This window comes from Lepisma saccharinum, chromosome 1 (assembly GCF_977018435.1).
Source record: "Lepisma saccharinum chromosome 1, izLepSacc3.1, whole genome shotgun sequence".
NCBI lineage: Eukaryota > Metazoa > Arthropoda > Insecta > Zygentoma > Lepismatidae > Lepisma > Lepisma saccharinum.
The window spans coordinates 56,606,666-56,678,754 of NC_139229.1; the positions used below are offsets into that span (position 1 = coordinate 56,606,666).

Genomic DNA, 72,089 nt, shown 5'->3' on the forward strand with positions numbered 1-72,089 from the left:
AGGTAAAGAGGTCCTTCAACTTCATGTGTGAATTTTGACACTCAGATCCATGCATGGAAAGATTTGAGTATCTTAGGATTGGTGATGATTCAAATGTATTCAGCTGATGACCACAAAACGTTATAAATACTAGATCAAGTATCATGCTACTTCAATGTTTGTTTTTATCTTGTCATACTTTATTCCTTAAGGAAGATGCCTGATGGGTATTGTCAGTGTAAGCCACAGTGTGAACTCTGTTCTACCATGAAAAATGAAAGGAACGATATACTGAAAAGAAAATGAGCAAATTCTACACTCATTTGAGTACACAGTTTGTTAAGATTGTACAGGGTGGGCCAAAAGTCAGGTGACAGCATTGTCATAGGAAAGGCTGGTGTGTTGGAGGTCCACTTTGGCTACATATGATGTTTGGGGAGAGGGGCAAATCCAAGGACACATGTGACAACCCAGGGCGCCATCTTGGAATCCGCCATCTTGAACGCAACTTAGGTTTCTTAAATGGAAACATAGGCATGTGGCATATCATTTCCAATTGTTTTTTCGTCAGGAGTTCAATGCCGCAAACCGTTTTGTCCTATCGTGACCCTTTTCCTAATTATGGCCCATTTTATCTATGCAGGTATCACCAACTGAATAATGGTGCTGACGACCGAAGAACGTGTGGGGATCATCCTCATGTGTGGAAATCGGAGCTCACGTGTGGTGGCTGTAGAGTTTAATGCATTACACCACGATAGGGAGCCCATTTCCCACAATGATGTGGCCAAACTCATCACCATATTCCGAAAGACTGGATCTGTGGCCGATAAAGCACACAGTGGTCGCCCGAAAACTTCAACAGATGAGGCAACAACTGTCGCTGCCCTCGCATCGTTCTCCAAAAGCCCCCAACGTAGCACCAGACGTAGCCTCCCCGATGGCGCAGTGGTAGCGTTGTTGCCTTGTAATCAAGGGGTCCCGGGTTCGATACCCGGTGGAGGCACAAGTGGTTCGGATCCCACTTTAAACTGTAGGTCCAGTCCCGATTAGCCTTACTGTGCATAAAGTGGACTTAAAACACCAAATCAATCAATCAATCAATCAATGTAGCACCAGACGTATCGCTCTTGAATCTGGAGTTAGCCGAACGACGATACGGAGGATACTTGCCGTAAACAAGTGGCACCCACACAAAATTCAGATGCACCAGCATCTGACAGAGGGCGATCCTGACCGTCGGGTACAGTTTGCCGAATGGGCGACGGAGGAACTGGAGACCAACCCGGATCTCCCCTTGCAGGTGTTCTTCTCAGATGAGGCACTTTTTTACGTAAACGGAGAAGTGAACAAACAAAACCACCGTCACTGGAGTGACAAGCACCCACACTGGATTGATGCATCGCGGATTGTTGGTTCCGAGAAGGTTATGGTATGGTGTGGTATTTTTGGCACGATGATCATTAGCCCATTTTTCATCTTCGGCACGCTGAACGCCGACCACTACCAACAGCTGTTGGATGAGGAGATTTTTCCGTCTGTTTTGTCGGAGGACGGTTCATATCCAACGTTCTTCCAGCAGGATGGAGCTCCTCCCCACTACGGACATTGTGTACGGGACTACCTGGACCAGCAGTTCCCTGGGAAGTGGATCAGGCAACGGGGACCGGTAGAATGGCCCCCACGGTCACTGGACCTCACGCCTCTCGACTTCTACCTGTGGGGCCACCACAAGGCCATGGTTTACGCCGTGAAAATCCAGAATTTACAGCATCTGGTGTAGCGGATTGTGAATGCCTGTGCTGCTGTGCGTCCGGAGACATTGCTGGCTGTGCATGAGGACTGGAAGAGGCATGTGGCACAAACCATTGTGCACGAGGCTGGTCATTTCGAGCATGTGTTGTGAGGAGACACAAAGAAGGAAAGACAGGCCATAATTAGGAAAAGGTTCACGATAGGACAAAGCGGTTTGCGGCATTGAACTCCTGACGAAAAAACAATTGGAAATCATATGTCACATGCCTATGTTTCCATTTAAGAAACCTAAGTTGCGTTCAAGATGGCGGATTCCAAGATGGCCCCCCGGGTGGTCACATGTGTCCTTGGGTTGGCCCCACCCCTCAAACATCACACGTGGCCAAAGTGGACCTCCAACACACCAGCCTTTCCTATGACAATGCTGTCACCTGACTTTTGGCCCACCCTGTATTTGCACCTAACAACAATAAATTATTTCATGCCATTCACAATACTGTTGATTTTTATTTGTGTGTGTAAAATATAGTCTGTGACCTAAATCTATTCTGCATGTGAGTGGAATGAGGAGTCATCTTTGTGCTTCTGTAGGTCTCATTGCTGCTAAGTAAATTACTATTATTATTAATGACATTATGCAGATACCTTTACATTTGACTTTCAACATGAAAAGGTGTATGTTATATTATATTGTAACATTTGGAGAATTCTTTAGTGTTGATTATCATGATAATAATCAGTGACATAAAATATTGTAAATAGTCATTTGATTTTCAGTAAATATTAAATTATGTGGTGTGACTTGCTCATAAAACATGCTAAACAAATCAGTAAATCAGGAATCTATATATAAAAAAAGTATTTACCTGTTTAAAAAATATTGAACTGGTTATATCTATGGACACTTGAAAACTGAAATTTTGACACATAGAAATCTAAGTGTAAGAAAGTTCCCATGAAAAAATATGGTAGTTTTAGACCAAATCATTTTGGCAGTTGTATTTTCAAAATTTCAATCTGTTTCTGTAACAAAGAAGGCTTGCAAAGCATATTCTGTAGAAGTTTCAACACTACCACTGATATTTCAATAATTCAGAAAGCAATTTAGAATGTGCTAATATACAGTGGTTGGAAGTAGCGCACTACTTGTAGCGTCGCTACTGTAGCTAGCTACAAAGTGTGTAGCTGTAGCGATGCTACATTCGTGTAGTTGTAGCAAAAATTTTGCTATAGCTACATTTTTCCTCAGCATTTTCAGGTAAATTTTGAATGTCGTAATAGCATTTAAAAAAATCGACAATAACGCTTACATTTCCAGGAGGTTCATAAAAACAGTCTATTGCATGGAAATACAGATAATCTAGATTATAAATATCTTGATATTGCATATTAAAATATATATCTACATAATGTATTTCATGAGTATCTGAATAATTATAATGTCCAGATAGCTAACTGACACATATGAATATATTCCTGGTAACAGCTACGTTCTTTTTAGCTGCATCGCTATTTTGGGGAGAAACACCTCGTTTGTGCCAGCCCTGGAACAAATACTGTGGATATCCATGGTGTAAGAGACAAAATGTCAATAATTACTATGTAAAACACAACTTGCAGTGCAAAAACGAGTGATCTATTTTTGACTACACTGACAAAGCAATCAATGGCTCAGTACGTTAACAGCAATGATCATTGTCAGTATATAGGATCTCACCAGCAAGAAATTATTGTTATGAGAACGATAGACATACACTTTCTGGAATTACTATTATGGTCGTGATAACATTTGTTCACAATTTTTAATGTTACGTTTAGATCACTCGGGTCCTACACATCAGTTTCTTCAATATATTTTATCATACTGTAAAAAGTACGTCAGAGTTATTTACTTTCCTGCAGAATCGACAATTTTCTTTAGTGAATATACATTGCTTTCAAATTTATGTATTTTTCCTACTTTTGCATAGCTATTCTGTAAGTTTTACTAATCATGGCAATTGGGATGAATGGTTTATTTAGTTATTCTCTTATCTATAGTCACATTTTGCCACTTTCGGCTAATTGTGAGAATGAGGAAGAATGATGATGACCAGTGTGGGGAATGGAGGAGCAGGAGGATCCCATCCTCCCAACTAGGCATTTTTCCTGCTTTTGGTTTTGAGTCCACTTTATGCATAGATAAGCTGATCGAGACTGGATCCGAACCACTATGTGCCTTCGCCGGGTATTGAGCCTAGAGCCTTTGATTACAAGGCAACACAATTTCCACTGTGTCTTCAGGGAAGCAATCCCAACATGAAAACTTACGTAAAGCATCGCTCCACGTGTTTCTAATTTAATACCATTAGAAGCACCCCCACCTATTCCCAAGGTTCGAGTAAATATCCCCCCCTCCCCTCCCGAACTAACATTCTGTGCAAAGAAGATAAAATTGATGAATATCACATTTTTATCTTATTCCCATTTTGCACAACACATTAATTTCTGTACACATGATAAATTCCAATGAACGTTTGAAGAGTCATCAGTCACAGAAATATTTTGATATGACAATGAGAACAACATGCACACGTGTAAGACCTCTTTTTCGTTAATATTCTACGTGAGCAGCAGGAATATTTAATAAGATAAATGATCGTTATAAAGCATGGTTTACCCTCCAATATGTACTTTTCGTTCATATGCTGCCTTCATATCAGTCTATTAAAAAATGAAATATTTATTCTCAAGAAAAATATTTGATATGTGAACATAAATACATAATCCTACCAAATTTTATTTGTGCATAGTTGTAATCATTAATTTGGGTAACACCCTAATTGCAATATTCATGTATCAAGTTTGAATTGATATGCCACTTGCATAGGTATGTTATTCTCAAACACCATAGTAAAAATAAGTAACTGAAGTAACTCTGCTATAAAAAATATCGAATGGTGGGAATCATGATAATAAATAACATAATATATTTTCTAGTAAGTACAACTATCATACTAGGGACTTCTTTTGCATATCCATGTGCTTGTTTTTAAGTTTTATATGCAGAAGTAGCACAAAAAGTAGCGAGTAGCGAACAGGAGTCGCGTAGTGATCTACTTTTCGGTAAATGTAGCTGTAGCTGTAGCGAAGCTACATTTTGGAAGAGTAGCTGTAGCCAAGCTACTTTTAAAACGTAGCGTTCTAATAACTGCTGATATGTTTCAAAGAAGGGAAATGTAGTGTTTGTATTCAGTGATTATCCACTGTAACATCCCCACCCCGTGGCATAACAGCTGCCCCCACAAACTCTGTAATACAGAGGGAAAGTTAGTGTTGATTATGAACAAAAAATCGATTTAGGAAGTGGATGTTGTGGGTCAATAATGACTCGATTTGAACTGGAATTTTTTGAGACGAGCACTGGATAGGAAAAGCTGCTTTTTTTGTTTGCTGTCAAGATGTTATTTCTGGACTTGCATAGTCAGAAATAATATGCTGGAAATGTTACAATAGGTGCTGTGAATGCAAGTCATTTTCATATATTTCTTTGAAATAAATAAATAATATACAGGATAAGCAATACAAAAATATTCTGTACACTGAAGGAAAGCAACAGTCTTTTGCTGGAGACATATGCTTCGTGCTTTGTGTAACTGACACAAATCCACTCCCACAAAGACACTGGCCGCAGCGGAAGAGTTCCTGCTACCCCTATAATCTGCAAGTGAACGGGTCTTTTCCTTTAACCCTGCACCCCATCTCCCCTCATTTGGGGATCTTCTTGTGGGCTGACTGCTGTACTAGCTTTTTAAAAATGAAATCAGGATGATATGAATCTGATAAATAACTGGAACAGACATTTCTATAGCATAAAGGTAGTGGCGCATCCAGGAATCATTTTTTGGAGGAGGGGGAGGCTTCATGCCAGGGGTGCCCATCTCCCCCCAAGGCCAATGGTGCATCCCCCCCCCCCCAAATCATGTTATACGTCCTCCTGTCCAAAGCATATCATGCGTTCCCCCAAATCATGCCATTCGTTTACTCAAACCATATAATAACCAATGCAAAATAACCCTAGACAGTATTTTATTACGACAGTGTGTCTATTGAAAGTAACGTTTTTCCTTAGCTTTACTGAACACTGTACTTGATCTGCCCTCCTCCCTAGGCAGGGATGCTCATCACCCCAACACTGTGGATGAATTACCTCCCCAAAAATTTCTCATCATAATCCTCCCCAGTTTGGATGAATAAGTAAATTGATGTTTATTGGAATACAATACCATGTTAAACTGTCCATATTTCTTTACTTGTTCAATTTTCGATATAACAGAAGCTAGCACATTGATTGGTTAAATGTAATAAATTAAATTACATAAATATTTATTTAAACAGTGTTTGGGAATGGAGAATAAGATTTATGAGATTTATAATACCCACAATTTGAGTATTTAACAGAAGTTGTTACACCACTTAAGATAGAAAATTCAACCTGGGCAAATCAAATAACATGCTGCAGCTGTGTGACCGATTGAATCATTGTTTCACGAGACATTACAGAACCTTAGCTAGAAATTCCTAAGCTCAGGGCAAGAGTTTAATACGGTTCCTCCTTCAATGAACTCATCCCGTCTTCTTGGGTTAAATATAATTATTTTAGTAATCCATACCAATAATTTCGTGGATTCTATCTTTAGTGCAAATGTCACTAAGTCTTAAAGTAAAATTGCCATGCAACAAGATGTTAGAAATGCGAAGGAATTTGATATTATTTAATTTTATTTTTCTGTTTAATTGGGTAACGTGCAAGATGTTACTATATGAAGTACACTTAGTAGAACTATCACAACATACAGGAAATCAATAACATGAGAATGCGAGCGAAGCGAGTAAGAAAATTTTTACATCCATTTCTTTGCAGGCTTTCAAGAATATTAATTTAATAGGATGTCAATACTTTCTTAGGATCCTGCGATATTTACTCTTTTCCAGCTTCTCTTTTCACCACATCGCTAAATATAGTCCACTAAATATAATATTCGAACTCTCCCTCACTATAGAAATCCATTGACAATCTAAGATTTAACACTTTATCTAGAGCTTCATATCTACCCCTTTAAATTTAATACTCAATCCTCCCACCAAAACTTCCGTGTCAATTTTAGACTTGCTGTTTATGTTGAAGAGTGGATGTTGCTTCCTCCAAAACAAAAAAAATTCTCAGTCACCAGAATTTTCGCAACAGTCTAAGACAATCATAATATACAAGAATTGGATAACCCCTTCAATTTAACACTCAATCCCCCTAACTAAAATACCTGCCATAATCTAAAGCTTAACACTGATATTCAAGAGTTCAATATTGTCCACCCCACAATGTTAAATTCTCAATCCTCTCCAGAATCCATGTGTCAATTTAAGGTCTAATATGTAATAGTTGGAAAGTCCCCCCCATAATCCTTTACAATTCTCTTGAAAATCTACAAATTGCTATTTATATAGTAGCAATGGTTACTTGTGTCCAATGCTATATTGTTCACGTCAAATTTCCATCATGAAATTCCCCTCCCCCAAGTTGGGTGGAAGCAATGAGTACCACAAACCCACCTCGAAGTACTCCTGTTCCTAAGTACTTTCTTACTTTCTTTTATTCATCTATTGGATTAAATATGGTGCATTTAAGATGTAATTTTTTTAGATATATTTCAGAAAAATATATAAATGTTGAATGTTATATTAATCCCCCCCTTCCCTCTGTAGGCACCCCTGCTTCACGCAGCGAAATATTTAGTTCATTATCATTTAGGTTACAAACATACATGAACAAGTATTAAAAAATACTGTTTTGGAAAATTTTTAAAGATAGTAAATACTCCTCTTTTCGACAATGAGGTTGGTGCGGCTTCAGTTCCCAAAGCCATTCCCAAGCTGTGCCATACCAAGATTCACATTCTCCTAATACTGACTAATATATTCAGGCAAACTTACCATTTCTATTTTGGGGATTGAATTAGACATCTACATACGGCATCACAAGGTCCATTGAAATCAACAAAAAATAATAATAATAATAATAATAATAATAATAATAATAATAAAGTACGCTCTAGTCTTGAAAGATAGGTAAGAGAGTTTATTGGGACTCTATTGACTGAAAATGCATCACTCAATGAAAAGCCAAAGGAAAGGATTTGATTCCCAAAATGTGGTTACCAGTAGGACATGGAGTTTTATTTTAATGTTAGTGAACTTCGATATCATTAATCATAATTTTAAAGATACAATTTATTTTCAATTTATCACAGAACATTCTTAGACATTTCATGAAACAAAACCTGCTTTTTTAATAGATCACACTGGTCTACGTCCATTTTGCTGACTGGAGGCTGATGGTTGTTTTTTAGTAATTCGAGGGTGGTAAATCCCAAACCTAAATCCGTTTTTTTCTATCACGTCAGGTTTCGGAGGAAAATAGAAAATTATCTAATATTAGGAATGTATATTTAGAGCAATGAAACAACGTAGTCCGTAAAGATGTCACAAGATGGCAGCACATGGAATATTATAATGAATATTATTTCAATCAGTTATTCGAACATTCGAACCCCAAAACAAAGGACAAATATTACTGACTTTGTAAGGAAAGCATATAGTGCATATTTCGGAATTAAATTGGGTGACCAAGATAAATCCTGGGCACCTCATAAAGTATGCAGGACCTGTGTAGACTAAAGGAAAGAAATATGTTAGCGTCTGGAACAACCTTCATGTATCGGGACAGAGAGAGGCATCTAAGATATTTTCAAAGGGACGAAGAACTTGTCTATTTTACAGATGTTAAGGGACTAATTGAAGCTATGGGATGTACGTATAATGCAGAAGAATGGAGGCTTTTTATTGATAGCTCGAAGAGGAGTTTAAGTGTGTGTTGCTGCATAATGGCAATGAGTTAGCATCCATTCCTGTTGGCTACTCCGTACATTTGAAGGAAAGCTACGAAACAATGAAAGAACTGCTTCGAAAGATAAAGTATGCAAATGACAGTTGACTTGTGTGCGGAGATCTCAAGGTCATTTTAATGTTACTTGGTCAACAAGCAGGTTTCACGAAATATCCATGCTTTTTGTGTTTATGGGACAGTCGAGCAAGGAACGAACATTGGGTACGAAGACTGTGGCCTGCCAGGAAAAGTTTTGAAGTCGGAGCGAAAAACATCCAGAACAAGCCGCTTGTTGATCCTAAGAAAGTGTTACTTCCTCCACTGCACATTAAGTTGGGATTAGTGAAGCAGTATGTAAAAGCTCTGGATAAGAATGGGGCTTGCTTTAAATACATTTGCTCAAAATTTCCTGCATTGACGCATGAGAAAGTAAAAGCAGGTATTTTTGATGGTCCTCAGATAAGGATGCTAATGAAAGATGAAGAATTCTTACAAACAATGAACCGCACAGAGGAAGATGCATGGTGTGCCTTTTCTGATGTCATTACAAACTTTCTTGGAAATTTCAGGCCGCACAACTACGAGGTTCTAGTTGAAAATTTGTTGGTGACGTTTCAAAAGTTAGGAGTAAATATGAGTGTCAAGCTTCACTTCCTGCACAGCCACTTAGATGTATTTCCATCCAATCTTGGTGCCGTAAGTGAAGAACAGGGCGAACGCTTCCACCAAGACATAAAAACCATGGAGCACCGATATCAGGGGAGATGGAATGAAAACATGATGGCCGACTATTGCTGGTGCTTGCAGCGTGACGTTCCTGAGGCCACCTACTCCAGAAAATCAAAGAAACATTTTTTTTTTTTTTTGCCTAAGTAGGTATGCATGTTGTGCTATTCTGTGGTGTATGTTAAGTTTAGCATAAGTACAGGCATCAGGTGTTGAAACAAATTGATCAATTTGCCGGAATTTCCTAAACTTTTTGTCCATTAAGAACACCCTATTTAGAAAATAGAAGCGTATGTTTGTAAACAACGTGACGTGATACTCTGCATGGACATCTGACTACGTCGCAATCTCTTTGCAAGTGCTGTTGGAATGTAGCCGGATATAATTTTCTGAAAATTTTGAAATGTGACTTGTGAAACAATGCAACTTAATACCTGTTATCAGTTACGCCACCTATGTTTGTAGTCCTATAATTTCATTATATGCAGATATTTATATGGAAAATTATTGGAGTTTAGCCCAGTATTATAATATTGTGAAAATTTTCAAATGTGGTTTGTGAAAAATTGTGACGTGATACACTTTTTCTGACTACATATTTGGAATCAGCGACCTCAAATTATGTAAAATCAGTTAAAATATCTAAGTCCGCAGAAAAAGAAATTTCATTATGTACAGATATCTATATGGAAAATTGTTGGAGTTTAGCACAGTATTATAATATTGTGAAAATTTTCAAATGTGGTTTGTGAAAAATTGTGACGTGATACACTTTTTCTGACTACATATTTGGAATCAGCGACCTTAAATTATATAGAATCAGTTAAAATATCTAAGTCAGCAGAAAAAAAAAATCATATGTAGACCAGTGTCATCAGTGATCGAAAGGAATGCCATCCTCCAATTAAAAAACTTTCATTAAGCATTCCCCAGTTAGGATGATTTGCATAAGGACTGCATTGTCTCCATGTTGATCCATACATACATCCCTTCTCCAAACACGACCAAGTGTACTCCCAGCTAGGAATTTGCACTTCAAACACAGTAGATCATAGTAAAATCATAACACACTGGAAAAGAATTTGTTCCGCAAAAATGTCCACAGAATTTCAACGTGGGAGAAAAAATAATTTCACAAAATCATTCAAAATAATACATAGTACTGGCCCATAGAGAAGGGGTAAATTGCCCATTGGACCTCGTTTCCTATTGAGTTTTTTGGCCCCCCTTTGAAGTGTTTAATAGTTAAAAGAATAATCAACTACCTTATCAAAGTATAGCTAGAAATCAAGAATAACGTGTGTAACGCATAGCAAGTGTGGATAATGTGGAAAATTTTCTTTGCTCTTATTTGAATGTGAAAAAGCCTTGGGACCTCCTTGAAAATATTTGGTGGAAAGTTACATTTTAAATGCGACACGTAAAACTAATATTAGTGGCAAAGTTCATGAATTACAAAGTTATTGTTTTTTATGGGGCAACAAAAAACAGACTGGTTGAGCAACGGATTTTTCCTACTGGATTCATAACTATAGACAGTTTACATTTACACTCTTGTTAGTCTCCGGCAAACAATGTATAAGGATATGAGATGAGGTTTATTTTTTCTTATTGATGACCATCTTGGAGCAAGTAAGTTCATTCGGCATTTTGGATGGGACCCTACATGTGAAGTTGATTGGGCCCCTCTGCCTGACCCTTTATGCTCTGGTTTATTATCCGGATATATGACTGGAAACCAACTCAATCATCTCCTACATATTAAAATAATAATAGTAATAATGGACACAGAGTTGTGAAGTTATTTGTTGCGCCTATTGACTTGTACAATGTAGCTAAAACTGTTGATATGTATACTAAGTTCACTGAAAAAGAAAAGGGTCTTCCTAGTCAATGAATCTGTTGAATTTCTGGGTTTATACAAAATTTCAGGATCAAACACAGAGAGAACACTATGGGCTGCCCTAACCCCTCCCTCCCCCTACTTTGTAGTTGCGACTGCTACACCACTGTATTCATTACAGAAATGTATTCTGTATTTATTCTTTGATATTGTAACTAATTTCAAAAGGTGAAATTTATGCTTTATATGTGAGTTTTAGCTGAGCTCGCTTCAACTTCTCATCTTGGGCCTCCTGATGGCATTGTGGTAAAATCATGATCTTGTAATATCTTTAGTTCTACCTGTACCAGAGGCACATTACTCAGTGGCTCTGAATCTCACTTTAAGCTGTCCATGTAAAACTTTTGTTTCAACTTTTCAAAATGAATATAATTTAAAAGAATAGATTAGCAGAACAACATAAGGTGTTTCTTATATACAGGTTTTGTGCTATATTTTTGTACTAACTTTACTTGCAATTATGGAATTATTGTGCAGAGAAAATTCCAGTGTTGAAAAGTGTAATAAATATCAAAAGAGCATTGAATAAACATCGAGAGTTTATTAGCAAGATTACTTTAATTCAAATTTCAACAATTTTATACTATTAAATACATTCATTTACTTGCGTATATATTCGACAAGTCTATTCTTCAATTAGGTATGTTTTAGTAAGCTACATTTTTGCATTGAAACTCTTAGTTGTAGCCATATAGCTGCAGCATTAAGATAGGCTAAAAGTAAATGATGAGTATTCAAATTTTATATCACAATTCGGAGGAAAAACATTTTCTGATATTGATTCAGTTAACTTTGATCTCCGGAAGTTATTGAAAGCCTCCCGAAATATGCACCTTTCTGTCTCTAGAAACTTGAAATCATTAGCTACCTCAAATTCAAGAAAATCACTGAAAATGGCTGGATCTGATATATGCAATACTTCCAATGATAAAATACCTCCTAATTTTGCAACTTCTTCCATCATTATAGTAGAAGAATAGTCAATGTACTTGAAGTTGAGAAATCTTAAACTATTATACCTACAGAGGCTCTGTACAAGTCCATAGATTCCTGGGCCTCTGAAGTATATATGCTCCAGATGAAGAACTGTTAACTGATTTGCCATTGCATCAAGTAATGCAATCAATTCACCAATGCAGGTTGTAAAATTGTTATTGCTCAGGTCAAGTTCCATCAAAATATGTGCATGTGCAGAAGTAGCAAGATAAGAAATGTCTTTCCTGGAGATGTGGCAAGATCGAATATTGAGTAATTCTAAACCGTGATTAAAATTGTTGAGTAGAAGTTCCAGTTTGTCTGTGAGTCTAGTAGATGACAAGTCTAAATATTTTAAAGAATTACACACCTGAAACACAGAACCAAGTGAGGAAACTGACATGGGATGCATCATTAAATCAAATGAGTTATAAGCCAAAACTAAGGTCTCTAGTGCCTGGAAGCGACACAATTTCAGAGCTATGTCTGAAATGTAACCTCCATGGATATTATTATATCGAAGATCAAGTGCTTTCACATTCTTAGGATCCAATAAATCCAATACTTCCAACATCTTTGCCTTAGGAACAGATTTCAATAATATTCTGGAAAAGTGGACCTCCACAACTGATTTGTACTTTCTTCCCATATGGAGAGCTTTCAGAATAATCTCCATTGTTTCTCTGGATATAGTGCAATTTAAGATAATTACATATTTTTCAGAGTCAATGCATTCGTTGGGAACTGGAAGACCTAATGTGTCTCCCTTCTTTTGAACATAGTCTGTGTAAAACTGTAAGAAACTTAAGAACTCTTCAACATTTATAGGGAAACCTCCAAGATCCACATGTAAAGAATTCACAGACTCTTCTTCTATTAAGTGCTGGATCTTCATAAGTATAGCACTACAACACTTCATCATATGTTTGATAACATATTTGAATTCTTCCTGATCTTTAAGAGGGTCACTTACTAACATTTCCCAACATACTGTTGTTCCAAAATCAGGCAAAACATCTTCAAATACTAAGCTATGGAATGGCCATAGGGATAAGATTTCATTTACAATGCTATAATCACACTTCATCAATCCAATCCTTAATAACTGCAACTGAAGAAATCTTGGCAATTTATTTATGGAATTGATCATTAAACAGTTGTCTGACATGATAGTCCTACCTGCAAGGTAACTCAAAGAGGGAAATTCCTTCTCTATCTTCACATACTTCCATGAGTACAATACCATGTCCCGATTGTAATATAATCCTGTTTGAAGTCGAGTAGGAGAATATATATTCATTTTAAACTCAGAATTATTGAAGTTCTCTATCGCTGTTCACATTCCATTGTTTTAGGCATTCAAGACATATGAGAGAATTGCATACCAACCTCAAATAAAATGTTACTCATATCCACAGACATCAATTACACAGAGTAGGTTTGTCATTATTTTCTTCGGATGTATCCAAATCAAGTCGGCGATAATCAGTAGTTCGTGACACTTGCCGGAAGCGTTCCTTGGTTCGATTACAATTGTAACCTCAATTTCATTGGCGATCCAGCATCGTCAGAACCAGTGGCGTATGCTGGTTCTAACGAGTGGCTAATCTCCGACCCTTGATCTTCAAACTCCAAACGTTTCCGTGCAATTTATGTCAGAATCCATATTGGATTTAGGAATATTGTGTCGGAATGTTTGTCTTATTGCTACGACCACAATCAATTAATTCTCGTTATTGCAGTTTAATATACGTGTAAAATTTCAAATAATAAAACAAGACAGTATTATAAAGCTATAAAAACAACCTGTGAAATATAAAATGAAAGACGTGCACTAGTGAAATAAAAACCCGCAATATTAATTTAAGTGCAAAATTCAACTTACTCCAGGACCAGATTACTTGTGCCGTACCACATCCAAAGCACGCTGTTTGTCCAGTTGCACGTCAATACGTGTCTGTGCGAAAGATTGCAGCTTAACAAAGGAAGTTATGTGACTTTTGGATTTTTCATGTTTGGCACAAGCGTTGCAAAGATTGTTTAGGTTACAGAATCCGCCACGCGTCCATACATTCTTTTCAGCCCCGAAAAGTACGAGTAAGCACGGCCAACAAAAAAGCTTATTAACACTTATACTTACTGTCAACCATGGTGTTTTGTCATAATTTGCTTGCGAAAATGCCTCACATATTCCCGATTTTTGTCTTTGTGTGTAGAAATAAGTTCAAGCGATGGCACTGGCCTACCTGTATTAACAATTTGCAACTTCTCCTAAAAAGATCTTGTTCCAAAAGGTTTCACCAGCAAATCTTGTATCACATCCATTATCCTTTAACACAGAACTATCACGACAAACACTAACACCTAAATAAATAATAAACACGAAGCACAGCACAAAGCCAACGACTACACGGATTCAGTTTCACGCGCCAAACTTCTGTTGTTCTGTTCCTGGCTCAGAATGAAATTCCCTATGAATGATAAAAAATCCCTTTACGAGCTCGAAATGATAGGTTTTAAAAGTTCGAATTATTGCAGGCCAGAGCCAGAATTTTATTTCGGGATGGGGGTGGGGATCATCCCTTATTAGCAGCCGCCACATAAAGTTGAAACAGTGGGGCTAGAAGTCCTGAAGATGAATCTCAGATTATTACAACGTATTATGCAAGGTGTTTAATCCTGCTAATGAAGTAAAATTAATTACCACTATACATTTTTTAAATTAGATATTTGTAGGATTTCGGGGAGGGGGTTTTCAGCCCCCGAGTCCTCCACCTGGCTACGTGCCTGTTGCGTTTTTCCTCTTATGTTTAATTCGTTCATCTTCATCACTATTAATCTAAAGAGGCGGAATATAGCAACTTAAATTAACTAATATATATATATACGTATAATTTATTTCTGATATTTTTCCCTTTAAAAAATATTCAGTTCCGTGAAAGAAGTATTCTCGCTGCTTTTGAAGATTAGAGAGAAGAAACAATCACTATTTTTGTAAATACAAGGATGGGGGAGTCTGCATATAGGTGCTTTAATTACTTAAGCTTTGAATTTTAATTTAGTTTGCTTCATCTTCAATATTTAAGCTTTTTCCTTTTGATAAATTTATGTTCAAGTAACAGAAATCAGCAAGACAGAAGCAAATGTAAAGTGAAATTTAGCGTAGAATTGGTTTGCCCATGTTATTCATACGTATATTCCTGTTCTTCGCACTCTACCGAGTATGTTTTCCCTAGTTCAGCGGAGGGAACGGAAAGGTTCTGGGGTTGGAGAGTGCGACCGGTGGACTCACAAGAAGGAGGTTACCCTGGCCACGGAATCACCGTGCCTGAGAAGTAGTGTTTCCTCCCCCTCTTTCCTCTCTCCTCCCTCCTCGCCAGTGTTGTAAGGGAAGCGGGTGGAATGACGTCAGGGTGAGATTCCCTGAAGTCATTCCACCGGCTGGAGAAAGGTTCCCGGACATTCAGCGGCAAACGGTTGGAAGCATTCGCGCGCTGGAAGCAAATAAATGTATGCATCGAAATTGGTTTGGAAGAATATTGCGAAGAAATGTATATATATATATATATATATATATATATATATTTAAAAAAAAAAGAAATACAGCCTACAGCGATTACCTAGATGACCCAGAGTATACGCCGCTGGTCAGAACAATGGACATTTCCACTATGACATGAAAACCGTTTTAAATACATCAATTTTACGGATTATGACACAAAAATTAGCTTTGCAAAGTATCTTGGCGATATTTGTTTTGGTTCTTGAGAAATATGTCTTCAAACATTGTTGAAGTTCACGTCACCATAATTTTCATTTTCTTTTTTTCCTGTTTCCAGTATTTCCATGTCATAGACCATCACTAAACACACCTTTTGTTGCCTTCAAACATCAACAGTGTTGCCACTGTACCTCATAATTTTTTTAAAACACCCATTTGGACCGGTACGACTTTACGAGGCATTTCAGGATTGGCTATACGCGAAAACGATCGGTTTTCTTCTCTGAACTATAGATGGCGAAATAGTCCACCTACCCAAGGTGGAAATTGACGTCCAAATTTCCGTACGAATGTTTGACATGCAATTTTCCATGCTTTGTGGAAAAATAAATTTACACTTTCACTTACATTTGGCAACACTTCATGACCAACACTGCACCCCGTTTATTGTTTCTATGTTTAAAAATATCTACTTGGACAGGGCTAACATTTGGTGTATGACTTATGTATGTACAGGTTTCGGTTACAAAGTAACGCCACTCTTAATTCCCAGTTGCGCCGTTCGTGGGACACCCTGTACTTTCAATGCTTGAATAGTGTCATTAGGTACAGCTAATTATATAACAAATAAATGCTTTGTCAAATGTTTCACAAATATTTCAATTTAGACTTTTTACGAGTTGATCGGGAACCATCTCAACTCAGTTTTTTTTACTTTTTTTAATATAACGCCCTACAAATGTCTGAGTAAATACCAAATACATGGCTTCTAAAAGAAATTGGATGTGGAATACATCTGCCATAAATTGTTTAAAGATATTTTTAATCGTAACTATGGGAATTTAAAATTCGAATGAACTGAAGTGGAACTCTATAAGTATGATATATTCAATAATGTGGTTTCTATACCCAGTGGGTGGGAGATGATTATTCCTGGTTGGGGTGGCTCAAGATCCTCCTCACCCCCTTTATTCTCAACCTTCATAAAAATGAATAGATGTATCTTTGTTCGCAATTTTCACATTTCGAACTCCTGATTTTCCGTTCTGTTAAACTCAAATTATCCCAGAACAAAGTCCAGAGCTATATATGTTTCAGAATTGTTATCTGGTTTTAAAATCTGTTTAGAAAAACAAAGAAAAAAATCGTTATGCAAATATTGCATTAAATAACAGGACATTCGTGTGTGCTGTTCTAATATAGAATATTTCCCATGCCTTCACATTATACCTAAGTATCAAGGACGTATTTTGGAGGGGGTCCGGACACTTCCCCGAAAGACTTACCAAGAAGTAAAAGTAAATTATCAAAATATAATTGTTTAGCATTTGTTATATAATCGTGGTTATTTCCGCTGAACTTATTGGAAGGCAAGGAATTTGGCTCATACGGCTTTGAAAGGTTCCAAAGATTTATGTACACAACTAATGATAATATTAATCAGAAACTTTACTTTTCGTTAACTGGATGTAACTTTTCTTTGTTATTCAATAAATATTCAATTATTTTTTTATTTGACATTAAATTCCTTGCCAGGGCAGTTGTTTTTATGCAAATCTTGGCGATCTTAACTACATGCAAGCTAGATGCTGTTATATCTCTATTCTTTTACTATCTTTTACCTATTCACGTAATAACAACAATACAATATTAATTAACTTAGACATTTAATTAATATTTTAATTTAATTAAATATAATTATTACTGAGTATTATTTATTATTATTATTGCAACACTTGGTTGGATCCCCCGAAATGTATTTCTAGGTGCAGTAGTATGTATGTTTATATATATGGGAGACTGAATTTTGTACCAAATGAAAAACGTTCCTGCGGCACTGTTCTCGAGTGTTACAATTGGTGTCTTTTGAGTAGGTTCGGTTTGTTACGTTTCATCGTTTTCTTGCTGCCGTCAAGGTTATTAGAACTATAAGCTGCCGTACTTTTCTTTCCCTCCTGGGCGTGAATATAGCCTAATGTGGAAGAGGTTCACAATAGTTAAGAGGGAGATCACTTGTACAATTATTTCTATGTGTATTTTCCTATTTTACGTCGTTTTGCTACCATTTTAGCTAATCACGATAATAAGAAATTAAGTAAAATCCATGAAGTGTTACTTGCGAAAAAAATACGCAGGACAAGACCAGGGTTTCAAGCCGAAATCTTCGATTATTTGGCGACTTACAGAATCCATTTTTCAATGCGTAATTTCACACACACTATTTCTTTGTTACTTTAAAAGGCGCATATTACTTTCTACATTCATTTCCAGTATTCTAAAGACCCTTTCTCAGCCTGCTGTGTAACTTGTAAAAATCATGATACACTCGAAAATGATTTTTCTAAATACTATCTCTGTATTGTTTATTGGTTTGGTTTATTTTGCTTCGCTTATCTTCCACTTTTGGCAAATCGCGAAGATGAGAATGAGTGATGTGCTGAAATTGCTAGAGAGACAGTCTCAAAGAACACACATGCCCAGTCCGCTATTCAATCCCAGGACCAGTAGCGTCGTAGTGCGCAGTGCTAACCACTCCATCCTAGACGTCTGCAATATACTGTCTGAATAATTTGAATGTTACAGATTCGAGTATACTACTTTCTCTATATATCATGTGTAAATGCTCTGAAGCTCTGATAGCACTGTAATGAGCAGTGGATGCAAATACAACAAACTAAAAAAGTAATTTAGGCAATATAAAACAGGTTGGCAACAATAGTTTATTCTGCAACAATAGTTTATTCAAATCAGAATGCGCATCTCTGCCATATTGCCACCCACTGGGGTGCGAAGATGCGCGGCTTCAAACGAAAGCGCATCGTTTCCAGTCTGGTACCTTGAGGTCTGTGGTATATTGCCGTTTTGATCTCGGACAAATGTTAGTTCTTGCCTTGGGGTGTAAATTTGTCTCGTTAAATTAGAATATCTAAATTTACTGCTCTTATGTCTCCTTTGAGTTTCAATTAAAAAGAGTTCAGTGTATAATTTGCGTACGTTGATATGTACAGTGAGATTTTTAGACAGCACAATTTTATTAATCGAAATTGTTTAAAAGATATAAATAATGTAATTATTAACCAGTTTACCATTAGTGAATAACATCCATAATCAATAGATATTATTATATTCAATTTTACTATCCTCAGACTACTGAAAGTTGAACCACTCCGTTGACCTTTCTTCACCATTTATCTCCTTATCAGACTTTAGTTTTTGATTTATAAATAATATGAATACTCATACATTAAAAAAAAAATGATCGAAAGTCTCCAATTCAATACCGAACAATACATGACAACAATTACTAATATAACAACAATAACATTGACAATTCAGATGATCCTAGGTAACGAATTGACAAGAATCTGCCGTAAAGGAAGTAAAAATGCCCAAGGTTGAAGTAAGCAGTCAAATTTTAACTCCTCTCTAGTCGTGTTTTTTTTTTCTGCCTGATTATACCCCTTTCTTTAATTTTGTCACTATCTAGCTGTGTTCTTGCATCTTCGAGATATGGAAATAATAAGTGACTTTGTTGGTCTTTAAGTGGTTGTGGTTACTACATGTAACAAGGCGAGTAGCCAATCGAATAAATATGCCATTCAACTAGGCGCTCTATGTAATAAAAGGATGAAATTCACTTACCCCCCCCCCCAAAAAAAATAGGTATATTAAAAATTAGAAGTTAAATGTTAACTTTTAACTTTTCTTTGTAAAAGGTTACTTTTGTTAACCTCCTGGGACCCAAAGAGCAAAGTAATGAAAAAATAATTATATATAAAATAGTAAAGTAAATATATTATAAAATAATATTTCAATTTTTATGGGGGAAAAACCGATTATCCCCCTACCCCAAATTTAAGCTGCAAGTTTGACTATGCCCCCCAAAGTTAAACCACAACTTTGACTCTGCTCCCCCAATAGTTAAACCACAAGTTTTACTCTGCCCCCCCCCCCCCCCTCAAGTTAGGTCCCAAGTTACGCTCATGCAAATTTGCATTACAATCTTGACAACAACTACTGATTTTAATATTAAGATTGTAGATATACAATCTCAAGGTTTTAATTTCTACACAATTTGCAACTTGTAGTATTACATATGCTTTTTCCAGAACAGTAGGGTTAGGGATAAAGTTACAGAGAAACAGAACTACAAGGATACATTATATGATTATTACATTCCTCCATTTTTGAGGAAGGGATGGTATTCTTCTAAACTTTTGCACCTTCTACAGGGCTAGAAATGAGGGCTGGCTACGCGAGGGGACGCCGTGCCCCTCCCTAGTTCCTGGGATTAATCGAAGCGAGGGAGTAACGAAATTGAACATACACACGGAATGTTATATTTCTACGCCACTAACCTCCCCGCAAACTGTAAATCAGTTATCAGACAGAAAGGAGCCCAAGCAAGAACGGTAAGAAACTGACCAGTCTAATCCCCCTAGTCTCTGAAGCACATTTCCACCTATTAGTGGTGACTTCGTTGCCTTGTAGTCATAGGCTTGCGCAAGGGGGCACAGTTGCCTCTCCTAATACTCTCACTTAGAAATTTAATGTAGAGAAATCTTATTACCGTTATTAAACTATATTATTCTATTTAAAAAATAAAGCATTGTCAAGCCGATGAAAGTTCCAAGCAACTATGGCGGGTATATTTCCGTAATTGGACTATCTCACTTCGTTCTCCAGCAAATTACTTGTTGTTAAGACTCACGCATTTTAAACATTGGCCTAGTTGTGTTATACCTATGTGGTCGCAGAATAAATTGGTCACACATTGGAAATGAATAAATTATGTGTAGTTGTTTTGAATCTGCTGCACGAAATCATGTTTATATTTAAATTAATCTGAACCTCAGAGAAGGAAAATGAAGGCGGAGGGGAACAGAGAACTTTTGTGCCATGGAAGCTGGAATTCTTCTAATAGATTGATTTTCGCACATACACTATATACGCCCCTGTTCAGTACCCATCAATACAATAAAACAGTGAGATGGAATGAGGTTTTTCTTTCTCCGACTGACCTTTTATCAAGGCTTTTTGCCCCCCTTAATCAGAGAGTATGCACAAGCCTATGCTTGTAATCAAGGGATTCCGAGTTCGATACCCGGTGGAGGCACATTACACAGTGGTTCGGATCCCACTTTAAACTGTAGGTCCAGTCAGGCCCGTAGCTAGAATTGATCTCCAGGGAGGGGGGGGGGCTCACAGGTTATCAGGGGTTATTAATTATAAGTGCTGCTGTCAGAATTATTGAGTAAACCAAGTCCATATTTTAAAAAAAATAATTAAATGAAGGTAAATTATGTGTGTGTGGGGGGGGGGCCTTCATTTATAAATATCATATACTACACAAATACTACATTTTTCTACATCTTTTAAAACATCTCTTGAAGTGTTAATTGACTGATAATGAAATTATCCCTTACACACCCCATACTATTTTAGATGATCCAGATATGTATATCACACACAAACAACGCGCAATATTTAATCACAGTACCTACAGTATATTCCACCCCCGGCCGAAGCAATTAAACTCCCCTTTCTTCCCAAAACTTGGAAACTGTTGTTGACCTTTGACGTAGCTGCGAAGGAAACTTGCATGATGACATCGAAGTCACAGATTTCTGTCCAAACGGGAGGTTGCAACAGGGACAGTGAAGGTACAGATAAAGAAGCTCCCATATGAAAGAACTTTCTGAAGTCTAGAGAATATTCTAAATATTTGCAGCTACTTCTGCTCATAAACAAAATGAGCGAATGTAATAGATACTGTTCGTATTCTGTGGATTTATCCTTAAAGTTGTGAGTTGTCTACATTTTCACTCTTCACTGCAAACAAATTATGCAAAATAGTTTACCTAATGTAAAGGGGGGGATGATGGCAGTGTCAGGGGGCTGACAGCAGTTCCAGGGGGGGCTGAGCACCCCTGGCTACGGGCCTGGTCCAGTAGTCCTTATTAGCCTCTCTGTGCATCACTTTTACTTAAAACATTTAACAACCATTTGTTTCTTTCAAGCATTCTATCAAAAACACAAACGCAAAACAAATATGTGCAAATGTACGTAGAGTGATGTTTTTATAGGCAAAGGTATCATCTGTGCATTGTACAGTGCCTTAGAGACACATGGGAAGTACGGAAGTAGGGGACGGCCACAGTTTGATGTAATGTGATCAGTATCACGCTCCGGCCATCTTTACTCCCTAACATTCTTTCGAGGCTGGGTGAACCCCAGAGCCGCTCTGTTGAAGGGACATCGTCAGAAAAATTCCCACCTAAGAGCACCCACTTCGGGACTAAAACCTCGGTTTTCTGCGTGACAGTCAAAAGTCGTACCCACTAGATCAGTGGTTCTCAACCATTTTCAGTCCGGAACCCCCCTTGATGGATATTACACTTCATGGGACCCATAAGAATTACTTGTAGGGGTGTGCACCCAGTTTATAATCATATTTCTGCTAACACCAAGTACTTTAAGAAGCCTTCTTTTACAGTTGCTTAAACAAATTGCACATACTTCATTCTAGAAAAGTAAATATGTAATTTTAAAGACTTGGTAATTTAAATGTAATACGTTTTTTAGACACAGTACATAAATTTTCGAGCCCAACTTGGCGACCCAGCAAACGCCCCCTCGGAATCCAGCAGTGGGTTGAGCTTCATAGGTTGAGAAACAATACAGTAGATCACTGCCGCTCCTTGTAGCTATAAAATGAAGCAGCCCAGACAATTATAAGATTTCTTTTCAAAATTGTTAAATATATTTTTGTAGCTTATAATTACATGTTTCATATACGTTCACCGCCGAATAACATGCTGAAAACAAATGATCCTCATGTAGCAATATATTTTTATCCAAATATTCATGTAATAATTAAACTAGAAATCGTCTTAAAACTTAAAAAAAAAACCTCTTGTATGAGGGTGATAACGTGAATTTCGAAAATGCAAATTTAGTCATCGCTATTAAGATAATATTTTTATTTAACGAAAGTGCTTAATTCGGCAATTCCAGATTATATTCCAAATATATTAAGTACATTTTAGTAGGCTTACTCTCTTGGTTTTATATTAAGTACATTTTAGTAGGCTTACTCTCTTGGTTTTGTAGTAAAGTTTCCAACGCTTTCTTGTTATTTACAGAAACCTCGCTACAATCAGGCATTTCTCGTGCTCTTGGCTGATGTCAAGAAGGTAAGCAAATTTTCATTTCGAGATAAGGCACTTGATTTGCTTGCCTGGTGTAGTGGTCAGCACAACGCTCTTCCATGAATGTTTATTTCTTAGTGCATTAACTCCAATAGGGGATCCATAAATGCGATTTAGGAAGGGTTGAAAGTTAGTCTGATACATCCTAAGGGGTGCAGAGGTCAATCGAAAAACCGTGTCCTTAAGTGGGACGTATTGTTTTAAGGCCATTTGAAAGAACGTGTTAGAGGTAAAGAAAATACACGAAATAGAGAAACCCAGCCAGATAGACAGAAAGAGAGAAATAGATATAGAGAGAAATATGGAGAGATAGGGAGAAAGAGAAGATAGAGATATATAAAGATTAAGGGAAAAGGATAGAAGAAGACAGATCAAGAGGGAGAAAGATTAAGGGAAAAGGAGAGAAGAAGAGAGAGGGGGAGAGAAAGAAAGATTAAGGGAGAATGAGAGAAGAAGAGAGAGAAAATAGGGAGATAGAAAGTTAAGGGAAAAGAAAAGAAGTAGAGAGGGAGAGAGATTATGGGAAAAAAAGAGAAGGTAGGGAGATAGATTAAGGGAAAGGAGAGAATACGAGAGATAGGGAGAGGGAGTAAGGAAGATTAAGGGAAAGGAGAGAAGACGAGAGAGAGGGAGAGGAATTAAGGAAGATTAAGGGAAAATGAGAAAAAGAGACACGGGAGAAAGAAAGAAAACGAAAGGGAAAAAAGAGAAGATAAATTTGATTGAGTGATTAATTGTTTTAAGTCCAATTTATGCACAGGATGGCTAATCGGGACTGGATCTACAGTTTATAGTGGTATCCATGATAAATCGAAGAAGGAAAAAGCACGAACAAGAACATACTACAATTGAGAAAAAAAGGAAGCACAAGAAGAGAAAAAGAGCAAATAATTACAAATACATTGGAAAAGGAAGGCATAAATTGACAAATTTTCCTTACTCTAAGAGGCCTCAAGTTACACACATTGACTTTTGTGCCAGCACCTATGTGTCTGTACTTATATTAAAACATTCAGCAAATGACAAGTATCTTCCATGAGTCCACACCACACATTAATTTTAGGGCTGTCTCTCTCGAACTCAATTACCTGACGAGGAGGTTCTGACCCCCAGATTCTTACATTATGACGATTGACATGTCCTGACACGTGAAACGTGGCTTCATCGGAAAACATAACGAAAGACAGAAAGGTGGGATCGTTTTCAATGTGTTCCAACATGTCTTCAGCAAAAGCCGCTCTCTTCGGTTTATCGTCGGGTTTCAGTGCTTGCAGCAATTGCAATTTAACGCGTACACTTCAGACGATTACGCACAACTTTGTGGACAGTTGTTTTTGGTATAGCCAGTTCCTGCGAGGCTCTACGAATGGACTTATGCGGACTTCTCTGAAATGTTTCGGCAATGCGCTGCACATTGTCTGCTGGTACACTTTGTCGGCCACCGCAGTGCTTTTTTGCCACTGAACTAGTCTCCAAAAATGTATCTTTCCATGCGATAATCCTCTTTCTGATACTCCCGACGGAATCGTCGTAGCACTGCCACAATCGAGCCAAGTTCAGTGTACCACCAAACGACCTGTGCTTTCTCTGCGACGGTCGCCATTTCACTCTGCCTGCTGCCACCTCGCGTTGATTTGGAATATCAAACAATTTCCAACAAAACTCGTACGTTTCACCTTCTATATAGCACGTAGAGAAAACAAAAAAAATATATATACACATTAATTTAAAATCAGAAAATAAAAATAGGACATTTCAAATGGGACATGCTTTATTATAAAGAATAGTATGATATTTATAGAAAATAAAGTCTTTGCGAACACTATAATCTCAATTATAATAAAATCCACATCTAAGCAGCATTCATATTTAGTAATATTAATAACATTTAGCTTCAAATTTACTAACTAACTAACTCTCTAGCCTTCTTGAACCCGAAGGTTCATGACTGCAGCAATACAGGCCTTCCATCTGTCCCTATCTTGAGCAAGATCTATATACTCTTTTCCATCCCTACCGATTTCCTTTAGGTCCATCTCAACACTATCCCTCCATCTTACTCTTGGCCTTCCTACAGGTCTTCTGCCATCAGGTTTCCCAACAAGAATCCTGTAAACTCTTCTTTCTTCTCCCATTCCTGCCACATGGCCTGCCCACCTAAGTCTTCTTGATTTAATTATTCTAGTAATATCTGGACATGAATACAAATTATGTAGTTCTAAATTATGTAACCTTCTCCACTCATCTGTCTCCTCATCCCTTTTAGGTCCAAATATTTTCCTAAGGATCTTATTTTCAAATACTCTCAATTTATGTTCCTCTTTCAATGTAAGGGACCAAGTTTCGCACCCATATAATACTACAGGCAAAATTACTGTTCTGTATATTTTAACTTTTAGTTTCTTAGATATTAAACGAGAAGACAAAAGTTTATGAAGAGAGAAGTAACATGCATTTCCTGAATTAAACCTACTTTTTATTTCCTCTTTAATATAATTTTCATTTGTTAATATTACTCCTAAGTATTTGAATTTGGAAACGAGTTGTTATCAATAATTATATTTTGTTTATTACCTAACACTTGGTTTCGACCTGTAAGCATATATTTAGTCTTCTCTTTGATAACTTCAAAACCTATCTCTTTAGCAGTTTTGAAAAATATTTTAGCATTATTCTTAATTGTATTTATATCATCCCTTAATAAGTCTACATCATCTGCATATGCTAACAACTGAGTCACACCATTTAATTTTAGTCCTTCGTTAGTTTCTTTTACCTTCCTAACACCGTATTCTAAGGCAAAATTAAAGAGCAATGGAGATAATGCATCTCCTTGTTTTAACCCATCATGAATTGTAAATTTGTCAGACATATTATTACCCACACGAATTTTACTTTCTGTTTCACTGGTGCATATTTTTATCATACTAACAAGCTTCTTAGGTATTCCAAACTCGACTAATATATTATATAATTTATCTCTTTTGACTGAATCATATGCTTTTTTGAAATCAATGAATAGCTGATGGACATTTTGATTATATTCCCACTTTTTTCAAGTGTCTCTCTGATGTGAAAAATTTGATCTGTAGTTGATCTGTTACGTTTAAATCCACATTGATAATCACCTATAATTTCATTAGCATATGGGGTTAGTCTTGTTAAAAGAATGTTAGATAATATTTTATGTGTTGTAGAGAGTAGAGAAATTTCACGGTAATTATTGCAGTTCATTTTATCACCTTTTTTAAACACAGGAACAATTATGGATTCTTTCCACTGTTTTGATTTGATTTGATTTAGTTTATTTTACTTCGCGTTTTGTGCCTCTTGGCTAATTTGCGAAGATGGGGATGAGTGATGAAATGATGAAATTGATGAATGGACATTCACAAACAACCAAGCCCGACCGGGATTCGAACCCGGGACCCTTGGCGTCGCAGCGCGATGTGCTAACCACTCGGCCACAGGGTCGGGCTCTTTCCACTGTTGAGGGATTTCTTCTTTATTCCATATTAAAGATATTAGTTTATGAATTTTACATATTAAGGAATTTCCACCATATTTAATTAACTCAGCTGATATTTAATCAGTGCCAGGTGCTTTGTTATTCTTTAGCCTTTTAATAGCATCAGTCAAGTTAGGTTTTGGAACTAAAGGTTCATCTGTGTGTACTTCATTTACATCTGATTTATTTCCTACATGATCATTTAAAAGGTCATTAAAGTAGTTCTTCCATCTGTTTAGAATATCGCTTGGGTCAGCTAGAAAATCAATGTTCTTTATCTTTTACATTACATTACATTAGGTCGTCACCGCTTTCTAAATTCATTTACACCTTTATATACATTTGTTTTTGCTGTTTGTTTTAATTTCACTAATTTTGCTTTTCAAGTAATCTCTTTTTCTTACTTCTAAACGTGCGGTTAACTTCTTGCTTTATTCTATTATAATTGCTTAGATTTGTATCATCAGAGTTATTTAACCACCTAAGTCTAACCTGATTTCTTATTTTTATTAGATTATGACATTTATTATCAAACCATGGCTTACTTTTTCTTGGTTTATGGTATCCTATACTTTCTTTAGCTGATGATTCTATTGCATTACGTATGTGCTAACAATTCTTATTTACGTCTGTTTCATTTATATTTTCATCATCATTTAAATCCTGCAAAACATCAAATGAATTTGACAGTTTAATTTGGTAATATTTCTTAATTCTTTCATCAGCAAATTTTCCTGTATTCAATTTTAGAACTTTTAGATTTTGTTGCTTATGATTTATCACTGCGAGTCTTTCTCTTAATTTAGCAATTACTGAATAATGGTCACTGGCGCAGTCAGCACCTCTATGTGAACAAACGTCAATTATACTAGTATGCCTTCTCTTATCAATGAGAATATGATCTATCTGATTATGAGTTTTACCATCTGGAGAAGACCAGGTATATTTATGGATATCTTTATGTTTAAAAGTGGCACTTTTCACAATTAAATTCTTTGAGGTTGCAAAAGTAATCAGTCTTATACTATTATCATTACTTAATTCATGAAGACTTTCTTTAATAATCGTGGGTTTGAATGTCTCTTCTTTGCCAATCTGTGCATTACAGTCACCTAACAGAATTTTCATATTTCGAAATACATGTTGAATGGCAGTTTCTTTAAAGCAAAATCGCAAAAATAACATTCACATTATAATCGTATATTTATTTTCATCTAAAAGAGAAAACAACATATTATTGTAAAAATGTGCACTTGCTAACTTTACTGTGTTTTCAAATAATGCATTATTGCGTAGGCAGATCAAGGAGAAAAATATGATGGTAAATTTACTACAAGTAAAACTGTTCAAAACATAGTTTTTAAGCCTGTGTCCGACTAAGTAAAGGCAAAAAGATGTTATGTGTTGAAATGTAAAAATATAATATCCCTTGCTGTGTATAGCAACATGAGCCACCAAGAAAAATATCAGGAAAGAAAATAGGTGGTTTGTGGTGTGTAGAATGTTCGAATCCTATAAGCAACATTGTTCGCATGAATTCATGAGGCATGGAGATCTTAGTTTTCACTCTGAATCACCAGATTAATATTAACTTATATCAAACAATAAATTCACATACAACGCTGGCCTCTCTGAAGCTCAGGGCCTCTGGCGAATGCTCGAGTTGCCCCTCTCCCCGCGTCCAGAATTGTCCATGGAAACAGGTTGTCAATTAATGTGGGCGTAATTTGAGACCAGCCTTCTTAATATCTAAAATATCAGGAGTTCTGTTTAACTAAAAGCACACCATTACTACTAGCATTCGTAATCTTGTTATTAACATTGGGTTATTTGCATTGATGTAGCCAGACAACTTCACTTGGGTGACACGAAGGGTAGACGACATAGTTTCAGGTGGGCAATGCTTTGCTGATCATGGAATTCTCTCTCACACATCTTTCTCTTCCTTTTACTCTCATCTCTCTTTCTTTGTTTACATTTTTCACACTTTTTCTCTTACTTTTCTCTCTCCTCCTTTATTCCGTTTCTTTCGCTTTCCTTCTCTACTACGCTTAGTTTACCTCTTTCCATCTCTCTCGCTCTTTTATTATTTCTTTCTTTCTTTCTCTCTCTCTCTCTTACTCTTCGGTTTCCTTTCTCGCTTTCTCATCAGCAGGGCCCGGATTTTGATGACCTAAAAATATCTAAAAAATAATCTATAAAATGACCTAAAAATGACTTTTAGGTTACATAAGTGATTAACGACCATATCTTCTGGGGGGCCAGTAAAAATATTACAAAGGGTGTTTAAATTTGTTTTAGCATTGTCTTAATCTGGTTAAACTGTTTCTTTTAGGCAAACCCTGAGAAGTCATGCGAGGAGCTTTGTCAAATGGCCGCCAACCTTTGGAGGGGGATGACCAAAGATAAAATGGCCCCTTATTATGACTTCGCAAAGGAAGTGAGGCGAAAACTCCCCATGCTGAAGTGGGATAGAATCAGGGAAGCATTCTTTGCGAAACGCCGTCGAAGACGTAAGGAAGATTATTTACATGTAAATTTGTATCAGGTGACTACAATCTAAGTTGCCCTACTCAGAGCCATCTGGAGCCAGTTCGAAGTAACCGATTGCGGTGAAACTTGGCGTAGAAGCTATGGAGACCATGGGGAAGCGAATGATGACGAAAAAAGTAGTTCCAATATTCACCACCAGGTAAAAATGTGGCGCTGAAATCTGGTTCACAATTAACAGCATCTCGGGAATCGCTTCGTGTGACCATTGCTCACAATGTATCACGCTTCCAGAAGGTCAATCACGTTGACAGGGGCAAATTGAACACTGCTGTACCGACATTATTAAATCTCAATATTGTTATTTCAGCACCACATTTGTACCTACTGGTGAAAATGTGATATTTTTTTCACCCTATGGTCTCCATAGATTCTATACCAAGTTTCACCGCAATCCGTTGCTTTGAACGGCCTCCAGAAGGATCTGAGTACGGCAACTTTAATAGTTGTGACCACCCGGTAACTTAGTGAACAGGCTTACATGCTAAAATCAAGCGATAACAATCCATTTGAATCACTTTTTCAAATTCAAATTGTTCCTTATGCTATCAACAGAAGTAAATTGATGTGAAACAGGGCATTAAAAGCAGACATGACGCAAGTAATAATTACCTTTCTGTGTACTTTCTATAGCATACTTTTTTTTTTCATAAGGATGATGATAAAATGAAATGGGGCTGCTCACTGTTAAACTTTTCCGGTGGCGACACCACTATCGTTGTGTTCTTAGAGAATTCCTTTCACTATTTGGTTGCCCTAAGCTTTACATTGGAGCGTGATGGGGTGACTATTCAAACGTTATTTTCACCAAAATATATCGTCTAAACTGATAATAAAAACATATTTCGTATTCGTATAGATACCTTATAGATATGTTGCGAACTAAGAGTAAATATTTTAACGCCAAGGCAAGTTAGCTCCAACAGGGTAAATCATTTGGGTAGATTTCAGCTACCGTGGATTGACAACAAATTTAGATTTTACACTGTGATTTTTTATTTCTGATTGCGAGTATCGAAATCTGAGTTACTGCATAAATAATTCAGAACAATTATGTGGTATGCACATTATATTTATTGTTATGCAGCATACCCTCTTTTGTATTAAGCAGATATTTTCCCCATGTACTTTAGTTTTTCCTTTGGTTACAACACTTTCAAAATTATTTATAATTCTTGTAAATAAGATGGTCCTAGAGGTTGCAAGACGTAAATCAGAACACAAAATGTTTTTAAATTACTATTCTATTATTCTTGATAAATGTACGTATAAAACACAGGGCATTTTTATAAACCATGTCGAAAAGTGTTATGTAAAAAGAGTAAAGAAGAACTACATATTAAAAACATGAATTAAAGTACAGTCCCACACAATTATTATGTATTATTCTTTAGAGAACCAAGTCACTACAATATAGAACATAAGTTGTGAAAATTACAAGTGAAGTAAAAATCTGTGCAAATTTTAACGTTTTTTTTATTTAAGATATCATTTCTTTAGTCGACGATCATCTTATTTTTTTTAAATTCTGATTTTGTAACATCGATTTTATTCATCTATCGTTTTCTGATCAAATTAAACTTGCAATTCAATATAATAACAGCAAACCCAGCATCAAATTTTCAGGTGTACGTTTCAACATTTCTTTATTTCTCGTAGCGATGAGGTATGAGAACAAATGTTATATTGGATGAAAGAAGAACTGTCCAAATTCGTGCAACGTACATTGCAAGCAAGGGCACCCGCAAGGGGGGTGGGGCAGGGGAGCACTTGCCCACCCTGAGATTTCTGGAAAGAGTTAATGTAATTCGAATGGTGAAATTGTAGAGATAATTTACAACAAAAAAATATTGTTTTCTGTGATTTACAGGCCTTAAGTTACAGCAACTATTATTATTATTATTATTATTATTATTATTATTCAACATGGCGCCTGCCTCTGATCACTGTGGTATTTGCTCCAAAGGAATTTATGGAAAGCAACAGGTATTGGCATGCTGTCGGTGTAATACAAGTTTTCACGTTAAACCATGTTTGAAACTTTCTAAATATGAAGTTGAATTTTTTATGGTGAACGACATATCTACCTATAAATGTACGAAATGTTTACAACAGCGTAGCGATGAAACTTCTGTGACGCCACGACCCGTTCCGGTGAATCGTGTAGCTGCTCGCGATAGTGCCAATGAAAACATGGACATAAATAGCGAAAATAATGAAGAAATGGCAATACATAGTGATAATAGTGATGAAGATGATATTGATAAAGAACATCAACTTGGAGGACAAAAGCCAGGTAATGTAAACTGTTTCAGTTGCTGCCATGTTAAAGACATTATGTCAACATTGATCTCGACAGTGCAGAATTTAAGTGATCAAATTCAATCTCTTAAAGCCGAAGTGATTGTATTGAAAGAACAGAATGAAGTACTAATGAAAACAGAAGAAAAAAGGATTCTACAAAACACTTATGCACACGTAATTCAAACGAATCTTCCGAAAGAAAAACAAAACACAATCGGAATGCCCTGCAGTACTCCTTGTTTACCTTTATCTACAGTAGCTCACAAAACTCACACAGATAAGGGATCTGATAAGTTTCTGGGTCAATCAGTGCAGTCGATAGAAAACAACCAGGTTTTAAATGCATCTGGATCCAAAAACACTCATCAAGCTTCGACCTTGCAAAATGTAAACAAACAGGTAAACGACGTGAAGAAATCAGTGCAAGGTCAGAATCCATCTACTAGGTTAGCAGTGCAACGCAAAGTTTTTCCTCAGAGAGCTCTATTTGTGACTCGACTTCATTCTGAAGTTTCAAATTCTGACCTTCAGCAATATATCGCTGAAACTTCTTCCGTAAAGAAAATGATATGTACAAGGCTGAAAACTAAATATGATTCTTACTCTTCTTTTCATGTAGCTGTTTCCCAGGATGACTATGATGTACTATTCGATTAAAATATCTGGCCTAAAGGGGTATTAGTAACACGGTTTTATGGCGAATTGAAAAATGACAATATAGTTGCCAACAAAAACAAAAGTGTATCTGATACAAATAGTAACAGTAAGTCTGGAGAAAACTCAACTTCAAAAAACTAAGTTTGTCTTTCCTTAGTAATAATATGATTAAATGTTTTTATCAGAATGTTAGAGGAATTAACACCAAATTTGAAACATTAGTAAGCAATATAAATATTGAAAATTATGACATAATTTTTCTTACAGAAAGTTGGTGTAAACAAGATAGAGATTATTTTATAGATTTAGATCCAATGTACAGGGTGATAAGAAAAGATAGAAATCTGGATTTAAACAAACAGAAATCTGGTGGTGGTGGTGGTTGTCTTTTATTTATTAAAAACAAGGTTCAGTTTATGATCTTGGACTCACCTTTTACAGAATTGGATGTAATTTGGGTAAAATTAATGTCAAATAATTCTGATCCAACCATAATAGGATTGCATTACCTGCCACCTGATTTAAACTGTGACTTGTTTGCAAACTACTTTGATTGGGTAGTTCAAGACATGTTAATGAAACACAATAAAATAATTTTAGTTGGAGATTTTAATGCTGGTGGAATTGACTGGGCTACTGGAAATTTGTATTGCTCTAATTATTATGTTAAAAGAAAGGCTGAAAAAATTGTTGAAATCGCAACACTTTCAAATCTAATTCAGCACAATGTATCGTATGACCCTTCACTGCCTTTTAATGTTTAGATCTTCTACTTACTAACATTTCCACTTGTAACATTAGTTTTAATGAACATCCTTTATCTAAAATTGATAAGTTTCATCCACCGTTTTCATTTTATTTTGAATTGGATAGGTCTAAAAAAGACAATATAGATACAAGGGAAAATAATATTTATAGATGTTTTAATTTCGCCAGAGGTGATTATGTGAATGTTTATAATGAATTGTTGCATTTACCATATATGGTTGAAATATCTAATGATGTACAACAATCTGTTATGGAACTGACTAGAAATGTGTATGCAATTTTAAAAAACAATATCCCTTCAAAAGTTAAAAGAACAAACAATCAACTGCCTTGGATGACAAGGAAACTAAAGAGAATGATCAATAAAAAGAGAAGGTATCATGATAAATTTAAACTTTCAAATAAGGGTGAATATTACAGTACTTATTCCCAATTAAGGAAAGATGTTAAAAAGGAATATTTTAATGTAAAGGAGCATTACTACTCCTCTTTAGAAAACAATGTTAATGGTGACAAGAATGCCTTTTTGGTTTCACTTTAATAGAAAGAAGAGAGAAAATACTATCACTGAAATTATTTATGATAATGATGTACTGTTCAATGAATATGATATTGCTAATGCTTTTAGTGAGCTTTTTCACAAATCTTTCTCAAAAAGAAGTCATATAAATTTTAAAAATATTAATCTTCATTCATACACCAACTTAATTGATGTACCTGTTACCTTGGAAAGGGATGTAAGGGATACAATTAACAAACTAAAAGGCAGGTCTTCAAAAGGTCCTGATGGCATACCTAATTTTATTTTGAAAGCAAACAAAGATGTTTTTGTACCATTTTTAACTAAAATTTACAACATGTCACTTACTTCTGGAATATTTCCAGATATCTGGAAAAATGTGTTTATTGTACCTGTAACTAAAAACAAAGATGGAAAAGCCAATGATCTTAATAATTATAGACCAATTACTATATTAAATTCCATGGCAAAGGTTTTTGAACACATAATTGCTGACTATTTGTCTTTTTCTTTTAAACAATATATTGATGGAAATCAGCATGGATTTTTTAGAAAAAGGTCTACTATCACAAATTTATTGGTTTTAATAGACTCTCTTAAATCTAACATTAGGAAGCAATCCCAGACCGATATTTTATTTATTAACTTGGCTAAAGCCTTTGATAGTGTCAGCCATCAGCTATTAATTTACAAACTCGACCAAATGGGATTATCACCACGATTTCTGAAATGGTTTTCCAACTTTTTAGTAAATAGAAGTTTCTCTGTTAAGATTGGTGAAACAACTTCTTCTAAAAAAGAAATACTTTGTGGAGTACCTCAAGGGTCGCCACTCGGCCCAATTCTGTTCGCTGTTTTTATCAATGATGTTACATTATGTTTTAAATCTAGCACATGTTTACTATATGCAGATGATATTAACATTTTTAAGAGTATTTTAACAAATAATGATGTCGCTCAACTTCAGGCTGATCTCGATAGAATGACATATTGGTGCAAGATTAATGAAATGGAAATTAACTTGAAAAAGTGTAAAGTTTTAAGATGTACTAAGAAAGTTCATTATATAGTCTCCAACTATTTTATTTATGAAAATAAAATCCAAGTGTGCGACAGTCATAAAGACTTAGGAATAGTAATAGACTCCTCTCTCAGATTTGATGTGCACATTTCAGAAATTTGCAAAAGAGCAAAGAGAATGCTTGGTTATATATTTTTCTCATGGAAAGTTTTTAAAAAGGAATATACCTTAATATTCCTGTATAAAACGATAGTTCGTCCTATTCTTGAATATGCGAATGAATTATGGTTTTTGACTGCAACCAGTCACCTTCAAAAAGTTGAATCAGTTCAAAAACTTTTTATCAGGTTATTATGCACAAAGTTTAAAAAAAAATTACTATGACCAACATTACTCTGAATGGTTATCACAGTTGAATATGTCTTCCTTAGAAGAAAGAAGAAAAATGAAAAGGTTAAATTTTGTAGAGAAGATATTCAATTTCCAAGTTGACAGTGAATACTTTTTGAATAATATAGCTTATAAAATTCCCAGATATTCCCATAGGTATATCTCAATTCTCACATGCCTAAACAAGGCCAGAGGTTTAGTAGCTGATCTTGTTGAAACCTACAATTTGAATTTATGTTGATGTATAAAATTGTAGGATCCACTGTTTTATTTTATAATTATGTATTCAATTTTTTTTAATTTTGTATAACATAGTGGTTTGGTTGTTTAATCGTTATCATCACTTCAATAAATATGATCATTATTATTATTAGAACAATACACAGTTAATTGCAGATATTATATAACAATAAACAATTATTAGTATCAGAGATATAATAGATCTCATTGAAAACTGTAACTTGAAGTGTAAATATGCTAACTTGTTATGTTATGTTATTCTACAGCTTATGTATTTTATTCGTGTAACTTTGTACTTTTGTATTTGACTTAGTGCTGTATTAGGTTTCATACTGTGCTCAACACTTAAAATAAACGATTATTATTATTATTATCATTATTGTTATTATTATTATTATTTTACAGTACCCTTCGGCACGTAAAAACATGAAGCAAAGGTACCATAAAGGACAGTGGTCTCTGACTCTGATTGATATCTGTGCATTTTGAAAAAGTAAAAAAAGCAAAGAACTGTTCATCAACAAAGTGATAGGCTAGATGTTTATTTAAATGAAGAGAGACGAATCCACTTTCTATCTAAATAGTACACTCCGAACTTGTATACAACGCCAAAGTATTTTCAATTCAATTTGAATTTTATGATTTGTAAAGTAGTAGTACTTAGTAACTAATAATAATAATAATAATAATAATAATAATAATAATAATAATAATAAAAGTTTATATTACTCTGCCCCCCTGAGAGAAAAAAAACCTGCGGGCACCCTTGATTGCAAGTGGTCAGTGTGCTATCTCTTGGTGACACGGCATACATCAGTCCAAAGTCAATTTCCTGGCACACTCGTATCCATGGGATGATATTCAATGTGACGTCAGCATGATGGGAAATCTGGCCCAAACGCACGCGGTTCAGTATTCATTCCGGCAAACGACAGCAAGCGTGAATGCAAAGCAATGACCCGGTGTTTACCACTTTTAATCGTATAACTGGAGATTTTCAAATGAAGTTTTTATTTGGTGAATTAATGCGTTGTGTGAGTGTGTTGTGTATGCCATTGTTTATGTATTAATTGCGAGAGAACGTCATACCTGCATACAGTTTCGTCCGTGGCTAAGATAGCCTGTTTTTTTCCAATCCAGGGTGAAATATAAATCGTATTTGAAAGGCAAATACTGTGCTTATGGCTAGCGTTATTTGAATTTTATGCTACTCTTTACATTCTGGTGCTTTGCAAGGCGTGTGTTTGCTGTACGATCTCTAAAAATAATAATGTTCACACAAAAAAAGTTGAAATGTTGTTTATGAATCAGCGGATGTGTTCGTAGTATGCATATATTTGTATACACTTTTCACTTTTCAACATACCTGTCTCTCAATACACAAACGATAAGTGACAATGATATGTTACTGCCTTCGAAAAAAATAGTACACAATTTTGCACTTCGGAATATATATATAAATTTTCGTTTTCACGACACAAAGTGTGTTTTTAATTTAATTTATACTCAGATGGACTAGTATCGTTAAAGATGTGCCTACACCGGGAATCGAATTTTGGACCCTTCGATTATAAAGGGACAGCATTAGCCGCGTTACGTTATGGGATAACCCGATTACTTCCATGAGAAACAGGCTTCCTAGTAGTCCTACATGTCTTACGGATGTTACAAACCTCTATACAGTGTTGTTTTGTGGCAAATAACATCTTTTTAGATACTTTGGTCATTGTTAGAGACTAAAGCCCGCATCACACGGAACTGGATTTCCAGTAGGTATGCCCAGGTATGCCCTAGTTGGCGCTGGACTTGCTATCAATTTGCTAGTTTTCGCCTCACACGATACTTATCAGTGTACTTGTCGATAGACTTTTGTTCCCATACGAGGGAAGTTGTAATGGCGGCCGCGTGAGAAGTAAACAATGTATCACTTCACATTTTTAAAAGCCGATAACTATTCAACCGAGAGGAATAACGTTTCGTATAAAACGTTATTAGGTACAAAACAATGGCGCTGCTTAAATACATACTTTACTTTACTGTACACGCATGGAAGAATATTTTAGTTGTTTCAAATGTAAACACTGTGCACTCGGCATAGATGGTGTAACTCAACGCGCCTTTCATGCTGTATACGTTATACATTGCTGGAGTAACACTCGGAAACCAAAGACAAAAACGCTCCTTTGCATCCTCACAGATTCTTCACATGGCGAAACTTTGCTCTGATTGGCTGTTCCACAGAATCCAGTCGAGGAAAGCAAGTAGCAATTAGAACATGTCCTATTCCTCCAAACCAGTCAAGCAGTCAGCCAGGCGGCCATGATTGCTACCTAGGAAGTTAGTTCAGCGCCAACTAGGGCATTCCAACTAGAAATCCAGTTCCGTGTGATAGGGGCTTAAGCAAAATGCGAAGGTCTACATTTAGCATATCGTCGTTATATTTGTAGCTTGAATCACTGCCCTGAACACTGTAAGCGCAATGCTTATCAACTGTGTTTACAACACGCTCTTAAAAGTTTGCCGGAATCATGGCAGCGGGCGTGATTTCGCGCCATGAATTGTGGGGGAAGTTGTTCGCTGAATATCATCCATTCAGGCAGATCCGTTGTTAGTGGTGGCATATAAAATAACTCCCCAAAAGAAGAAATCACATGGGGTGCGGTCGGGAGTAAGTGGCAGCCACGGTAGATAAGCAGACTGGCATTTTCGACATTAAAATTCTTTCACAGTTCTTTATTCAGCCAATGTAACATTCGTTCTCATACCCCATCTCTACGAGAAATAAAAACTGGTTGAAACTGCTATATTATTTTATGTATAGGTACCCTGTTTTAAAATGGTAGAACAGTTGTCTGTCTACAGTGAAAGCACACCTTCATGGCAGTGACCCACCGTTGCCGCGTTTACTACAAATAAACTTGCGGTCAAACAGCCAATTAGGCCTACCGCTGCCCTCCCTTTAAACAAGAAGCGGCAACTTTAAAATCCATCCTCCCCGAAGCAGTCAGTAGGAAATCAAGATTTTCTCAAAATAACAGTTCTGCGCTGTGAATGCAGGCCTGTTCTTATGGCGGCACTAATTTAAAGTGCAAGGACAAAACTATCGTGCTGCCACCTAGCTTTGACCAACTCCATTGGTGAAAAGACACTCACAAAGGAACACGAGGTACTCGAAAATCCAAACGTCAACCCTCCCTCCAAGGGTAAAAGGGCTATGAATAGCTGGTGTGGCAACGTTCACCATGCAGTGCTGCCAAGTCTAGTACCAACCTGTCCTACAAAGGGAAATAGAACAGTGTCATCCCTGATTTTTCCAAGAAATATTGGTGTCACTTTTGTATTATGTACTGTTACAAAGACAGACGGCTGATTGATAACATAAATTAATTTAAAACTGCTGTGCAGGGAACGATGTGGCAACACAGCAATTTCTGCCAGCCGCCTAATTTGCTACCCCTGGCTATAGGCTAATGGAATCAAACTGATCCACCATTATGTCAATGTAATTTTTATCTATCTTTAATGTTTATGTAAATAAGGTTTAAAATAAACATTCCGTATAATGAGATATATCATTATATCTTTTACAGCTATTCTAGCCAGACATTAGCACGCATCATGTTGGCTCTTTCCTTAAACATCCTTAGCATTACAAAAAAGAAGAAAAAAAAGAGAGACAAAGAACTTCAAATTTATTGATTCGTTCGAATGCACATAATCATATTAGCTGAAATCAATTGTAATTCGTAACACTTTGTACGGGAGCTCATTAATTTTAAATTATTTACTTCATCCTTGCCTGCTAAGCAAGTGCTGCAGTTTATGAATATTATCGAAGCATCATGTCTTGAAAGTATTGATATTTATTTGGTGTATGTAAATCAAATCGTGTCACATCATGTATTTATTACTTAATAAAAATTAATATGTAACTGGCTATTAATTGTTTTTCAGGTAAAAAGCCCACGGGGCTGGGGGGTGGAGAATGGAATGGTAAGAGCATTGTAGTAATTCTAATAGGACAAAGACGTAAATGAATCGGAGTAGTCCATATAAAAGAGGCTGACCAATCTCATGTACAATTAGTTTTCCATCTGTAACTTTCTTTAGTTTTAAAGTAGAAATTTATTTTTCACTGTAAAAACGTTCTCTCATAACTTCACTAAGGGCTCTTTCTATCAGAACCAATTTATAGAAATACTGCAAACTAGAAATAAAAAATAAAAAAGTGGAAAGTTTCTTGTCAAGTGAGATGGTACTCACATTATTTTCTTGCGATATTTCAACAACAGCAATGTTCCTTATGCGACATTCGAGACCAAGCCCCCCATTTTTCTTTCTAAGTACTGCTTCTATCGCTCTTGCCATGCGATTCTAATTCTAAATTCATGCGTTCATTTACTCTAGTTATTTACTTTTTACTTCTGCCATTGTCAGACAACATTTGTGACTTACAAGTAAACGAAGTTAATCAGCTTATGCCAAAATTTTCAGTGAAGGATAAAGTCAGACTGGTAGCACCATAAGATAGTGAAATTTATTTCGGTTCCTCGAGACTTGTACTTTGTCCAGGAGCTAGGCCACGCATAGCGGCAGAGAAAGGGGGGTTGAGTGGGCAGAACGAACGCTGGTAACTGCAGTCGATTTCCCCCTCCACTCAATCGCATTCCCTCTCACGTGTTCATTGGTGGAGCCGTCTAGCGTCACTACTTGCGCAGAGACTTGTTTTCGTTCGCCTGCTCCAGAGATACAGGGACAGAGACTGAGATTATTTTGGAAATTGATTCATGTTCAGAATGCTTGTAAGTATCACATATAACAGGTAAATCAAAATCTTTTCAAAACTGTGTTTTTATGTCTTTCATTAAAAACTTTGTAACAGTATGTGTGTATGTCAATGTACCTTTGAAATTACTAAAAACTTAAATATCTGTTACCATTTCCAGTTTACAATTGACATATCAAAAATCCACCGATATATTATATCGTGTGGGCATATTAAACTGATAGCCTCCCCGATAGCGTAGTGGTAATGTCGCCGTCTTGTAATTAAGGGAAGGGTCCCGGATTCGATACCCGGTGGAGTCACATAGTGGATCGGGCCTCACTTTAAACTGTAGGTCCAGTTCTGGTTAGTCTATCTGTGCATAAAGTGGACTTAAAACGAAATCTCAAAAAAATATTAAATTTTTAATGGAACACAATTCATTCCTCAATACTTATTATATTATAAAGCAGTGGTATTCAACCTGGGGTACTCGTATTCCTGGGGGTACGCGAAGACTTTTTAGGGGGTACGCACAATTTAAGATAACTATAAATAATGAAAACTGTTTCTGAGAGAGATGACTTGAAAATGTAATAAAGAGAAGCAAAGAAAATAGACATTTCTTAGTCAACATTTTCCTCAAAGTAAATATAAAAAGTTTTCGATTGAGGATTTCATGTTACTCCCCCCCCTCCCCCACCGACCACAAGACTAAAGGATTCTAACTCTGATTTGAACCCTCAAATAATTTGGGAACATTGCATTCAAATTCGGGAACTTTTCTAACGACGGAAGCGGCCCCGGCGCCCACCCAGCGTCGAATAACATGGGTACCTGGGGGAAACCCTGGGGGGTAAAGGCGGTCAGGGGCGTGATGCTGATCACATCACTCCCGCTCACGACCGGGTCAAGAAAGTGTGGGGCGTTACCCCCACACCCCCTATACGCCTTCATGGCGCGGTGCTAAGCACAGGGGAACACTTTACTTTACTTTTATTGCATTATACACAGAGAAAATTTGGTCGCGATACAAATAACTCCTGATTTACACGAAACGCTGAACATTGCTGTAAAAGTAGTCAACTTAATCAAGTCGCGTGCACTGAACTCCTGTATTTTCAAAAAAATGTGCGAGGAGATTGGATCCGCACGCACTCAACTGTTCCTGCACACAGAGGTGCGGTGGTTATCGCGAGGACGCGTATTGACTCGTCTTTTTGAACTGAAAAATGAGGTAAAATGTTTCCTTTCAAAATTAAAATCCGATCTGGTGACGTATTTTGAGAATGAACAGTAACTTTGCCAACTAGCTTACTTGACGGATATATTCAACAAATTTAACGATCTCAATCTTCTCCAAGGCTTCGGCAAAAATATTTTCAAAACCCGCAAGGAAGTGAAGGGATTTTATAAGAAAGTATTACTTTGGATTGATTGCGTTAATGAAGGAAATATTGCAGTTTTTCCAACTGTGTTGGAATATTGTGGACAAAATGATGTTAGCATTGCCGGTGAACTTCTGGAAATAATCAAATTCCACCTAGAAAATCTCAGGTTACAGTTTTTTAAATACTTTCCAGAAATTGAGAAAGACGATAACACACAAGATTGGATTACAAATCCGTTTTCCACCACCGCCATCTTCCTGTAAAATTAAAAGAGAGTCTGCTGGAAATGTCCATTGATAGATCACTTGAAATATAATCCGAAAACGTGTCTATTTGCGAATTCTGGTGTTACGCACGCAAAGAGTATATTGAACTTACTGACACTTCCATCACACTCCTCCTTCCCTTTGCAACAAACAGCTGGTTAGCCCCACGTTATGGGCTCCACTTGCAACAAACAAGGCCGTCCGCCCGTTGCCAAGGCACACGACGCACCGACTCGATCCCCTCGACAGACAAAGACCGGGCGGCGCTGCCTACCAAATATCTTTCTGTTATAAATATATAAATGCCACGACTACGCTCAGTTCCTGCGGGGCATGAGACTCCGCATCCCAAAGTTCGGGTAAAGGTCTGCTTTTGAATAATAATATAATTAAAATTAAATTTATGCTTACTTAACTAAGACTCCAAAATAAGGTAACCATTCTCCTGCTTAAACCTCCATCGTGATCGCACCCGCATCCCACTGACCAGTGAGGACACGCATGCGAGTCGCGAGCGAAATCAGCATAATCGAATCTGACGTCCTTTAGATTGATAAAGCCTTCGCCTCACTGACCAGTGACGGCGGGACACCTCACCAACCAAAAGGATGCCAGTTAATTTATACTTATTAGACAAATTTACTATAAGGAAATACCAATTAACAATTATAAATTTATTTACAAATCCAAACATTAGTTAGGTTGAAAGAAAAATATACAATCTTCTGATCAAGAGAAAACTACAATGCCAAAATTAAATTTTTGTTCAAAAATTACTTCCGTAACAGACTGAAACTTGCTTTCAAATAAAAATACAATCCAGAGAGCTCTCTCTTATACATATATTGTCCATATCCCATCATAGAACTAACCCAGCTTAACTTGGTTTCAATAAACAGGTGACAAATTATTCAGTAATGATCGACAAAATTTCTATTAACCACAACCAAAGGAAGATTTACATAAACATCTATCCGTAAATATCTATTCGTGCTTCTGTCATATTTTCACATCTGCATTATGTTCTCTAGAACTCATGAGGTATACTACCCTCTTCAGGGCCAACCTCCAATAACATTCATAACTAAATATAAGGGGAGCCTTTCTCTACCCAATACCAAAGCCATATCTCGGCCACAAATTACAAATGTCCACGTGGAATTCCTTAACATAATAGGGGACTCTGTCTACCCTTTTTTGGCTACTCACATTGCAAAAGCAAAACAATAGACCTTTACATTAAATGAATTTCTATAAAAACATATACTCGACCGGTCACCTATTATAACTGTTTCAAAATTATATCTAAATAAAACCTAAATAAGAGAAACCAATAAACGTTCCGGATACTCAGACTTTAAAAATGGACGTGAAACTATATAAGCTATCAGATTTAAAAGACATCCTCTGACCAGAGGTATGCTCTCGGATTTAAGTATCAAAGAAACAAACTTATTTAAATGAACCTCCTGACCAGGAGAATTCAGAATGATTTAAGAATAAAAATTAACTCGACGAGAAGGATGTATATCTTGATTTATATCGGAGTCACACTGACCAGTGCCAACTTCGACAGAATTTATGAATCAAAATTTTTAAATTATTAAGATTAAATATGTATGAATCAAATTATTTATATGCCCGCTAAATCCCCTTTAAGGATCATGCTGACCAGCACAAATCCTGAAAGGTGGCTTACGGAGAACCTCGGACATTGTGGAAGGGAGAGCTGACCAGCCACTCCCCACACAACGCCCGTATTCTCCCAGCCCTGGACCTCGACAAGCGATTTAATCACCTAACGATTCCGGAATCTACTGCTATACTGATTATTTTGCCAGCGAAACGGCTTGTATTTATACTTACGAGATTGCGCAATTCTATTTCCCAACAAAAGATTTCGACAAACTGAAAAGTTATTTTTAGCATCCAACAATTACCCCTTCCAAAAAGGCATATCCAGAAACACAATGCAAGCTAAACTTATTTACAAACCCGCGCAGCGCAGAACGAAAAAGAACCCATTGTTGTTAAGAAAGAAAAATAATGCAAGCTTCTACTTGCTTCGCGTTCTTTTTCGCTTGGCAGAAACTGCGTTACAATTTTTAACAAAGATAAAATGTACATTCAAAAGATTAAAACTCCAAAAGAATTTATACGAGGGCTATCGAAAAGTAATTTAAATAAAAAGTAATTTACCAAAATTTATCAATCGTTACACCTTCCCCTCCACTTATTTGTGTGAGCAAGGTTTTTCTACATTGAAAGCCATCAAAACGAAACACAAAAATCGCAGAATCCAGAATCACCACTGATAATCGCAACGAAGATTCAGCCACGAATCGAGGAGCTCGTGTGGAGAAAACAATCTCAGCCATCTCATTAGCAGGTAAGAAATATTAAAGTTCATAATATATTTTTGTTTTATACCCGTAATTTTCATTTATTTATTTTATAATTCTCCTTTTTATAGTAAAACTGTATTATTTAATAGGTAATGATTTGCATAATTTATTTTAGATGTAGTTATGTATAATCTGAATTAAGGATAAATCGGGGATGGGGGGCGAGGGTACACACTTCAGTGGAAAAGTTTCTTTAGGGGTACGCGGAGAAAAAAGGTTGAATACCACTGTTCTAAAGCTCTACCATTTGGTACACTTGGAAATTTCTCATCATTAATATATATCTAGAAAAAAATAATTCTTACGTAATCCAACGTTTAATGTTTGCAACAGATTCAAAATATTATAAACGTCGAAAGACTGCTAAGTAAATCTTGCACATTTTTCACTAATAGTTAGCTGTGTTATCAAGATACTAAGATATTCAATTTCATTCTTTAATTATTATTTAGATGAATCTCCAAATAAATGTGTAGGTTTTTAATACGTTATTTGGTTGGTGTTGACGTTCATGAAAGAAACTTATGCTGCTGAAGAAATGAAACTAACGGGCGTTACTATAATAATATAATATATTACTATAATAATATATTGATGTTCGTCAGAAGTTTTTTTTAAAAAGCAACAGCATATACGTTATAGGATTTAGAATCCCACTCAACTATTTTTACAAGCAAATATGTCTTATTTGAGTTATATGAGTCTGAAACGATTCTGAAATATGTTCACAAGGGTAAAATTCTTGAAACATCATATTTTAATGTACATATATTCGCAATATACTATCAGTATCTACCAGGATATGTACGTTTTCTTAGAAGATACGTTTCTGAGATAGCAATATAATGTAACGTTCCCATACCATATATTTGTTGTGAAGTGAAATGAATAAGAAAGTGTAGTAGAATGTTCTACACCGGACATGTAATAAACTTTTTTCATGTTGCTCTGAATATTTTTTCTAATTTCCAAAACATCTGGCTACGTATAACCCTCTACTGTTGAAGTAGTATAACAGGACTTTAACATCACGTTTCGTAATAATATTTACAAACTTATGAATTAATAAGGAATTTTCAATGTCGTAATGCAATGTTTTCAGTATTAACAAAATATTATTGGTTACAGAAAGTTAATTTTCGGTTAGAGAAGTAATTAGAAATAGAAGAAATCTTTGTGAATAGCCTGTGCTCTTGTTGGCAAATGGTTACCATGGAAACATAATATATGCAGAAATTTCTTGAGGGTTGGGTAAGAAGGCGATCGAGGACTCACAGGTATTGATAATTTTTACATAATTACTTTTCTTTCTTGTATTTTAATGTAGGCTACTTTTCAGTGTTCGTTGTGAATTACTGTGTATTATATTTAGTGTTGCTTATATTCGACAATCTCTAAAGCTTATAGTTTGCAAATTTTCTTCTCTAAAGTTTATTAGTTTTTCTCGTGCACTTTATGCACAGTAAAGCTGATCGAGACTGGACCTACAGTTTAAAGTTGGAACCGGATGTCGAACCCGAGACTTCTTGATTACAAGGCGTCGACGCTACCACTGTGCCATCGTGACGGCAAAGGAACAGTTCAAACAGATATTTACTAAAACCGTACAGCTTATATTCAGTGATAGTTCAAGTGGAAGTCTATGCAACGGAACATAAGCTTTGTGTACAATTTTGTTTATTCTGCATTTAATCGAGAGGAATACATATGGCAATATTTACATCCATAATTCATTTTTAAAACTGAACAATGTGAAGATTTTGTTTGCACATACAAATGCATGCTTTCATTACATTGTATGAATGCTTTATTATGAAGTAATACATAACATACTTATGTTAGAAGAATATAATTAAAGAACCGAAAAACACGAGATTAATAAATTACGTTCATAGGTAGCGTACATGTGATGACATTGATAGACTTCTCCTGATTTAGTTCTGCTTATCAGTCTTAAAATTTTTCAGATCAGGAAATCCTAGCTTTTCTGGAACCAAAGTCAGTACCGCAACTGGTCCTATCTTTAAGAAAAATTGTAAGTCACTTGTACTCACATAGGATCGTAGGAACGAAAATACTAAATTGTGAGTTACAGAGAATCTCAGTTATCGAAAGTAAACGTAATGTAGGCATTCAATTCTAGTCTCGTGCAGACAATTAATGTTTAATTTTCATACCATGGGTCAAAATATGTTGTTAAGGATAGCTTGAAAGCATTGATTTAAATTTAATATTGGAGTCCATATTTTTCATAAATATTAATTGGAAACTGGGTTTGTTTGATTGTTTTGTTGTTTCAAGTCCACTTTATGCACAGATAGGCTAATCGAGACTGGACCTACAGTTTAAAGTGGGAGCAGAACCATTGTGCAATAGGCCTTCACAGGGTATCGAACCCGAGACCCCGCCTTGATTGCAAGATGACGACGTAACCACTACGCTAACGGGGAGGCACAAGAAGAGGTTACAAAGTGATGTTATGAGACCCCAATTCAAATTGTACCTCGGTTTTGTACATTTAACCATCGTGGAGACCTACTCAAAGTAATTGGCCATGGCAAAGTATTTTTGAAATCTAATATTCCTTCTTACTGAAAGATACTACATGTATAGCTACTAAATGTCTTCTCACTTCCTAAAAGAAAGTTATTGTAAATTTATGCCCCTAGGAGTTAAGTTAATTATGACAACTAAAGAAGACATTATTTGAATGAACTATTGAAAAGATAAACTGCTGGTATTTTCTCTTAGGTTACTAAATCTCTCTTCTTTTTATGCTTGTGTCCTTATAGTTATGACTAGATACCGGATTGTAAAGGGAAAAAAATACTATAAAAAGGACAAAAAAGGAAAATTATTGCCAAAAAAAGAAAATGAAAAAGGACTGTAGTTTATTTTATACTCCACTAAACATATTATTTTAAATGAAAGCACAATGTATACCATTCATAAAAAATTCAAGCCATTTCATGTATCCCTTTTTATATATGAATGGTATATATTGTGCTTTAATTCAAAATGATATTATTAGTGGAATGCGAAAGTAAACTATAGTCCTTTTTCATTTCCTTTTTTGAAGGCAAATACAGCAAATAATATTACCATCTGTTTCGATGAAATCTTCCTTGAAACAGCTTACCGCTTTCCACAGTCTGTTCTTTCTTCACTCTGAGATGCACCAAATAGACAATTGTTGAATGTTTTGTTTAGGGGAAAATACATTCGTACAAAAAAATTTATATTTAAAAGATATCACATTGACCACCTTGTCCCACAAGGACGATATTTTTTAAAAAGGGAGAAAAACGGAATGTAGGCTGAAAAAACTAGTGAATAAAGGGATCAGAAAGGAAAACGTTTTTAAAAAAGGGAAAACAGGGAATGTGAGCCGAGAAAGGGGAAAAAAGGGAAGTCAAAACCATATAATCTTATTGGTGGAAGATAATTATCAACACTGTTGTTATTTATTCCGTGATCCTGTTGAAAAATAAAAAAAGGACTTCCCTTTAAAATCCGGTCTCTAGTCATGACCGTGTCTCCACCTACATTTGAACTTCTGTGACTGAAGAAGTTTCGTCTGTTATATTTTTCTATAACATTTGCATTCCATACAATTTACACGATCACACGTGAAAGTTTGTATTTTTTGACACTTTTTGCTAAACGTGTTGATGAGGAAAAATGATGATTGATGGAATCGATTAAGGAGCACTCAGAAAGAAGCACTTACACTGTTGTATTTATTAAACATCGATTTTAGACTTGATAAAAGATGCGTGTAAACTGTAAGGTTGATAAAAGCTGACAGGGCAAGAAATACAGTATTTGTTGTAAACACAATATATATGTTTTATTATTTTTAAGCAGTGGCTCCAACTTTTGAAAAACATTGGATGGATTGAACTCTGAGATTTGTTTCATAATTTTATGCAATAATATACGTCTGAAGATTTGCTCTAAAATGACTATTTTGTTCTTTGTCCAGAAAATGTTGGCTTTTACGTTCAAAAACAGTTTCAGGCCATTCCTGAGAGGAATACATTACTTTTATAGTGGCCCTTTTTTGCCTATTTTAGTCCTAAGTGTCTACATCGAGGATAATGGTTTTTTGAGTGCCTAATACGGAAAAATGGGAAATATGTCGATGTTTATCAATTTTAGTGACTATTTTATAATTTTCGGTGATTTTTGCCTGCCTAATTTAAGACTTTTTAGTGCCTATCGATCCTCATCCTGGTTATAAGTCCATATCCTTACTTTACTTTCCAAAAACGATGTTACCACGGGCAGTGTAAATATTAGGACACTGAAAAGTTTCATATTGGAGATGTAACAAGTTATTGTGAAATATTTTGATAACACTCAGTCAGAAACTAAGCTGTGAGAATGTTTCTAGTGTATAATGATGAAATATTTTGTTTTTTTAAATACAGTCCGGGAACCTTTTTTCTGGATCAATTTAAATACGGTGCAGGAATCTTTTTCCGTATCAATTTAAATTGGGTCCAGGAACCTTTTTGCAATGAAACAATACGCAACTTGGACCGAATTTAAATTGTGAGAGAAAAAAGGTTCCGGTTCCTTTAACATCCCTAAATTACAGCAGTGTGTTACCAGAACACACAAACAAAGAGTGTCGCAACACCCCGGTTCAAGTTTCGGCCCATGAAGAGTAACAATTATAAGCAGCTGTTGAGAAAATATTGTTGCATTTCAGGCCAGCCAATTCTTGATCTTTTCCGTGGCAACAGCAAACGCAAGGCTAGAACTCAAGAAATGAATCAACAGCCACAGCCACAGCTACAACCACAGCAGCAGGGGCAACCGGCCCAGCCTGCCCAGCCGGCCCAGCCAGCTCAGCCACCCAAAAAGGTACAGGCACAGTAATTTTGCCTTCATATAATCAACTAACATACTAATGTTATATGCAGGGATCGGATTTCTCGTATGTAAATACATATCTTTGTAATGAAGCTGAAATCAGTTATATTTTGTATTACCTTTGCGTATCATGACATGTAGACCCGAAACATTCAGTGTTTATTTCGATATTTTCACATATATTAGGTTTTGGCTCATATTTTACATATTTTAGTTACTTTTACATACTATTTCCATATTTGAGAACATTTTCAACCTATACTCCATAGTTGCGAAATAACTACATGTCCCCGTTTGACCGAAAGAGTTGAGTGAATAACTGACAAATTTGAAATACAGTCCCATTACTTCTTGCGATATTGAACGCAGTTTTAGTCAATAAAAATCCATTTTAAGAGACAACAGAAGGATTTTCAAGTTCCAACACTTACCACAACATTTTGTTATTCATTGTTTTGGAAACAGAAAATGAAGACACATTTTGAATTGTTATACAAGTACAATTAATGTCAATGTAAGCGTACTATATTTAATGTAGCTCGTGTAGTGTCTTATATAATTAAAAGAGATACTTTTTTACAATTTTAAGTCCATATTTAACTGCATATTTTGGTGAAAATAACTAAATATGTATTTACATATGTAGCACATTTTTACTACATATAAATCCGGTCCCTGGTTATATGTGATGTCATAGATCATAGTCATGCCACACCTGTTTTTAAAGCACATTTATTTAATATTTCCCATTTTTTAGTTCATTAGTGATTATTAAAGGTCGTATTGAAAGTGGAGAACAGTTAGGCCTAAATGTTAGTGTGTAGAGATTGTTGGTTTCTTGCATTTTATCAAACAACCCTGAGACGTTATTAACGGATGTTGGAAACAACGATTCCCTTGCTAATTTAGTAGCCAGTGATACCAGTTTATCAATCACACTTCTTATTTTCAAAAAAGAAACGCGTACTAAAAAATGGAGGACACACCAATGTCTGCATTTGGCACGAACTACACACACTACACAAATAAGTGATAAAAATGCATGTACCCATTTCTCATTTAGTTTCTACTTTAGTTAACTTTTATAGAAATAACCATAGTTCCATGGCACACTCGGTGTAGGAAATTTCTTCTCCTTCATTTTTTTCCTGTATGGAAATAAAGGTTAAGTAAATACAGTACATATAAATAGCCAAAATTTCAAAATAACTGATACTAATCAGCATTACATATGGTTACTACAACATACACCATAACCATTAGGCTTACATCATTATGTCACCTATAATGTTACTGAAAATAGTTTTTAATGTAAGTTTGGATGAAAAATTACGAATTTAATCAATACAACTCAAAATTGTTAAGTAGCTTTAAATTTAACTTTTTTCCAATAAAAATTGAATCAAGGGTATTAATATCAGAATTGTATTAAAACTGATCTAAGATTTGTGTTTGAGATCTTACAAACTCGCAAAATGATTCAAAGATTAACAGGATATTAAGCAATGATTCCAATGCTTGGAAAGTTGTTTGTTATCTCTGTGATGCAAATATAATAATTGTGTATTTAGCTAGTGCTAAGTTTCATTATTTACTTTCAGAAAACTAACAAATCTCCTCGCTACAACCGACCATTTCTCATCTTCTTGGCTGAAGTCAGAAAGGTACGTAACATTTCTGTTGTTCGCAGATTTGTATATTTTTGTTTCAGGAAAAAATATTCATCACTTTAATAGTCGACGATTTATAATCTTTTGGAGTGAAATTTGGCTAGTGTCGTTTTACTCTTCATCAAAATATGGGCATGTATTCATCGGATATGGAAACTTTTGCATGTGTTGAAAGTTGAGCAAGTTTTGAATTCTACCTAAACAGATTATCTAGCTCATTTGACTGTAACGTAATGGAAAGACGGAATTTATACAGTTGGGTCCTTTCTATATTCAGGAATTTCCGTGTGACTTAGATTGGGGGCCCTCACGAACTTACAAAAAATAACTTTTCTGATTAATCTATTTTTTACTTGAAGTTTTTTGAAGATAATTCAACATACGTAAGGTATAGGTATGTGGTAAATTAATTTCATTAAACTTAAAATTATTATATTATTATTGACCAGAAAATCAAGGACCACCACAAGATATATATCTGAGGTTTTACGTGCTTCTTTAAATTCCACTTCGCATGTGATAAGATGTTTGAGTGACTTACGAAGAACAGACGAATGTTCCAGACCATGAAGAGGAAAAATAAATTGATGTGAAGAGACTTTGTCGTGTAAAAAATGACCGGTATTTTAAGTAGTCTGTTCAGAAGTATTGCTTGTAAAGAAACGGTAGAAAATTATGAAAAGAGATTAGCTAAGGAAGAACGAGACTTTTCGTCAGAACAAACTTAAGCAGCAGGCGGACGCTCTAGTGATATCGGGCCTTCTGTTTCAAATGTTATGTAGATCATTCACACGCGATGTATAAGTTCAGCCGTACGAAACTGAGTCCATCTTTTTGAATCACGCTGTACATGGGCGTAACTTGGGACTAATTTTGAGGAGGCAGAATTAAACTTGAGCCTGATTTTGAGGCGGAAGGATTAAACTTGGGCCTAATTTTGAGGGGACAGAATTAAACTTGGGCCTAATTTTGAGGGGGCAGAATTAAACTTGGGCCTAATTTTGAGGGTACAGAATTAAACTTGGGCCTAATTTTGAGGGGGCAGAATTAAACTTGGGCTTAAATTCGAGGGCGCAGAATCAGATTTGGGGCCCAATTTTGAGGAGGCAGAATCAGATTTGGTTCCTAATTTTGAGGGGGCAAAATCAAACGGCCAAATTTTGAGGGGCAGAATCAAACTGAGCCTAATTATGAGGGGGGAAGAATCAGACTTGGGGCTTAAGTTTGGGGGAAAAGATCTGAATAGTTTTCCATTCAATAAAAACAGCATCTAGGATTATTTGCTAAATAAGTGTGACATTTGCGAATTCACAAATATTACTCTTTATTACTTTGCTTCTCAGGTCCCCTAACTTGCAAATTTTAATGAACTGCAAAATTTGGGGGTCAAGTGCCCCCCTACCCCCGCCAAGTTACGCTTACAATGCTGTACTTATAATACTTAAATAGCGGTGAACACAGCGAATCAACATTTGTGGTTTTAGTAATATACTTTTATATATAGGAGTTTCCTCACAAGACGTGCCTGGAGTGCTGCCGAATTGCAGTGGATCGTTGGCGACGGATGGAAAACGAGGAAAAGAAACCTTACTTCGAGTTGGCCAGAGAAGTCAGGACAACGCTCGAGAAGAAGAAACGCAAGTGGATCCGAAAGGCTAAAAAGTAGTACGTATATTCCCTACAGTGTCGATATGTTCATGAGTGGAGGCAGATAGGCAAAATGTTTTAGCTAGTTTCAAGTCATCCCCATTGGACTTGTGTTATAACTTGCCAGAACTGGCAATGAGTGAACCCAACGGCAAAAGTAATAGGCGAATTGTCCATAATCATTTTCATTCAGCCTGTTTAAATTATGACGTCAATAAGCAGAAGCCAACACACGCTTCGCATCAACAGACTTCCATTCCTTAAAATAATGCAGGCAGTAGAATAAAAATAGTGATGTGCAATTTGCCTACTATTATCTTTGCTGTTGGCTGTACTTGTACTCGATATTTGAGTTACAGGGGGTAAATCATAGAACTCCTCCCTTTCCCAAGCTTTATGTTTCTAAATCGTTGCCAAGAACACGGAAAGTTAACACATACTATCATAATTAGTTTTAATTATTCGTGAGAAAATTGCAGCAATTTGGCTTAATTTAAAAAAGCTATACTTGTCTCAAAAATAGGCTACCTTTTTTTATTATTGCTATATTTATAAGATTAATTTTAATTAATTCCTATTCGGTCTCGGGTTTGATACCCGGTGTATACAGGCACATAGTGGTTCGGATACTACTTTAAACTGTAACTCCAGACCCAATTAGCCTATCTCTACATAAAGTGGCGTTAAAACAAATACTCAAAAGATAAGAAAAATACCAATCAGTAGAGGTAAAGAAACAAGGAAAGTATAGAAAAGTAAATATACTAACTCATTTTCCGAAAGATAGCACACGAAAACGAATTGAAAAATGAGAACTTTTTCTCAACTTGAAAACGTCTTACTATCTTCAAGTTCTTAGATTTTATGGTTTTATATAGCGGTATTTATAAGAACCGAAATTAAACAAGGAATATACGCAATGCTGATTTTTATTGTATTCGAATTGCTTTCGCATTTTATGATTTCTAAATTTATTTATTGAATCGGTTTTAATGATTTGAACTTTAGATTTATCTATACAAGGATCCCCCCGTAATGGTAAATTGTTTCTTCAAATATATTTTTACCCTGTGATATTATTACATTTATAATTTCATCTTATATAAACCTTTTTCGCTCTTTTACTTAAGTTACAGAAAGCAAGCTTACACAATTATTCGTATTAATATAATTTAACGCACAGTAGGTACTAAATGGTTGGACTATATATCGGAGGTATTGATTAAATTTGAAACGTTATATTTGTACAGTTGGGAGCAAAATTGAACTTTACAAATAATATCCAGCTACTTCCTAAGTTATTTCTGTTTGTGGGTGTATTTTTTTATCGTATAATCAGTTCGGCAAACTACGTGCTACTATTGACAAATTTATCTGCTTACTAAGTGCTTCGAAATAAGAAATTCCAGTTACGTACTTGTAACAACGCAGTGTTGCGTCTGACTGTACAGAGACGTAGGAAATGTAGTAGTACATTACATAACTGCTTGTAATAAACAAACAAAATAGGTTCTGATGACCAAATATTTGTTGAAATACGGCGTTAATCGAATTATACGTTTACCAGAACAAATTATTTAATTTTAACCAATTGTTTAGAATTATCAAACAGTTCAGCCAGAATTACCTATTTAGTGTAGGTTGTCATGCTTTCTTGTCAAGGAAGGGGGTCGTATTAACCCCTCTGGAATAAATTGATTGATTCTTGTTATTTATTGTCGCTTTTCTTCCACTTCGTGGATAATCGCCACTATGAGGATGAGTGAAGGTGTTGATGAAGGGACACTCGCAAACACATATGCTCAGGCCATAATTCAAACCCGAGAATCCTGGCGTTGTAGCGCACTGCGATAACCACTCCACCAGTCGGAGTGGAGGTCAGCCCTCTGCAATAAAGAAAACTTGTCTACGTATTATTCCCTTCTTCCTTTTCCTTTTATCTGTTCTTTCTCCTTTTTTCTTGTATCTTCGATCCTGTTCTCGATCGTCTTTCCGCAGTTCTTTATTTCTTTGTACGTGCTAATTTCCTCTCTCTTCAATCCACCTCCTACTCTAGGTATTCTCTTTCATTTTCTATTTCATTACCATCCTTATTCTCTCCCCCTCTCCCCTCTCTCGTTTCTCTACTTTTCTCTTTTTTTCTCTCTCTCTGTAGCCTCTATATTACTCTTCAATATTCTTTCTCTTCCTCTGTCCTTCTCTCTACTTTATCTCCCCCCCCTCTCTCTCTCTCTCTCCGTGTGGTCTCTATATTCTTCTCCTTTTTCTCTATCTTCCTCTGTTCTCCTCTCTACTTTATATTTATCTTTCTCTCTCTCTATAGCCTCTATATTCCTCTTCCCTATTTTCTCTCTTCCTCTGTCCTCCTCTCTACTTTATATTTTTCTTTCTCTCTCTCTCTCTCTCTCTCTCCCCGTCTCTATCTATTTACCTCTTCCCTATTCTCTCTCTTCCTCTGTCCTCCTCTCTACTTTATATTTTTCTTTCTCTCTCTCTCTCTCCGTCTCTATCTCTTTACCTCTTCCTGCCTGTCCCGCTTTTTTATTTGTCTTTCTTTCGCCGTCATTCACTCACACGTCTTTCTTGTGAAGACACGCAGGGGTGCCCCAGGGGATTTGTTGTTTTAAGTCTACTTTATGCACAGATAGGCTAATCGCGGATCGTTCTACAGTTTAAAGTGGGATCCGAACTACTGTGCAATGTGCCTCCACCGGGTATCGAACCAGGAACCCCCTGATTACAAGGAGACGACGATACCAGTACGCCATCAGGGAGGCCCCGGTGCTCATGAGGGGGGGGGTCAAAATTTAGGAAGTTTTTTTTTTACTTAAAATAATATAAGGCCTCCGAAATCCTACAAATGTTTCTTTTGAAATAGTGTATATGGTAATCAGAAGCGGCGATTGGGTGCCAAAACTAGAAGTCTTAGCATTAAGGGGCATAATACGAGAGCAGAAAGTGGGGGCCAACTTTTTCCCACGCCCCATCTAAACGCCGCCACTGGTGGCAATTAATTTTACTTCCTTAGCAGTATTCAACATCTTAAATTTCTCACTATATTACAACTTATTATACATCTTCAGGGCTTATACCCCCCCTCCCACTTTTTTGTCTGCTAATAAGGGGTGAGACTCCCACTCGAAATAAAATTCCGGCTACGGGCCTGTGCTTGCCGGAAATATGGTGGCGGGCGGGATTTCGCGAACCGAATTGTAGGGGAAGTTGTTCCCTGAATATAATCCATTCTGCAAACTCGCACCGCACTGCATAAACCAAACAGACTCAATCGTTGATTATCAGCTTGCCTGCTATTACATTCGAAAAAATCTCTATATTTGCATTTGTTTTCTTCATTGGTACCAAACAAATGACATGGAAAGTCGTTACTTTTTAAATCGCATTGTAGTTATTGTCCCTGAAAAAGAAAACAACTACACTCCGTCCCGGGAATATGTGGAGCAAGGCCGCGCATAACGATAGGGAAGGGTTAAGCGAGTGGGTGGAGCGAAGCAGTACACGCTGCTGCTATAAGCTGGTAGCTGCAGTCGTATTTTTCTCTTCGTGTACTCGTTTCCCCTCCCACGCGTTCATTGGTCGAGCTCTCGCGAGTCACCACTTGCGCAGAGAATTGTTTCCGTTCGCTTGCTCCAGAGATTCCTGGGATAAAGCATAGTCGCAGAACAATTTAACAGCCTTCTTTTTACTTTCTTTCAGGCATCATAAGTTCCCAGATCTTGCTTTAATTCTGAGGAACAACTGAACCATGGAATTTCATAATGGGAATTAGCCGCTTTCATATTTTACAAATATTTTACTCTCTATTGATTGAATTAGTTGTATGTTATGAGACGGTTGCTATTGAATTGTTACTTTTGAAATTATGCTTCTGTTAATTATACCCTATATAGCCAAATAAATTATGTATAATATTGATCTGTAACAGCAGCTAAAACAAAAAATTATCAAAGACTGAATAAAGCAAGGTTATATGACTTTAAATTAAGAATTTATTGTTCATTTCGTATTGTTCTTTCTTACATGTAATATTTATGTATGAACATGATCTAAACTAAGGTAGCGTAGTTGATGACGGTATTATTTTGTATGCCTCGGGTTCGAATCTCGATGGGGCAATTGATTGTATCTATGGGTTTAGTCCTGGCCAACCTGTTCTGTTTCTAAAATGGAAACGCCGACGTCTGTGGCAGAGTGGTTAGCACATGGCGCTACGACGTCAGGGATTCCGGGTTCCAATCCCGACCTATGCATGGTTGTTGTTTGTGAGTGTCTCTTCATCGATTTCATAATGTCATCACTCATCTTCATTTTTCGCAGTTATCAAAAACTAAACCAAATAAACAATCAACCTAAAGTGGAATTATAGTAAAACATAGTTTCTCAAGGTTAGTGAATTTTCGACAGAGAAGTTTTAGTTTGTCGATTCGTACACTTTTACGTATAATAACACTTTTAGTATACTTCGTACGTATGAAATTATCGGTTTGAAATTTTCGCGTACCTGTAAAAACCTATCCAAGTCTTAATAAGCAATCCCTTGCAGTGCCGTGCCCATGATTATAGAAAGGGAGGGTTTACGTACCAGTGGCGAAGTGTGACATTTTTACGTAGTCATCCCAAGATTTGCCAAACGTCAGGTCGATATTTCAACAGACGGGGAGGGAGGAGGGGTCACAATATTTCTCTGCGATAAACGCCAAGGTCATTGCCAATTCATACCACAACGACTACAAAAGAGACATAATTCTATCCCATACGACGAGAATTATTAAATATGATGGAAACTGAAATGCAAACACCTCAATTGTCGCGTTTGAAGTTAAGAGGAACCAGCTTTTTAGGCCATTTTTTCGTTTTCTTTCATACCGAACGCGACTGGAGCGCGACGACGCTTACTTCACTTTGAAGCTATGGTACACGCGAATTGCAGTTGGACCTCAGCTTCGAAGTGAGATAAGCGTCGCCGAGCTCTGCTTCATTTACTGTCAACGTGCCATGCGTCTGGGACTTGTTTAAGCTCCCCGGCAGGTAAAGGCAAGCGTAGTGGTGAGTGTCACGTTTTTTCACACCCGACGCGGTGACGCTTACTTCACCTCGAAGCTGAGGTCCACGCGAACCATGGTTCGCCGCCAATTGTTTTGATAATGAAAAACAGATTTCATATCGTTCAATGTGTGTGCTTTTCCTCTTAACAAGTGAAAATAGCAGACATTCCAGACTTCGAGTGGTGTGCCCAGGATTTTCGAAGGGGAAGGGGTTACGTGTACTTTTTAGTAGTCATTTCTGAATTCTTCATTTTGCCATCTTTCCTGCCTTTTCATTCTTCCCCCCCCCCCTTTTTAAAAGAATATTGAGCCAAAGCAGGATTTATGACCCTCACCAACTCCTCCTTGAGCACGCCACTGGACACTCGGAAGAATCTTGATGACTCCAGAGAAACTTTGCCGTGGTTGTAAACATGGGGATGAGGGCTAAAAAAGGGCCTGTTAATAGCCAGACCTTCAAGACTGGGGAAAAGTACGGGTCGTTGGATGGACCTTGTAGGGTCTGCCTGTTCGGAAGCGTTCGGCTGTTCTCGGCACCGGCAGAGACCAGAGAGATTCGCACCATTCTGCGATGAGCTGGGCCGTCGAACACCATTGCCTTCAATAGGAAACTAGGCGGGAGGGTTCGACGCGAAGGGTAGTACTGGGGCCTCATTTCGATGCGCAAAGATTAGCGAATCTCTTGCGTATTTGGAGCTGTTTCATGCTGTCGTTTGGCTTATTTCGCACAAACATACGAGTATTCTGACATTTCTTTTACTTCTCTAAAATATAGTAAAATACAATATTTTTATTATTTTGCTTGGTCATCGCCGCATCTCCCGATGACCGGACGCCTCGGCTCGCCTCTGTTACGGACTCTTTTTTTGGTAGTCTGCTCTCATTTTACCATCTTTTTCTACTTTTGATGTTCTTTTTTTTAGAAATATTGGGCCAAACGGGGTGTTATATCCCCCACCAACCTCCCCTTGAACACGCAACTGGCCCCTTGTAATAATTAAGGCAAATTTCTGTAGCTGAAATGAAATTATATGTGTGAAATGTAAAATGTTATGCTGCTTTTGGTTTTTCAATGACGATAAATGTGCTCTTACGCCCATTAATGATTACTATTTACTTACATAACTTCTAAAAAAAGATCCTGTAAAAGTATTCAAATATTACCAATGCTCTGGAATCGAACACAAGGAACACATTGTTCAATCACTTGTATCTTTGACTTCTCAGAAAGATAACTGATGTTGTCTGCATACACTCAACAATGATTTTATGGATCTGGGAAGACACTTTTCCTTTGTTATCATGCGATGCAGGTTCTGCACTTCACTCTCTGTCTCTGTTGCAGTCATTATTTGTGTAACACAGGATTTTTTGCTCATCTTATCAACGTATGTTGCCAGGACAAGCTTCCTACACTAGCTGTAGATATTCCAGGCTGAAGTCCTGCAGGCTCCAGCTCACGAATCTCATATTGATGTGTCTTTGTTGCATGTTGCAGCATCATGACATTCCTTCAGCATAATGGTGGAATGATCCTGTATAAGAAGTGTATGCCAGGAATATTAACTGACTTTAGATTATCCCATCGGGCATCAAAGATGTGATGTAGTCAGCATTTGTCCAAAACCACTAATTCAAATACAAAAGAAGTAAACATTTTTAAAATTAAACATAAATAAAAGAATAAATGATATGTTGTCACCTAATATGTATTATTACCAAGTTTCTGACAGTAACGAATGTATGAAATGCATTCTGCACCAACTAGTCAATCACATGATGCAAAATTGTTTGTTTTTTCAAGGAGGTAGACATCGTTACCACACCCTGCATTATCTTATGCAATTCTGTGACATACATTTGGTTCTGTGATGCCACTATAGCAACATGAATAATAAGTTAGTGTTGCTAATCTGTAACTTTGTTTGTCATGAAAACTTAGCTTTACATCCACAATGCTATAGCTCTGCACTTGAAAGCAACTACATTGTCGTCACTGTCACAAAATTTTGCCACGGAATCATCCTACAGGGACTAGATACTTGACAGACATATGCTTACCTCTATAGCTGATGTTCTCCTGTTTCCACTGGCACTTCCTTCTACCATATGTGTATTTTCACTGTCAGTCACCTTGTGACAATGAACTTACTTATACGCTAAGAATTGGCTGTGCAAATATCAGTTCACTCTATGTAGTCACAGGGCATTGGAAGCCATATTGACTTGCAGTGTAGCCTACTGGCAGAAATACTGACTGGATATTGCTAACATAATGGAATATGTGTATATGTGCTTCAATATGTGAATTCCCTTTACCCGTGCACATGTTTTTCTATACTGCTGGACAATGAAAACCGGACACTTTAATATTTGACATCTGAATTGCAATAACAGCTCGCAGGTATATTACAGAATGTTCGGCAGATCATGTAGTACCATATGCACCATTCATAGGCTCGGACTTTGTTTATGCATTCGTACTTAATTCAGTTTCTGCAACATTTAGTTAGCCCTTGTACCAGAGCTTTTATCGACCCATTGCGTTATCACAAAAAATGCAAGTGTCCGGTTTTTTTTGTCCAGCAGTATATTATGCATCTCAGGTTGACCTATTCATGGAATTGCCCTCCAGTATTTTTTTCCAGGAGGGACCAGAATTTCAGTGTTAGAGAGAAGCTGGATTGAATAAGTGTACACAGCTTTTCTGAAGGAGTATGTTTTGTATTCTATCTAGTTTTCATCCATTGTTATTTTCACGTTTTATACAAGTAATATAATTTTATTAGCATTATTAAATAAAAAAGTGCTCCCCTGTGCTTAGCACAACGCCATGAAGGTGTATAGGGGGTCTGGGGTTAACGCCCCACACTTTCTTGATCCCGTCGTGAGTGGGGGTGATGTGATCAGCATCACGCCCCTGACCGCCTTTACCCCCCAGGGTTTCCCTCAGGTACCCATGTTATTCGACGCTGGGTGGACGCCGGGGCCGCAATTGGATTAATTATTATTGGGAACTGATGGTTAGGCCTGAAGGAAGATTGATATGAGCTCCTTGTAAGAATGCAAGTAAGAATGTAAGTTGTAATCATAGGCGTAGCTAGAACTTTATATTTGGGTGTGCACAAAGAAAAAAATGAGGTCTTGTACCTTTGTAATAGCATATTTTGCAACACAATCACTTGGCTCTTTAACTGCACTGCTGTTTGTAAAGGAATATAAATTCACTAATGACAGTGTTGAAAATTTCTGAATATATGTAGTAGAAAAAATAGAAATTACACACACACAAAATGTTCATAAATGTTACAAATTCATCAAAATACACGTCATCTATAAAAGAGACGTCTGTCAAAGGGAACAATGTTCTTAAACTCATCAATAACTTCATTTACATCAATAGACTAAGGTTTTTCCTGTTCCACAAATAGCAAGAGCAGGGCTTCCAATCTATCCTGCTTCTGAGTTGCTCTTAATTTAGTTTTAACTTGGGAAAGCTTGGAGAAAGCTCTCTCACACGTGCAGCTTGTGACAGGAATAGAAGAAAAGCGCTGCAGTACAGAGTATAGAATGCAGTAAATATCTTCTTTCTCCAATGACATCAAAAAATCGAAAATCTATAGACACCCGTTTCATCAGCGATAATGCATACGTTTGTACCAAGTAATGACATTTTCAACTTCTTACAAACTGTCGCTTATTTTCTCTCTTATTGAAATATCTGTCTTTAATTCTCTTTGATAAAGCAGCCCATTAGGGTGTGCCTAAGCACACCCGGCACACCCCGTAGCTACGCCTATGGTTGTAATGTTAGAGAAAAATGAAAGTTGCAATGAATGAGAGTTTACTCAACATTAGAAAACAATAAAAAAAATCATTGTAATCAACAGCGATGAGGATAAATTAAATTGTCACATACTTTTTCTGTTCTTTGTGTTCTGCCAACATTTAAAAATAACCTATGTCACCTGTAAGTTATTGTTGAACAGTTGTTTTTCTTTGTTCTTCCATCTGGAAAGAACATATCGTTGTCCACACAATAAAAAAACATGTGTACTGCAACAATAGTGGCATATGCAAAGCACAAAGGATGTTTTCTTGTTTCTTTATATTTATAAGATTGTTGCTGATTATTGTTCAATTTTGAAAAGGCGGCCACTGCTTTTGATGATGTGAATGTGTTTGCTGCAGAGAAGAGGAAAGAACATGAAAAGTCTGTTCTGAGAGAGAGTAGCATATGAAAGGCCTAATGTTATACTTGAATTAGTGGTTTGTTAAGAAAAATGACACGCTCAAGTGGTCGCGTAGTATCGTAACCGGAGCTTGCTGTAAAATTGACAAGAATATACCTATGGCATTCTTGTATCTACCAGTGCGACTTCTTCCTGAAAGTCTGCGGGAATCAGAAAGTCACCAGTGAATGATTGTTTTATTTCTGGGAGTACATGAAGTTCTTCCCATGGTTGTTGGACGTATTCCAGACACATGGTATGCAAGATAGTGCTGCTTTTGAGGTAAGATCTCTGATTTATCACTGAAACTGTAGCAGTGGAAAGGAAAACTTATCACTTCTGTGGTTGACACTATGTCAGAAAATATATTAGAAATGGAACTATGTTTATTTTAGTTTTGTGAACAGTAAGTATATTCTTTATACAACACTGGAAATACATTAAAGACAGTAAAAGAAATAGTACAGAATTAATTATGTAGTATAAAATTCAAACTACATACCACAAATGAATTTTGCATTAGTTAATATTTTGAAGATAATGTTGAAGATTGAATTTCATTTTTCTGTGTCAGCTTGTTCAAGTGCAAAGGTACAAAGGGGGACCTATCCGAAGACTTGCATAATCTTGTAAAAGAAAGCTCAAGGCATGTTTCAAGTGACATTCCACAACAAAACAATTTAAACGAGGAGTAAACCTGTTACCAAATGTTACATTTTTGCTCATTGCCTCCGGAAACTCAAGTTTGTAAGTACGATGGTTGGGGAGTAAGTCATGGCAACCCAGTAATAATTCGACAGTCGAAGGATGTATTAAAAATTTGTTATATACAACTGAAAGAGTATTCATTATGGATATATTTTTGGTAGGAATCATGAAAGAAAACCAAAGCAACCCTGTGACATACACATGTATTAATGTACAAGTTACAAAAACCTGTCTGACCCTGTGACATACACATGTGCACATGTTACAAAAACTTGTCTGATTAAGACAAACCTTCGAAATAATCTCTTGCATTGTCCACAGCATGCTGCCATCGATGTGGCTGCCAGTCCTAAGCCTGGAGAAAGAGTGAAGGGCGGTCAAAGTTGCAGCTCAAACAAAGCTTACAGTAGTAAGATGTTTCAAGAGCGGACCCATTACCATAATTGTTTGTACAGGATCTTATGTACTCTGTCCAGTGTTTGTGTTTTGCTATTTACGTACATAATTCCTCACTTTGGAACACCAACTTCAGGGGTCGGAATTGTTTTGGTCGCCATTTTGAAACCGGTCAGTGGATTACAAAATCATGTTCGCATCCTTTCACGTTTTCTGTGACCTTTAAAACGAGGTATTACTCGACCCCCTTGCCATTTGAAATTTTCGAGTTCCTCCTTAACTTTAGACCCCCTTTTTTGGGTCACGCGGTTTCATCCTTTTTTAGTCCCGCAGTAATCATGTGGCATATCGTTGGAAAGCTTGTGTCCTGTACTTTTCGAAACTGTTATGGTGCTGCACTTATCTTAATTATTAAGCTCGGTATACTCGATTTGGCTCACCTTCCTTTTTTTGCAAAACCATTTTGTACACGGAAAACGGTAGGTGGTACAGACAAATGTTTCATATGACAATCGTATATTTTCCCCGCCTTTCCGAATCTGCATTCCAAACACACCCTTCCCATTTGAAAATCGCACGAACGGGGCATGTGTCCCCACAAATCCACAAAGGGTGGGTTTCGGGCTGTTGCAAATACTTACTACGGATTGTTTTGGCCCAACTTAGTGGTGCATTTTTTTTGTTTCAACTTGATAGGATCTCCCGTTCTCGAGGAAAAGCTAGTGTCTGGGTCCCTCTGAAACACCCTGCAGTGGCGCAGGAACGTTTTTCATTTGGGGGGGTACAAAATTCAGCCTCCCATATATATATATATATATATATATATATATATATATATATATATATATATATATAAAAGAATGTCCTGTTATTTAATGCAAAATATGCATATATATATACACAATCAAGTGTAGGAATAATACTAATAATTAGGATAATTATATTTAATTAAATTAATATATTAATTAATTAAATATGTACATTAATTAATATTGTATTGTTATTATTACATGAATAGGTAAAATATAGTAAAAGAATTGAATATTTATTAAATAACAAAAAAAGAAGTTAGATCCAATTATGGAATTGTGAAGTTCCTGATTAATATTTTATGGATATTATCATTAGTAGTGTGCATAAATCATTGGAATCCTTCAAAGCCGTATGAGCCAAATTCCTTGTATTCCAATAAGTTCAGCGGAGAAAACCATCGAGTATATAGGGTGCAGCAGAAATAACTCCCGGATTTCATTCGTGAATAACAAAGCAACGATCGATGTTATGCAAAATTTTATTTCACAGTTGGAAAGAACAAGGATTACCATTTTGTTTCCCATATGTACCGAGACAACTCCATGAACTTTTCCACTTTTTTGAGGAAGACTGCACGCAGTTAATGTAACGTCTGACCGTTATGTATGGATGTTACACAACTTCCTGCAGCCGCAATCAAACGAACGCGGCAAATTGGCTGTGTGGTTTCAACAGGATGGTGCCACAGCACGCGTATCGATGAACGTGCTACGTGAAATGTTTCCAGGGCGTCTGATCTCACTTCGAAGTCACCTTCCATGGCCAACTCGTTCCCCCGAGCTCGCACCCTGCGACTTCTTTCTGTGGGAGTACGTGAAGGCTAAAGTTTACCAAGGAAGGCCGAGAACAGCCAATGATCTGAAAGATGGTATCGGACAGGAAAGAGCGGCAATACCGACCAGACATAACTAGTAGGGTAATGCAGAACTTCAGGGCGAGACTTCAGAAATGCGTACACTGTGCAGATCGGTATTTGGACGATATCATTATAAAACAAAGTCAACTATGTCACACAAAATGGTGACTTGTGGAAATTTTGACAAAAAATAATTGGAACATTTTGTTCCTTGTAAATGTGCAATAAAATAGTAAACCTTTGTTGCTTTGTAAATCACAAATGATATCCGGGAGATATTTCTGCCGCACCCTAACTTTTAATTGTTACGCTGTTCAAGCATGGTGTTGGCATTGATGGAAATTGAGTATAACAAATGCTAAACAATTATATTTTGATAAATTACTTTCACTACTTGGTAAGTCTTTCGGAGGGAAGGGGTCCGGACCCCCTGGACCCCCACAAAAACGTCCTTGAGACCTAGGTATAATGTGAAGCCATGAGAAATATTCTCTATTAGAACAGCACACAAGAATGTCCTGTTATTTAATGCAAAATATGCATAAATATTTTTCATTGTTTTTGTTAGAATTTAAGTTGTTTTTTTTTTAAAAAAAACAACAGATTTTAAAATCAGATAACAATTCTGAAACATATAAGGCTAAGCTCTGGACCTCATTCTGGGCTTATTTGGATTTCACGGAACGGAAAATCAGGAGTGAGGGAGATCTTGAGCCACCCCAACCAGCAATAATCATCTCCCACCCACTGGATATAGAAACTACATTATATAGAGTTCCACTTCAGTTTCGTTCATTATAATTTTAAAAGTCCCATAAAATAAAATAAAAATATCTTTAAACAATTTATGGCAGATGTGTACCACATCCAATGCCTTTTAGAAGCCATGTATTTGGTATTTTCTCAGACATCTATAGGGTGTTGTATTAAAAAAGAAAAAAATGAGTTCAGATGGTTCCAATCAATTCGTAAGAAGTCTAACTTTGAAATATTTGTGAAAAATTTGACAAATCATTTATTTGTAATATAATTAGCTGTACCTAATGACGCTCTTCAAGTACTGAAAGTAATATCATTCGGTACATTTACAAAACCGAAATCCTTCAGCTCTCATATGTAGCAAGGAAAGCCATACGCTCAAAAGTTTATTTTTTCTTTTCAATCTTTGGTGGACAATGTGAAGAGCCGGCCAAGGTTTATTTTCGTATGTAGTGGTATTAAATGCAGATACGTACATGCGTGTGTTTTAGGATGAAATGTCAATTTCTCGTTTATGTGAAAAGGTAAACTTTAATGTAAGCAGAAGCATGTGCGCGTCACAGTTAAAGATTTTCGCATCTACAAAGAAAATTTTAAAAAATCCCACCTTGCCGGACTCCGTGGCGGAGGGGTTAGCACAGCGCGTTATGACGCCAGTGGTCCCAGGTTCGAATCCTGGCCTGCCCATGGGTGTTATTTTTGAGTGTCCATCACATCATATTGGTTTGGTTTGATTTGGTGTTTTAAGTCCACTTTATGCGCAGTAAGGCTAATCGGGACTGGACCTACAGTTTAAAGTGGAATCCGAACCACTTGTGCCTCCACCGGGTATCGAACCCGGGACCCCTTGATTACAAGGCAATGACGCTACCACTGCGCCATGGGGGAGGCCACATCATATCATCATCACTCATCCTCATCTTCGCGATTAGCCAAAAGTGGCAGAAATGCGAAGTAAAATAAACCACATCAATCAATCAAATATTCCCATCTTACTCCCAGAGACCTTGTAAATCCAATCCAAAATCTACCAATAGAACCTGCAGTGAGTCTCAATTATCTCGTGCATTCATCTGACTAATGTAATTTTCTTACAATTTGACTTTAGAGTTTAACATAAAATAGCGTTGTGTTTGTGTTGCATTCGATATCACAATTAGATTTTAAGCAATTAATGTCCAATTATAAGTATACCTAATGCATAGGTAAAAATACTCCCCCCCCTCTGATAAATGTCTAGGACATATTTCATTTCACCTAGGAATGATATCGCGATGCGATGAGTTGAGAATTGTCAGAGCCTCATTTCGTCTCCTGTATGGCGAGGTCCTTCTCGTTCTTGTTTGTGTTTATTTTTCTTTCCATTTCCACTCTGAAGTTATTAAAACTTATTCCAATTTCACCTCATTCTCAGATAGGCTAATCGGCACTCTATTTTTTTAAAAATATATATCTTAATATATAGGTTTAAGTATAGTTTTCCCAACACCCTCTTACAAATTTATGAAATATATGGGTGAGGTAGAGGAGTACATTGTACCCCCCCCCCTCCCCAAGTTGGTCTGTCGTGTCTCGTCTCGTTCGTGTAAATGTTCCGTTTCGGAAAATTCCATTATAAATATTCAAAAGAAAATGGGGTCAGTCATATACTCTTCTGATGAAGATTTGTATCTTATCTTCGAATCGACGCGACCACTGCTTTAGAAATGTGTACCCCCCCTCCCCTTACGCAAAGCAGCAATCGTCTGCAGCGTAATTGTCTTGGAGTCAATCTGATTCCATCGTTCCACACACATTTTAAACAATTTTCATCTCCTTAAAGAGGTTTCCAAGAACTTAGGTCAATGATCTAACTAGTAGCAAGCACGATGTAGTATAATAAGTTTACAATTAAATGTTTTGAATTTCTGTGGTAAGGACTATAATGCTTAAAATTTATAAACAATAATACATTATTTTATTGGGCGAATTGATAATAGGTAATTTTAACAGTAGCACCTTCCGTCTGCTGTCAAATTACCAAAGGGGGGTACAGGGGGTACAACTCGATTTACGGATTTAGGGGGGTACAGTACCCCCTTCAAAAATTTGCGGGGGTACAATGTACCCCTGTACCCCCCCGTTCCTGCGCCACTGACACCCTGTATTTATAAATTAGCCTTAAGCTAAGGGTTTTTGGTATGCAGGTTTTGCTGTTGGGTGTGTCATATGGATTTTGGTGTATTGCCTTCTGTTAATTTTTGTGAGGGTGTTCTTTATTCTGTAAGAAGGGGGAAATGTGACATTGCGAAGTCGTAACAATTCGCAACTTCACGTTCATGCACAGGAACTTACGTTTAAGCAACAAACGAAGTTCTCATTTTCGCCGTCAGGTGGTGACTCCGCCTGACAGCTTTTTCTTAACTGCTGCTGCCATCTGGCAGGGTTCAATGGAACTGTTCACTTAATCGTCTTCAAGGTAACTTAATATACTATAAGGTAGCGCCATCCGAAAATTGCCGATCATACACGAGCGCATGACGTCATGTGGGAGGATCGGTTATGCTCGGTGCCCCTTCGGTTATGTTCGTTCGGGGCTTGGTCGAAGCAAACGGCCGCTATAATTTCTATGCGAGTTTCAGAGAGGGAAAGTGTTTCATTACTTTGAGGGGTAAATATTAATTATCATACTTCGGGCTGGTATTGAGGTATTCCTTTAATGATTAGTAACATAATTAAAACATGCTACTTTTAAAAGAGGGAAAATTGCACATGCAAACGTATTGTACAAATTCATGTTTCTGAAACCTGATCGATATATTACAAAGAAGGTTGTCCGTGTTCTCATTAGAATTTCAGATTTCATCATTTCATAAATCGTATTATGATTTTAATAAGAAACGTTGCATGCTAAAGAAGAATTGCATAGTGAAAGAGTTACAAAGAAAGAATTGATTGACAGATTTGGTTTATTTTTGCTTTTGTCTTTTTTTAAATATGAAAGGAAAACCGATAAGAGGTAGTCCCCCCTCCCTTTCGATCTCTTTCTTTGTTTCCACAAGCCAGCCTCCTTGGCGTAGTGGTTAGCACATCGCACTTCAACGCCAGATTTTGGGTTCGAATCCTGGCATGGGCATGGATGTTTGTGAGTGTTCATTCATCATTTCATCACTCATCCCTATCTTCGCAAATTAGCCAAAAGTGGCACAAGAAGCGAAGTAAAATGAAGCAAATCAATCAATCAATATTTGTTTTCACATATACTATCACATTTACTAATTTCTCAATTTTCTCATTAAGGACAAATCAATGTCTTACCCGATTGGATTCGAATCCGGGACCCCTGGCGTCGAAGCGCGATGTGCTAACCACTACGTCAAGGAGATCCACAGAGGCCTCCGAGGTACTACGGGCCTCACAGAACGTCACAGGATTATTATCCGATTATAAATTATGGATATTAGAGTTTGGATAATAAATAAATTATATAATATATAATCTACAAATTAAAACACACCTGTTCTTTATTTATAGAATCTCAAAGAGAGGGATAGTTTGCCAAACTAAAAAAAAATCCTATTTTGTTCTCACTACGATAAAAATAGAAGGCATAATAAAAAAAAAATTGGTAACTATAGATTGACACAGAATTGAATAAGCTGAATTTTAATGTAACTCGTTTTTATGTGATTCTACTGATTAACTTTTAATTGGAGTCCAAACTTGAATATCCGTAATTTTTAATCCGATAGTAGTCCGGTATAATCTATTTACAACATTTAACACAACGCAGTATAAAAGCCTAATATTTAGTTTTCTGACTGAATAGTTTCTTCTTATTTATTCAGAACGTTGCAATCATTTCCAAGAACATTTCAAATTTTACATAACATCAGAAAGTATTAAAATAATACTGATATACTTAAAATCCAATTTTTACCATTCTCCATAATGTAACTTTATTTCTCAAATTATCAAGTGAAAGAAGCAATATACAATCTAGATAAAATTTTACTCTGTATTTGAAAATTACTCTAAATTCGAAAGAATCCCCAACCTTCTTCATATATTTATTTACTGTACAACAATTTACGGGTCAAAGTTCCACATGCAAAAAATTATTGGAAAGTTTTATGTGGAGGAAGAATGACGAAATAGTTTGTAAGATAGTAGTTTCAGACTTTGAAAACTTAATTCCAGTTTGTAATTTGCAGATATTTTAAATTTATCTGGTTCGAATTTGGCTGCAAGTTATCGTTGTCATAGTTCTAGTTTTTCGTATTAAGAACTTTACATACACATGCGTGCAGAAGACGAGCCGAAGTATACAAGTACTAATTTCATTAACTTAACCTACTCGAAACCTACTAATTCAAGCCTATAGAAATAGATTTATGATCATACGTTAAATGAAACGCTTTGAGAATAACCATGAAAATGTCTTAGTTCTTAGTTTAATTAAACAATAAAGGAGAAAAGTTACATGAACTCACAATGATTGACCGTGCAAGTGTACGAATTATTATTCGTTAAAGGACTTTGTCGCAGATTTTCCATTTCCATTTCCATGTATGTCTGAGTTGTATAACCGGAAAATATACTCCAAGGTTGATATGCGACACACATTTGTACATTAACGAAGTAACTTGCATTACACTAATCTTAGATCTTGCTCTTTTTGACAGAAATGTACTACAAAGAAATAATGTAACATCCATTGGTTTATATTAAGTACAAGGGTACAAAATTATTCACAATGTATTTGTGAAATACCAAAATTGAACAAAGTTGCAAAAATTTCAATGATGGGTGTAATATTTACTCATGCAATATTTACCATCGTGCATACAACGCTATGTAACTCGAATTGAAGATGTACTAAGTGAATTTCATTTCGAAAAGCGTGAAAGTTAGTACGCGATCTTCGAAATGCCCATTTCCGACAACGTTTTTCACAATAATGTGAACATACAAATCACAATCAACATCGATCTGTGTTAAATGAAATTGTTAATAATTATAAATCCGACTTACATAAATGTACATAACAAATCAGTTAGGCTCACTACGTACTTCGCACTAGTTGAACACATTTTCAAGATATTGATGACTTTTCTTGTGGTACTGTCGGTTAGGTTACGTTGTAGATTTTGAACTTCTTTATTCAGTTAAAGCAGGTTGATAAAGGTTGTTCGTAATCTTTAATTTATTTGCTTCATTATGCAAACGTGTGTTTCTCCTTTGTAAACGATTGAATATGTTTTCCAACAACGAACCATTGCTTGCAGTTTGTGCATATATACCTTCGTCTATATATTTTTCTCTTTTCTGGCAGCATAGTCTTTAGCTTGTTTAGGGCACGTCTCCTTATTGCATATCTTTCGTAGCGTACATCTCTGCAAACCTTATCAACACGTCCTACAAGCGAATCATATTGTGAAGATAAGTGTTTAGGAGAAATACACCATTTCCTCGATTATTTGGTACTAAAGTAGTGGGTGTAATTTTAGCGATGGCACTGCAGTTGGCTTCAGCACGTTCTTTGGTGGAAAATACAGAAATTCTGCTTTTAGATCTCACACATAGTCTTCTTCACAATAATTGCCACTGCACACTTGCATTTTTTTACATTTCGTCTACAAGCATGAATCCACTGTTTACTTACGCAATTATCGACTGGAAATCTATGATATTTTATGTCAGTTCCTATAGTTTTCTAGTTATAGTTTTCATAGCTTGCTACAGCACAATTAGATATGATTGCAGTCTACAAGTACAAAAATACAACAAAAAGAAATCGAACGCTACAAAATCAACAACCTTCTTGTTCCGATTTTTGCGACGTGTTAGTAGCTAAATGTCAGGGGGTGCTCGTTGCTATGTGAAGTACGTATGCATTACGTCATCTGGGAGGATCGGGTTTGACGGTGCTTGTTGCTATGTGCAGTAAGTTTGGTGCGGGGTACATTTAGCTACTAACACGTCGCAAAAATCGGAACAAGAAGGTTGTTGATTTTGTAGCGTTCGATTTCTTTTTGTTGTATTTTTGTACTTGTAGACTGCAATCATATCTAATTGTGCTGTAGCAAGCTATGAAAACTATAACCAGAAAACTAAAGGAACTGACATAAAATATCATAGATTTCCAGTCGATAATTGCGTAAGTAAACAGTGGATTCATGCTTGTAGACGAAATGTAAAAAAATGCAAGTGTGCAGTGGCAATTATTGTGAAGAAGACTATGTGTGAGATCTAAAAGCAGAATTTCTGTATTTTCCACCAAAGAACGTGCTGAAGCCAACTGCAGTGCCATCGCTAAAATTACACCCACTACTTTAGTACCAAATAATCGAGGAAATGGTGTATTTCTCCTAAACACTTATCTTCACAATATGATTCGCTTGTAGGACGTGTTGATAAGGTTTGCAGAGATGTACGCTACGAAAGATATGCAATAAGGAGACGTGCCCTAAACAAGCTAAAGACTATGCTGCCAGAAAAGAGAAAAATATATAGACGAAGGTATATATGCACAAACTGCAAGCAATGGTTCGTTGTTGGAAAACATATTCAATCGTTTACAAAGGAGAAACACACGTTTGCATAATGAAGCAAATAAATTAAAGATTACGAACAACCTTTATCAACCTGCTTTAACTGAATAAAGAAGTTCAAAATCTACAACGTAACCTAACCGACAGTACCACAAGAAAAGTCATCAATATCTTGAAAATGTGTTCAACTAGTGCGAAGTACGTAGTGAGCCTAACTGATTTGTTATGTACATTTATGTAAGTCGGATTTATAATTATTAACAATTTCATTTAACACAGATCGATGTTGATTGTGATTTGTATGTTCACATTATTGTGAAAAACGTTGTCGGAAATGGGCATTTCGAAGATCGCGTACTAACTTTCACGCTTTTCGAAATGAAATTCACTTAGTACATCTTCAATTCGAGTTACATAGCGTTGTATGCACGATGGTAAATATTGCATGAGTAAATATTACACCCATCATTGAAATTTTTGCAACTTTGTTCAATTTTGGTATTTCACAAATACATTGTGAATAATTTTGTACCCTTGTACTTAATATAAACCAA

At 36.4% G+C, this 72,089-nt stretch overlaps 4 protein-coding genes across 4 annotated transcripts; 3 read left to right on the forward strand and 1 right to left on the reverse strand.

The window, feature by feature from the left end:
• The first annotated feature begins 1,183 nt into the window (after positions 1 to 1,183).
• LOC145981889 (uncharacterized) lies at positions 1,184 to 1,762 on the forward strand. The gene has a single exon (XM_083115404.1). It carries the CDS (start codon positions 1,184 to 1,186, stop codon positions 1,760 to 1,762), a length of 579 nt encoding a protein of 192 aa, XP_082971530.1.
• Positions 1,763 to 11,988: 10,226 nt separating this feature from the next.
• Positions 11,989 to 13,239, reverse strand: LOC145981954 (leucine-rich repeat-containing protein 14-like). The gene has a single exon (XM_083115489.1). It carries the CDS (start codon positions 13,237 to 13,239, stop codon positions 11,989 to 11,991), a length of 1,251 nt encoding a protein of 416 aa, XP_082971615.1.
• A 6,090-nt stretch (positions 13,240 to 19,329) lies between these two features.
• Positions 19,330 to 32,211, forward strand: LOC145982019 (uncharacterized). Its single transcript, XM_083115610.1, has 5 exons — positions 19,330 to 19,381; positions 23,127 to 23,177; positions 29,036 to 29,233; positions 31,366 to 31,546; positions 32,174 to 32,211. The coding sequence occupies exons 1-5, from the start codon at positions 19,367 to 19,369 to the stop codon at positions 32,209 to 32,211; spliced, it is 483 nt and encodes a 160-aa protein (XP_082971736.1). The 5' UTR covers positions 19,330 to 19,366.
• Positions 32,212 to 48,697: 16,486 nt separating this feature from the next.
• LOC145994460 (uncharacterized) lies at positions 48,698 to 56,081 on the forward strand. The gene is made up of 4 exons (XM_083130619.1): positions 48,698 to 48,849; positions 50,460 to 50,522; positions 52,033 to 52,193; positions 55,890 to 56,081. Coding segments are annotated over exons 1-4 (321 nt in total). The 5' UTR covers positions 48,698 to 48,753; the 3' UTR covers positions 55,891 to 56,081.
• Positions 56,082 to 72,089: the final 16,008 nt, after the last annotated feature.

Bases quoted from the DNA above. Each gene is read 5' to 3' on its own strand.
- LOC145981889 (XM_083115404.1), top strand. From the start codon at position 1,184: ATGCACCAGCATCTGACAGAGGGCGATCCTGACCGTCGGGTACAGTTT.
- LOC145981954 (XM_083115489.1), bottom strand. From the start codon at position 13,239: ATGTTAGTAAGTGACCCTCTTAAAGATCAGGAAGAATTCAAATATGTT.
- LOC145982019 (XM_083115610.1), top strand. The intron at 29,234-31,365 runs GTAAATTTGTAT...TGTTTACAACAG, and splicing joins GTAAGGAAGATTATTTACAT to CGTAGCGATGAAACTTCTGT. The intron at 31,547-32,173 runs GTAATGTAAACT...CTTTTCATGTAG, and splicing joins ACTTGGAGGACAAAAGCCAG to CTGTTTCCCAGGATGACTAT.
- LOC145994460 (XM_083130619.1), top strand. From the start codon at position 48,754: ATGAATCAACAGCCACAGCCACAGCTACAACCACAGCAGCAGGGGCAA. The intron at 48,850-50,459 runs GTACAGGCACAG...ATTTACTTTCAG, and splicing joins CAGCTCAGCCACCCAAAAAG to AAAACTAACAAATCTCCTCG. The intron at 50,523-52,032 runs GTACGTAACATT...TTTTATATATAG, and splicing joins TCTTGGCTGAAGTCAGAAAG to GAGTTTCCTCACAAGACGTG.